Raw genomic sequence first — 72,089 nt, 5'->3', positions numbered from 1 at the left:
AATTCTTAATCCATCATTATACAAATAAATTAACTATGCGGGTCCTCCAAGAAACCAACTACGCTTACCAAGGAAAGGATACGAATAAATTTCATAAACCAGAAACCAACTACTTCATCATTATACCAATAAATTTTATACCAGAAACCAACTACTTCATCATTATACCAATAAATTTCTAAACTAGAAACCATGACATTTCAGTGAAAACAATTAGCCTAGACATAAAAGAAACTTGATAGTTCAAGGATTACATAAAACCAACTTAGCAACAGGAACTAACAACTCCGCAATCTATCAAACAAAAATGATCAAATCAACTCAAGGTAGTGTTTGAGGAAATTCATCAAACACATTGCATGCATCAATCAATTAATACTTGCAAACAAGAGATCAAGAAGATGAAACTGTCGAAGATGAGGAAGAAATTCAGTAGCGATGATGTATAAAGGAAAAATTACCGGAATGTGAAGAAGGGCTCGAGCGGTGGCAGTGAATGCTGGACCGGAGATGGATGAAGCAAAAACTACTGGAATGCGAAGAAGGCCTCCTCTTCTCAACCAAATGGAGGAGTTGGAGGAGATGCGGTGTGGTTGGACGGAGAAGCAAGTTCGTCGTGTCTTGATCCTGATCGGGAGAGGATCTAGGAAGGGGGGAAGAGGGAGATGAGGTTGAGAGAGATGGTTGGAGGTTTAGGTTTAGGCTGAGAGAGATGGTCGGATGGTCGGATGGTCGGAGGTTTAGGTTATCGCGAGAGAGATGGTCGCGCGGAGGAAGGGTGGGATAAAGATTTAGGTTTGGAGGGAATTCACAGTGTGCAGATTTTGGCTTGTGGGGAAATTAAAATATTTTATTTGGGTTCATTAACATCAGATTTTAAAAACCGATGTTAAAATCGGTCTCTATTAACCAAAAAAAGGGCGCTCATAGACATCACCTAAAAAACCGATGTCTATGAGCTAAAATCTACGCTCATAGACACCGATTTTTAGAAAAACCGGTGTAAAATACTCAAAGACATCGGTTTTAGCCTAAAACCATTGTTGTTCCACTGATGTCTATGAGCGATTTTGTTGTAGTGACGGTTGACCATGTGTTGGGTTTAGGAACCTTACACTTGAGTCAAGCAAGTCAAAGAAAGTCAATCGATCAGTCAATCGATTGAAGGTGGGCTACGATTGAAGGCTGGCCCAATCAATCGATCAATCGATCGATCGATTGGGAAGCAAAATCACGAGCACAGAATGTTACCCAATCGATCAGTCGATCGATTGGGCACCACAATCGATTGACCGATCGATTAGGGGCTGGTTTTTTTGCACGATTGCGAGAAAGACTTAATCGATCGGTCGATCAATTCAGGCAGTTTCCAACAGAGCACAGAGGCGCTCTAAATTGATCAGCCGATCGATTCAAGTCTCTCGAATCAATTGGTCAATCGATTGGAATGTGACCGTTGCGAAGGAAGCGTCGAGTTTAAAGTCGTCTTCCTCGCAGCGACTCGGATCTCTCCTCTCTCACGATTCTCATAGGTTCTCTTCAGTTCTTGAAGCTTCTTCGAACAAAGTGTTGCTGCACTTCCAAGGTCAAGAGGCGTTCCACACAAGAAGAAGAAGCTAGCTAGGGTTTCATTTGTGTAAAATCTTGTAAGATTTTCTTTGTATTTGCTTCTTCATTTTTTTTCTTGTTGTATTAAGAGTTTGTATAAGGCTTCTCCGCCTTCGGTAGTTACTGAGAAGGAGTGTTTTACATAGTGAATAAAGTCGTGTGCGTGGACCCTTGGATTAGTCACCTTTTCTTGAGGTGGATACCAAGTAAATCTTTCGTGTTAGCATTGTAAGTGTTGCTTCGAGTTCATTCCGCTGCATATCATCATAACAAAGCAAGCAAATGAAGTGCAATGAGCTATTCACCCCCCTCCCCCTCTCTAGCTACAAATCAACCCTAACAGTATTGGTCATGATTTTTATTTTTCTCCAACAACAGTGCCCGCTTGAGCCCTAAGAGCTGCTTAGAGGAAGTATCCATGTCTTTCTTCGATTGGGACAATTCACAGACAATTGCTCCACCCGGGCTCGCGAGGCGCTTGCTTCCCCGACCGGGGCTTGCAGCCGCTTGTTCTCGCGCTCGAGGAAGGCTAGTCTTTGGCACAGGACCAAGCTTTTTACCTATATTGTAACTAAAGGATGTAAGTTGCGTCCGACTAGGAAAAATAATGAGAAAGTTTAGATAAGCTTTCCCCAGTAGATTTCTGAGTAAAACTATTAGCAAGCTCTCTGGACGGAACAGTCATCGCCCTGGCCCTAGCATCCACCTAGGTTTGAACTAGAGGACCTTGAATCCTGATCTGATGTTCGGGGGAGCGCACTCGATGTTGTCTGAATGATGCCAATCATTGGTTTCTAATTGGATGATGGTCGTAATATGCCTATAGTTGCTCGGATCCAAACGCTCCGAAGTTGCTTTGACTTGGATATAGGGGAGGAATAGATAATTGAAGTGGGGGTCATTTGTGGATCGAAAGCGTTAGAGGGGGGTGAATAGCACTCGTGGCTTTCATGTTATTTTAAAACAATCGATCGGAGTAAACGTTATGCAGCGGAAATAAAAGAAACAATTGCAAACTTAAACACTAAGATTTACTTGGTTCGGAGCCTGTGGCGACTCCTACTCTCAGGCCCACACTCGTTAAGTATTTACTTTGGGAAATTCACTATCAATCTGAAAATATTAGAAAAGGAGTATTACAATTTAAATGCAATAAATTAAAAGTATACAAACAACTTAAGAATGGAGAAAGTCGAGCTTGTGGTTGTCGGAGTAGCGTTACAGCTTTGCCGGATTGTTTCGTTAGTAGTGCGCAGTAGAAGAATCATGAATTTCAGTTCTCTTCAAGCATATGGTTGAGACAGGCTTATATAGCATGTTGAGGGCGCCCTAAATCGCATGGAGGGTGCCTCTAACCCTGTCGAAGTCACAGCATCGATAAGCTTTGCTTCCCTCGCTACTTATCGGCCTGAGGGCGCCTCTAAGCTCATGGAGGGTGCCCTCCACCCAGCGTCCAGGGCACCTCCAGCTCCATGGAGGGCGCCCTCTGCCCTGCTGCGCGGAGGTCTTCGAGTAGTGCACCCGAGTCGCCTCCAAGCTCCATGGAGGGTGTCTCGGGTACTGTTCATCCGAGGCTTTACATCTTTTTCACTCCCTGCAAGATGTGTTAGCCCAAAATGCAAAACATATTCTTCAAAACAGAGTTAAGCACAATAAAATCATATTAAGATAAATATTTGACAATCACCGGACTGTCTGATTCTGACTTTGGATTTTCATCCGGAAACCCTAGGTCGAACCAACGCCTACTATTCCCTCATCGGGGAACACGTCCTCACCTACTCCACTTAGGAGAGTTTATCTGTTGCCAGACCGGTCCTCCAGACCGTCTGAACTTTTGTTCAACACCCGAGGCTCTAGGACTTTCTGCTGGGCGTTCGCTCTAGACTCGTCCAGTCTTCCACCCGGTTCGCTACACCAGGATTTCAATCTAGAGTCCCCGACTCTAGAATTTTTGCCCGAAGCCTTCTACCACCCCGTAGGACCTAGGATTACCACCCCTAGGGTTTTTTCTTTGCTTAACCGCAGCTAGGACTTTTCCTCATCTAGGGTTACCACTCCCTAGGACCTAGGGTTACCGCCCCCTAGGATTTTCCACATGCCTAACCGCAGCTAGGACTTTTGCTTAAGTACACTTAGGACTTTCCTACAAACTCACTCAAACATGTTAGATTATAAGAAAACTTAACTTTGGATCGTTTGACATAATCAAAACTCAGGTTCGATCGTCTAGTGCTCCTTGCACCAACACCATTGAGTTAGCCTGCAGTAGGGATAGGTAGGAAATAGGTTGCACTATCATCATCTCGACTAGTAGCTCAGACAAGGATGGAGCTTGATCAAACAATGGTTGTGTCGGGAGGCCAGTTGCCATTTCAGGGATAGCTAAGGAAGAGCTCTCGCCCCGCTCGGAGAGAGGGCGAGGAGTGAGCGCAGCCGAGGATTTCTACGGAATAGAGGCCTCCAATCAAGAAGAAGCCTCTAACCGGAGTCATTTTTTGGCATTGGTGCTAGATTAATGGCTCGCTAGATGTAGGCGATTGATGTGCGCAAATATTATGATCTTCTATGTATGTTTTAGCGCACATTCACTTGACTTATGCACATATATTCTTCACATGATCACATCTTTTATCTTGTATTCATCATGTCTATTGTTTTGTTCGGATATCTGCTCTTTGTTTGGTTTTATGTTGACAGGAAAGATTTTCGGAGCTTGAACGGAGAGTATTAATGCACCGAAACTAACCAGACAACACGGTCGTGCGACCTTGCACGACCGTATGGCCAAACAGGAGAGGAAGAGCACACAAGCTCCCAAACAGCAAGAAGTGCAGAGCTTCTTTCTGAGACACAAGCTAGCAGTGATGGGTGTGCTGGAAACAAAACTAACAGAACAAGCTTTTCAAAGAATGAAAACCAGGAGGTTTCAAAATCTGGAAATGCAGCACTACATTAAGGAGGGCTCCTCTAGAAGTAGAGTATTGGTTATTTGGGACCCTCACCAAGTCACTTTTGGAATAACAAAGTTTGATGAGCAATATTTACATGGACATGTAACCAGTGCAGTGACACAAAAGACATTCCAGATAACCATTGTGTATGGGCTGCTAAGTATCAGTAAGCGAAGGAGGTTATGGGAGGGATTGGATGTGATTGGGGAAAGCATGAACACGCCTTGGATACTCCTTGGAGATTTTAATTCCCCAATCTCAGTGGAAGACAAAGAAGGTGGTATGCCGGTAACTGCTTATCAAATCTCAGATTTTCAAGACTGTGTTCTACATAATGGTTTGGAGGACTTACCTCAAGTAGGTTGCAAGTACACTTGGTCCAATATGGAGGTCTCTTGCAAATTAGATAGAAGCATGGTCAATAAGATGTGGATGGAGCAGGATATGAGGGGATTGACTAACTACTTACCACCAGGTTACATCTCAGATCACACTCCATGTGTGGTCAACATTATGGTAGCTATAGAGCAACTAAAGAAACCCTTCAAATTCTTCAATATGTGGACCACCCATGAAGATTATAACAAGGTGATGGAGGAGCAATGGGTAAGCATTGGGCTGGGCACATTGCAGGGCACGACACAGTTCAGGTTCAAGGTGAAATTGCAACATTTGAAAGCCACTTTTAGGCAGTTTAACAGGCTACATTTTCAGCACATAAAAGAGCGATCACTACGGGCGCAAGAGGAGCTTCAAAGGATGTAGGAAAATGGCTACGCTACTGGGATTTTTGAAGATGGATACCAGCAAGTCCGGAAAAGAGCAGACCAACTCAGCAGGGCAGATTTTCTCTACTGTAAACAAAAGGCTAAGTGCAAGTACTTTAAGGAAGTGGACCGAAACACTACATATTTCCATGCCTTAGTCAAGAGAACAAACCGACGAAGAGAAATTATGGTGATTGAGAAAGGAAATGGGGATATCACAACAAGCTACGAAGAGATTGCAAATGAATTTGTGGAAACTTTTCAAGGGTTGCTTGGCACAAGTCTGCAAAGAACACCACTCATCACCGAATGCATAAGTTATGGAAGAACATTAAATCTGGAACAGCAGGACAGTTTGATAAGGATGCCAACGGAGGAGGAGATCAAGAAGGCCCTCTTTAGTATAGGTGATCAAAAAGCGCCGGGTCCGGATGGGTATGGATCAAAGTTCTTCAAGCACTCATGGGATCTCCTCAAAGGGGAATTGGTGGCTGCAATAATGGAGTTCTTTCGACATGGGAAGCTTCTCAAGCAATGGAATCACTCCCTCATCTCACTAGTCCCAAAGGTGCCACAACCAAGTAGAGTAGCGGATTACCGACCCATCTCATGTTGTACGGTGTTTTACAAGATAATTTCGAAAATCTTATCCTCTAGACTTGCTGATGTTGTTGAGCACATATTTCATCCGGCACAAGCGGCTTTTGTCAAGGGAAGGAATATCACTGATAATATACATCTGGCACAAGAATTGATGAGGAATTACACAAGGAAGAGGATTTCCCCATGCAGTATCATGAAGGTAGACCTCCAGAAAGCTTTTGACACAGTAAATTGGGATTTTCTTCTGGAGGCATTAGCAGGGTTGCAGTTCTCATCCACCTACATTGCCTGGATACGTGAGTGCATCACTACCACTAGTTTCTCAGTGTCTATCAATGGAGGCATGCACGGGTACTTTCGAGGCGCTAGAGGACTGAGGCAGGGTGACCCACTATCACCATATCTTTTTGGGATCTGTATGGAGTATTTGGCTCGGATGCTTAGTCAGCAGACATGGAGAGTAGACTTCCATTTCCATCCAAAGTGTCATGATCTTCGGATTGCACATCTAGCATATGCTGATGACCTTCTTCTTTTCTCCCGTGGTGACCGATCTTCCACTAGTATCCTCATGGGCTATCTGGAAAACTTTGGGATGATGGCTGGCCTATGACCGAATCTCAGCAAATCTTGTATCTATATGGCTGGAGTAGAGGAGGATGTGAAGCTGGAGTTACTTACCATCACAGGGTTTCAGGAGGGAACCATGCCTTACAGATATCTTGGGATCCCGTTGGCGTCAGAAAAGCTGAAGATTGCATACTACAGCTCACTGATTGATGCTTTGAGCCGACGGATTAATGCATGGCCGAAACTTACCCTCTCTTACGCAGGAAGAGCACAGTTGATCCAGTCTGTCCTGCAGGGGATGGAATGCTACTGGATGTCGATTTTGCCGTTACCGATAGGAGTTGTGGAGCGTATCTATAGCTTATGTCGGAGCTTCTTTTGGACATCCAAGCCCCCCCCCCCCCCCCCCCCATTGCATGGTTAGAGATGTGTAAACCCAAGGAAGGAGGGTTGGGATTCAGAGACTTAGTTGCTTGGAACACTACTTTATTATCTAGAGTTTTATGGCGCCTACATGATCAGCAGGATGCTCTCTGGATACGATGGGTTCATCACACATATTTACAGGACACAGACATTTGGCGATGGCGACCGAAGCATACTGATTCCCCGCTCCTGAAGAAGTTAGCGCAGATACGAGATCGGATGGTCACATCGGCTGGCTCCATAGAGGCAGTGAGGCAGATCTTGCATGGTTGGTTTAGTCAGCATACTTTGACCCGTCGGGGTATCAGTCAGGCCTATGCTTTTTTTTCGTGATACTGAAGCCCACGTGCCATGGGCAGGGACAGTTTGGAAGAAGCACATTCAGCCTAGCCACAGGTTTACCCTATGGTTACTTGCGCACTGTAGGTTGCCTACCAGGGATCGGTTGGAGTACCTAGGGGAGGCCGATAGGGTTTGTGTTTTTTGTGGCAGTGAGGAGGAGACTCAGGAGCATCTATTTTTCGGATGTCTGCAGATACGGCAGCTTTGGGATCGGATTCGAGCCTGGTTATACATGACACATGAGATGACGACATACCGGAGGATGTTGCGGGTATATGCGAGACACTACCGAGGGACAGGATTGTTGGTGCGTGCGCGTCATGCTGCGATGGCTGCACTGATACACTACGTCTAGCAGGCGCGTAGTCGCTTGAGGTTTGAGGGCGAGCCGTTTGATGGGGATCATGTCTTTCGGAATATTCAGACCCATGTCTACCGTTCCTTGGACGCCAGCCTAGATCGGATGCTTCACCACCCGCCTTGATGTTCCACCATTGATGAGATCCACAGAGCCAGATCTGCCACCTACAGCTCACCACTGATTTTGGTCACCGACACAGCTGCAATCGAATTGCAGCTAAGCAGCTGCAATTTAATTGCAGATGTAGCCTTGTGCAGCTACAATCGAATTGCAGCTGCGGTTTGTGCAGCTATGCCGTGCAGCTTCACAGTTTTGGTTTTTTGAGGAAAAAAAAATCGTGCTGGTTTGCACAGTGCAGTAGTTTGTAGGGTTTATACACAGTGCAAGTTTTGCACAGTGTTAAAAAAAAATCGTGTTGGTTTGCACAGTGCAGTAGTTTGTAGGGTTTATACACAGTGCAAGTTTTGCACAGTGTAAAAAAAAAAATCATGCTGGTTTGCACAGTGCAGTAGTTTGTAAGGTTTATACACAGTGCAAGTTTTGCACAGTGTTTAAAAAAAAAAGTGGTGTGGTAGGTTAAAAACCGGTGTGGTAGGGTAGGCACTGTGGGAATTTTCCACAGTGCAAGTTTGGAAAAAAAAAAAATCGTGCTGGTTTGCACAGTGGAGTAGTTTGGTAGGGTTTATACACAGTGCAAATTTTGCACAGTGTAAAAAAAAAAATTGTGCTGGTTTGCACAGTATAGTAGTTTGGTAGGATTTATACACAGTGCAAATTTTGTACAGTGTTAAAAAAAAAAACTCGTGCTGGTTGGTACAGTGCAGTAGTTTGGTAGGGTTATACACAGTGCAAATTTTGCACAGTGTCAAAAAAAAAATCGTGCTGGTTGGCACAGTGCAGTAGTTTGGTAGGATAATTGAGTTTGCACGCAGTGTAGTAGTTTTTGGAAAAAAAAAACGTGGTTGTTTTTGCAAGGTCCAATTTTGCACCATGCAATTTTTGGAGAGCTGCACAGTATTACTTAGAGTGTATTACTACCTTGGAGCTTCTTCTATGTATATGGAGATTTCCTCTATAGACCTGCGCATGGAGATCATTTGACAGGCCACACGGAGCGATGGAGCTACCTCTGTGCGTTCCTCGGAGTCGAGCTGCGAGTGCGGAGACTTTGAGGGCCCACCGTTTATTTTTTGTGGGGTGGGGTCATTGTGTATTATTCAGGGAGAGAGATAGTATAGTATATATTAGTGAGAGGGGAGACATTTTGTATGGTGAGGGTTATTTTGTGAGAGAGGGTCCATTTTGTGGGGGGATGGATGTGAGGGCACATTGGTGAGAGGTGGTGTGGTGATGTGCATTGTGTTGAGTAGGGCTGAGGGGGAGAGCTAGGGGTTAGGATGGTGCATAGATCCACCATAATGATCTATCTAGTCCGCAGCAAACGGCTCGCGGTAAGGACACACCAAATCCGTTTATAGCTGACCACTTGCTAAAAGTGGGGCGACGATCGATGGCGGGAAGATAGCCTAAGTGTGCGGGCCTTGACACTTACTTACCACTCCACACTACGGTTGGACCGCATGCTATAGCAGATAGTGGAGTACGCTGCCGGGGACAGGATGGCACATGTGGATGAGGCTGAGGATGAGCTATAGGCCGGGCTGGTGACATTCATGATGCAGACACTGGATGGCTAGTACGGTGGGCATCGCAGGCTAGTGCCATGGCATACGAGACAGTGGGGTGGACACTTGCGGATGGTATAGTGATGGCAGACAGATTGCAGACATTGCAGGCTAGTGCCATGGAGTATGATACAGTGAGGTGGACATTTGCGGATGGTACAGTGATGGTGCTTGTGACTTATATGGTTGGAGGGTGATGCAGCGAGACGTCAGGACATGGATACGGGCTACTACAGTCCAACTCCATGCATGGATTGATATCTTTTGAGTGGTTGGTATAGTGAGAGTACATGACATGTACACCTCTGATTGACAGCAGGACCTGACACTTCGTCAGAACTGTCTGGATCTCCTAGGACATGATTGTACGCCTTTTTCTTGATGATATATAATTTACCTTTCATCAAAAAAAAAAGGAGAGGAAGAGCACACGGTTGTGCAACCCTGCACGACCGTGCGACCACAACAGCAGCCAGTCAGCACACGGCCGTGCAACCCTGCACGGCCGTGCCACTCCAGGCAAAGAAGGAGACTTGCACGACCGTGCCCCAGGAGACAGAGCCCAAGGGCTGCACGACCGTGCAACCCTGCACGATCGTGCAGCCATGCACCGAACCAGAGAAGGGCAAGGCTATGCCACCTTTACACGGCCGTGCCGCCGCGGCCAAACCCTAAGGCTATATAAGGGTTTTAACCCTTTTTGCCAGGGGGGAGGTGAGCCGTTAGGGAGAAAAAGATCTTGGAGCAATTCTACGCCGCTTTGGACCGTCGTTTAGCGAACTTCCGCCACCACAACGACTCCAGAAGCTGAGAGTTGGATCCGAAGGCCACTCTTCGACACCTGATAAGCATATTCCTTCTTACTTGCTGAGAATTGTATGTTTGTCTATACTATATTTTCGGATATCTCTCTAGCATTCATGGAGTAGATCCCCTTATTCTGGGATTAGGGAGTAGTCATGGTACGAATTGATGTAAGACTCGAATTGTGTTTGTACTTGCTGGATGAACCTTCATGCTTTGTTTCAATTGTTAATTGCTTACTTTTGATTGTGAAGAACTTGTCAGCCTCATAGAGGATTACCACTAGATCGTATACCCGAGGGGCCCTAGTGACAGGGGTAACCCGTTCACGGACATCTAGGATAGCTCCTTGAGAGGAAGGCAGATTCTCCCCAAGGGAGCGAGAGACCAGGCTTAGCTCTACTCACTATTCTTAATTTACCAGTCAGAGTTATGTTCTCAAGATTTGCCGGGGTGCCCTAGTGACAGGGGTAAATCGTGACAGGACTTCTTAGGGCATTACCCTATTCTGGCGCTTGAGAATACCCACTTAGCTTCCGGCAATAGCAGGAATAAGGACAGCGAGAGTAAGACAAACCGAGACACATCAATACTACTACGACGAAACCGACCCCCTAGAACTCCTCATCACCAAGTGAATATTTCGACCTTGCGACTCTCGACTCTCTCCCTCGACCTTTCTTTTCCCTTAGCCTGATCAAGACCGTTGGTAGTCTAGCTAACCATAAGTGAGCGATTGCTAGTGCTTATAGCCAATCCCTGTGGGATCGATATTTTTATTACTGACGACGAATCCATGCACTTGCGGAAGCGTAATAAGTTTTTGGTGCCGTTGCCGGGGACTGCGTCCATAACACTAGCTAGGTCATATTGGATTAGACTAGGCTTTGTTTTCTTTATTCTTTGCATATAAAAAAATCTACTATTAATAAAATATTTTCACTCTCCTTCCTTACTGCATTCATTCTTTTTCATTTCTTGCTGTCATATTTTCCATCTTGTTCTCTTTTCTTCTGCATGCGTAGAGCTAACCTTTCAGGACAGCTGCTACAATTGGATCTAGAGATTGACAGGACCTTTCTGAGGAGAAGGAATTTATAGAAAGCTTTCCAAGCAGCAAAAGAACCCTCAGGAATGGCCGATAAACTGCTGAAAGATTATGCGTCACCATATGCACGAGGGGTCCAATCCAGTATCACCTGACCACCCATCGATGCTGACAACTTTGAGATCAAGCTCGCAGTAATCCACATGGTCCAGAAAAATCAATTCGGAGGGGGGCCACACGAAGACCTGAATCATCATCTAGAGCTGTTTTATGAAATTTGTGGCACGATGAAGGTGAATGAGGTTCCTCCAGAATCGGTGAGACTGCTTCTTTTCGGATTCTCTCTGAAATACCGGGCCAAGCAGTGGTTGAATTCTCTACCAGCAGATAGCAGATCATCTTGGGAGCAATGTGAGCAGAAATTCTTAGACAAGTTCTACCCCCCCCCCCCAACCCAAGCAAGACTGCCCACATGAGGAACTTGATTGCCAATTTCAAGCAGATAGACTCAGAATCCCTATTTGAAGCCTGGGACCGGTTCAAGAGCATGCAGAGATAGTGCCCCCATTATGGCCTTGAGAAGTGGCTAGTTCTACACACCTTCTACAATGGAATAAATTATCACACGAAAGTATCATTGGATTCTGCGGCAGGAGGGGCACTGATGAACAAAAGCCTTGATGAAGCTGAAGGGATAATAGAAAATGTGGCACTAAACCACCATCAGTGGGCATCTGAAAGATCTAGCGGTGCTTTCTCAAGAAATTAGATAAAGGCGTCAGGAAAATTCGAGGTGGATGCATTCACACTCATGTCTGTGAAGCTGGACGCCCTAACTAAGAAATTTGAAGCCATGGGTAGCAACACAGCTAATGCAATAGTCTGTGCTTGCGACATCTGCGGAAGTGCAGACCACACTTAAGATACTTGCCCCCTTGGGCCAATGCAGGCATAGAAAAACCAACTTCAGTAATGCGATGCAATAACAGGCTACAATCAGAGGTAAAACAATCCGTACTCCAACACATACAACACTGGATGGAGGAACCACCCCAACTTTTCATACCGAAATAATCAGGACCAGGGGCCTGCACATCAGACCTACCAACCTGGACCGCAGACTCATCAACAGGAGCAACCTACACAACTGTCTAGGATTAAAAAGATGCTTGAGGAAGCTCTCTCGGAGAAAAAGGAGATGAGGAGCGAGATCAAGCAACTGACTCAGAGGCTGGAGAACTCAGAAAAACACCAGAAGATGCAAGACAGCCAGATAGCCCAGATAGCTCAGTCTGTCTCAAGAGCACAGGGTACATTCCCAGGGAAACCAGATTTAAATCCGGTGGAACATTGCAATCGTATTGAGCTGCGGAGCGGACGTACTGTGGGAAACCCTCAAATCATCACTCAAATGAAGCTTGACTCAGAAAAGGAACTCACTCTCCTAATGCCCAATCAGACTCAAAACATGGATGGAGAAGAGGGTACTAAAAAGATTGGAGAAGCTTGTCAGACTACCCCACAGAATCAGATGATCCCGTTTCCTCAGAAGCTTATAGCATCCCAAAAGGATGAAGAGTTTCTCCTGCTTCTGAAAAAGGTTAAAGAGATTTGCGTTGAGGTGCCATTGTTAGATGCGCTGCACCAGATGCCGAAGTTCGCAAAATTTTTAAAGGGAATCTCATCCAATAGAAGACAAAAAGGCGACTTCGAGACCATAGCATTGACAGAGGGTTGTAGTGCTCTTTTAATGGTGAATTCCCCACCAAAACTTCAGGATCCAGGAAGTTTTTCCATACCGTACAAAATTAGCTCTGAACTCATACCAAGAGCCTTCTGCGATTTGGGAGCTAGTGTCAGCCTACTCTCGTACTCTCTGTGCAAGAAGTTGGGATTCCAAAGCATTAAACTGACTACTATGACATTGCAGTTGGTTGACCATTCATGTAGATACCCAATGGGTATAGTGGAAGACGTTCCAGTAGAAGTGGGGGGTTGTGTCATCCCCATGGACTTCATCATTATGGATATGAAGGAGGACCCCAAAATCTCGATCATCCTTGGAAGACCATTCCTCGCCACGGCAGGAGCTCTCATTGATGTGAAGAATCACAAGCTATCATTGGAGATGGGTAAAGAAAGAATTGAATTTGATTTGTCCAACCCTTCTAACTGCATCTCCTTTTCCCGGGGAAAACCTAGCAGAATAGACGCACGCGAGGTCGAGGAGCGCACCTTTCGAGAAAGTCCCCCTCCCGCAGACGACAAGAAGTATATATGTCCTGCATGAGCAAAGCTAAAGGCGCAGACTGGAACACTAACCCTAGGAGGAGAGCCATGCTTCCATGGGTTTAGCCCGCACTGACCGAAACGGGGTCGAGCTAAAGACCTAAAACAAGCGCTTCTTGGGAGGCAACCCAAGGGTTTTCCCTTTTCATTTTAGTTGATCATTCTGTTATGTGTTTTGTTTCTTTGATAAGTTTAGTCAAGTGTTTTATTTTTGATTGTTCCTTTTCAGGATGTGCATGGCCTCCACGAGCTGGCCGTGAGCAATTTATGGGCGTGGAGGCGTCGGAGGGGTCGAAATAACGAAAGACGAGTCATCCCGAGCTAAAAGGAGGTGGTCATGCAACCTTGCACGTCCGTGCATAGCCGACAGAGGAGCAAAAGCCACAGGCCGTGCCACTCGGCATGACCATGTGGCCTAAGCCGAGAAGAAAAGGGGGCTGGTCGTGCCATCAGGCACGCCCGTGTGGAGAAACCAGAGGAGAAGGAGATCTGGGCCGTGCCACTCAGCACGGCTGTGTGCTCACAGCCGAGGGGAGAAAGGAGGAGGTCACCCGACCTAACTTGGCCGTGTCTATAAGACACGATCGTACCTAAGCCCGTGCGGCGCTGCCACACCTCCAAGAAACCCTAACCTCTACTTCCACCTCCCCCAAAACTCTCTCCCTCCACATCATACCTCAGCCAACCCTAATTTCTCCCTCTAAGTCCACTTTTCCTTAGATCTATATCTAGATCTAACACATTCCCAAGCCAAAACTTTGGAAAAAGAAGCTAATCCCCTATTCCTCCTCTCCCCTGCTCCTATCCTCAAGGACTTATCTCCACGGAATTCTAAGCTCACCATGTCGCAGATCTTGAAGAGGCTTCGTCGAGGAAGTGGTGGATCTGGAGAAGGAGATGCACCGAGAGGTGACAAAGGAAAAGGGAAAGCTTCATCATCAAAAGGCAAAAGGAAGAGGTAGCACGCGACGAAGGTAACGAAAATACATTTAATATTATTTTTAGAAATCAAGATCAAAAAGTTAGATATGATAACCTTGTCGCTAGGAAAATTGTATGCACGAAATATATGGATCCCGCCACTATGGATATGCTAGGAATTAGGGATGATATTGATTGGATGATTAGCTCTTTAGACTAGAATGATATAATGTACTGTCATGCACCGACTTACCCTCGTCTAGTCTTTAAATTTTTGAGTTCGCTTAATGTTAAATATTCATCTGAAGAAGACTACATAGGGATCATAACTTTTAGGATGATGAACAAAGAAGTTCGGTGGACTTTTAATGATTTTAATGATTGTTTTGGTTTGCCTAATGGAAGTGCCCAAGGATTTGATAGTGGGATTAGATGGAATGAATTTTGGAGGTCTATAACCGGATCGAATGACCCTTATGAACCCTCTAGAGCCAAGGCATCCCACATGCAAAACCCGACCTTTAGATACATGCACCGAGTGATGAGCAAAACAATCTTTGGTTGAGGAGATAGTGACAGGGTGATTAAAAAGACTGAACTCTATTGTCTTTGGGCAATGTTGAAGAAAGTTGATTTTGATTCGGGTTCCATTCCTGCAAACCTTAGTAAGGGCAGCTAGGGCGTCTTCAGGGACAATTGTGTTTGGTGGATTGATTACTCCAATAGCACATAATTTAGGTTGTGAGCTTAACGGACTAGAGGTTATTCATGGCAATGATAAGATCAACATCGATTCTTGTCTTGCAATGAAGATGATTTGTCGGGATGAGAATGAGTTTGCCTTTCCTAGGGCCTTTGGTTTCCCTCTACCCCTTCCTTATCCCGAGCGCACTTCAGTTCGCAATCTTGCAAATTGGGTGATCACTGATCCAGCCCCCGAGAATGTGCCTCCCATAGTAGGAGAACCCGAGTACCACCAAGAACCCTCTCCATCAGGTTTCCCGCAGCCTTCCAGACATCCGGAACCTCCTAGGCACTCTTTTGCCTATGGCACGGGACCCTCTAGTTTTGATTTTTCTGACTTCAGTACCTCCTTAGAATCTCTTCACGAGAAGCACAATGCCCAACAATAGTTGTTGGAGGGTCGCTTCAAGCTTTTTGACGATCAATTTAGGGAGGTGCGAGATCATTTTCAGTTCACTAGAGACTTCCATATTCAGGTGACGGGGTTCGTACAAGATTATGAGGTGGACCAGGAGAGAATGAGGAACTTTATGTATGATATGGATATCACTCAACAGTAAGTAGACGCTTTGTATCAATATCATCAGCACATAGGTCATCTCCCTGGTTTCCCTAAATTTCCCCCGGGGTCACATCAAGGACCTCCTTATCCCCCACCCCCGCCACTATATTGATTTCATCAAGGCGATGAAAAGTCTAAGTCTGGGGGGTGTTGTTGCACAACCTGAGTCTGGTTGAGAGCCTTTCTTTTGTTTTTGCATATGTTATTTGCTTTCTTTTATCTGTTTAGTTTAGTTTTATCTATTTGCATTTTATTTGTTTCTGTTTGCGCATTATTTGAGAACATCAACCGTCTACTTCTTCAGCAACTTGTCCAATAGCAAAATGTCTAGCACTTTCTTAGTTCATGAATGGTCCAGATTGTGTTAGTATGTTTAGTGTATCTCCTTTTTCTATCTTTAGTAGCATGAAATAAGCTAAGTATTGTACGGAGTTCGGTATAAGTTTTTGGCCTAACCTTAAGGACTTATTTTCACTGCACTTAAGCACTTAAGCTTGAATGGTAGACATACTTTTGAAATAGTTATGATTCATCTAAACTGTTTAGTACTTGTGTTCCCATGGTGATTCCTTATTTACATTTTGGTTACTGGATAACCTCGGATCATGGAAGTTCATTCGGAAAAATTCAAATCCCAACATATGCATCGCATGTGTAATAAGTGCTACACCTCTATAGCACTATATAAAAAAATTAAAAAAATTAAAAAAATAAGGGATAAAAAAATAGTTGTCGTGAGTGGAAACTAACAATTCACCCCTTTGAGATCGAGTTAGATTACTGGGGAAATGAATGTTGCGTTTCTCTTGATTCCGAGAAGTACCCTTTGAGACCTTGTGTAATTTAAGGAAAACGAACCAAGTGTGTGACAGGTAAGTGCCTATCATTGGAAACATTAGGAACTCAATTGTATGACGACTTAACTAGGACAGAGAATGGAAACTTGAAGAGCTTGAGCTACTTACTGCACCGAGCACAAAGGACTTATATTTAGGTCATACTTAGGCTACTCCACAGTCATGCTTATTAGTGAAACTAGATGATAGAGTTAGGCGAATGCACTAAGGATTATGAAACCCTACAGGATTTCATGAACATAGTTTGTAGCATTTTGCTTGAGGACAAGCAAAGGTTCAAGTCTGGGGGTGTGATGTGCGCAAATATTATGATCTTGTACGCATGTTTTAGTGCACATTCACTTGACTTATGCACATATATTCTTCACATGATCACATCTTTTATCTTGTATTCATCATGTCTATTGTTTTGTTCGGATATCTGCTCTTTGTTTGGCTTTATGTTGACAGGAAAGATTTTTGGAGCTTGAACGGAGAGTATTGATGCACCTGAACCAACCAGACAACACGGCCATGCGACCCTGCACGGTCGTGTGGCCAAACAGGAGAGGAAGAGCACACGGTCGTGCAACCCTGCACGGTCGTGCGACCACAACAGCAGCCAATCAGCACACGGTCGTGCAACCCTGCACGGTCGTGCCACTCCAGGCAAAGAAGGAGACTTACACGACCGTGCACCACTGCACGGTCGTGCCCCAGGAGACAGAGCCCAAGGGCTACACGGTCGTGCAACCCTACACGGCCGTGTAGCCAAGCACCGAATCGGAGAAGGGCACGACCATGCCGCCTTTACACGGTCGTGCCGCCGCGGCCAAACCCTAAGGCTATATAAGGGGTTTAACCCTTTTTGCCAGGGGGGAGGTGAGCCGTCAGGAATAAAAAGATCTTGGAGCAATTTTACGCCGCTTTAGACCGCCGTTCAGCGAACTTCCAGCACCACATCGACTCCAGAAGCTGAGAATTGGATCCGAAGGCCACTCTTCGACACCCGATAAGCATATTCCTTCTTACTTGTTGAGAATTGTATGTTTGTCTATACTATGTTTTCGGATATCTCTCTAGCATTCATGGAGTAGAACCCCTTGTTCCGGGATTAGGGAGTAGTCATGGTACAGATTGATGTAAGACTCGAATTGTGTTTGTACTTGCTGGATGAACCTTCATACTTTGTTTCAATTGTTAATTGCTTACTTTTGATTGTGAAGAACTTGTCAGCCTCGTAGAGGATTACCACTAGATCGTATACCCGAGGGGCCCTAGTGATAGGGGTAACCCGTTCACGGACATCTAGGATAGCTCCTTGAGAGGAAGGCATATTCTCCCCAAGGGAGCGAGAGACCAGGCTTAGCTCTACTCACTATTCTTAATTTACCAGTCAGAGTTATGTTCTCAAGATTTGCCGAGGTGCTCTAGTGACAGGGGTAAATCATATAAGACTTCTTAGGGCATTACCCAATTCTGGCGCTTCAGAATACCCACTTAACTTCCGACAATAGCAGGAATAAGGACAGCGAGAGTAAGACAAACCGAGACACATCAATACTACCACGACAAAACCGACCCCCTAGAACTCCTCATCACCAAGTGAATATTTCGACCATGCGACTCTCGACTCTCTCCCTCGACCTTTCTTTTCCCATAGCTTGATCAAGACCGTTGGTAGTCTAGCTAACCATAAGTGAGTGATTGCTAGTGCTTATAGCCAGTCCCTGTGGGATCGATATTTTTATTACTAACGACGAATCCGTGCACTTGCGGAAGCGTAACAGTGATTCAAAAGGAACGAGCACTAGAACCATGGAAGGCTGGGTTGGGGAAAGCTCACTTGTGGCGGTCGTGCCATCACTTGCCGCCGCTCAACTTACTTCTCTGTTCTATTCTTCTGAATGCTTGATTGGCAGGCGCCCATGGCTTGTTGGTGCGAGAAGCATCCGACGATCGAACCTGAGTTTTGATAATGGCAAAGGATTCAAAGTTAAGGTGTATTGTGATCTAATAAGTCTGTTGAGTGTTTCAGGAAAAGACCTAACTGTGGTTAGGCAAGGTAAAAACCCTAGGGGGTGGTAACCCTAGGTCATAGGGGGTGGTAACCCTATGCGGAAAGTCTTGGTGAGTCGAGTGCTTCAGGCAAAAGTCCTAGGGGGTAACCCTAGGTGGAAAGTCCTGGTGTCGCGAACCAGGTGAAAGACTGGACCAGCGAGGAAGCGAAAGTCCAGCAGAAAGTCTGGAAGCATCGAGCACCGAGCAAAAGTCTAGTCGATCTGGAGGATCACACTAGCAACAGGTAAATCTCCTGAGTGGAGTAGGTGAGGACGCGTTCCCCGTAGAGGGAGTAGTAGGCGTCGGGTCGACCTAGGGTTTCCGGATGGAAATTCGAAGTCAGACCCGGACAGTCCGGAGACTGTCATTATATCATGTTATCATATTTATTGTTGTTTTGTGCTAACTTTGTTTTGCAGGGTAAGTGTCTGGGACTAACACTTTTGCAGGATTAAAGGAGCACAAGTTGACCTCGGATGAACAGTGTCCGAGGCGCCTCCATGGAGCTTGGAGGCGCCTCGGGTGCGAGCCGAAGCCAGTTGTCCAGAATGGTTGGAGGAGCCTTGAAGGAAGCTCAAGGCGCCTTGAACAGGTGGTTTAAGGCGCCTTGGACACTGATGAAGGCGCCTTAAGCTGGATAAGAGGCAGTGGTCAAAGCTTCATCGCAGAATTATTTACGGGATAATACTTAGGGATTCAAGGCGCCTTGGAGCCTGATGGAGGCGCCTTGAACACCCTTTATAAGGGGGTTTCGACCAGCAGCTTGAAATAATTCACTCCAAGCGACTCCTTTGCATATAGCTGCCAACGACACGATCCAGAAGTGCTGCAACAACCTCCCGACGACCCGGAGCTCTGTTTCTTCTTCCTTAGTTGTCGGTATAAAGTTGTTATTATACTTTCATTGTAATTAGTTTGTAATTCTTATCGAGCTTATAGTTGTTTCTCACGGAAAGCGATCAAGGATTGCGAGCCTTCGAGTAGGAGTCGATCAAGGCTCTGAACGAAGTAAATTCCCCTGTGTCTCTGTGTTTGTATTTTATCATTTTCACTGCCTTTACTTTCGAACGATTTCTGAAAACGATTAGTGAAAGCCGCGAGCGCTATTCACCCCCCCCCCCCTTTAGCGCTTCTCGATCCAACAATTGGTATCAGAGCGGGGTCGCGTTAATTTGGTGCAACCACCAATCACGCAATTTTTTCGCGGTGTTTTAAATTTTTCGGAGTCAACTGAAATTAGTATTATTACTATATTCCAGTTTTTTTTCGTTCGTATCGATTTGCTCGAGGTTGGTGCAACACCACTTGAGTTAGTTCTTTTTTCAATTCTTTACTCCCGCACTACTAATCCAAGACTTAGTCTTGGGACATATTTTTATTTTTCCTTTGCATATTCTCTCAATAGCCCAACAAGAGGGTTTCAGTACTGTTCGTCCCCCCCTCTTCTCCGGAGAAGATTTCGGGTACTGGAAGGGACAAATGGAAACCTACCTGAAAATCCAATTCGAAACCTGGATGATAATCAAGACTGGTCTGGATCTGCCAACGGATAAAGATGGCAAGCCTACACCCTGTGAGGACTGGGAGTCATCCCTAATCAAGAAGGTGGAAGCCGACGCCAAAGCTACCTGCACCCTCCAGTGTGGTCTTACCAAGGAGGAGCTCAATAGAGTCGGTCCATTTTCAACCGCAAAGGAGCTGTGGGAGAAACTGATAGAACTCCACGAAGGCACCTCTGACACCAAGGTAAGTAAAAGAGATCTTTTACTTAATAAACTATATAATCTGAAAATGCAGGAAGGTGAGACGGCAAGCTCTCTACATGCAAGAATTCAAGACATCCTCAACTCTCTCCACGGAATAGGTCAAAAGGTAGAGAATCGGGACGTCATAAGGTACGCATTAAATTCGTTTCCGAGGAGCACATTGTGGGCATCAATGGTAGATGCCTACAAAGTCTCCAAGGATTTATCTTCAATAAAATTAGATGAATTATTCTGTAAATTTGAATTACATGAGCAGACTAATGCACAGCCAACCGAGAAGGGGGTTGCTTTGGTTGCAGGTACCAGTCGAACGCGCGAACCGAGATCACGCAGAAGAAGAACCCGACTCAAATGATGAAGATGAAGAACTAACAACGGAGCTCATGAATCTTGTGAAGAGACTTTACAAGAAGAAGAAAGGCTTCAACAAGAAGGACCTAAAGAAGGCAGTCCAATCCAAGGAAGCCCAACCAAGTTCTAAGGTAAAGTTCGAAGTGATCTGCTACGGGTGCAACCAGAAGGGGCACATCAAGGCCAACTGCCCAAATCAAAAGGATGCAAAGAAGTAGAGAAGGAAGAAGACCTTAAAGGCAACATGGGACGAATCTTCCTCAGAAGATGACGACGACGAACTCGATCAGACGAGTTTACTTGTGCTGATGGCCCAGGACCAGATCGACGAATCCGAGAGCGAGACCGAGTCGGAGGCCGAGTCCGAGCGAAGCCACGGATCCGTATCCATTTCCGAAGGGTCCGATCCCTCTGTAAGTATCCCTCGCCTTAATAATCTAGTAAATTACTTATTGCGAAAATTAGCTAAGTCGAATCTTAGAATAAAGTCACTTCTAAAGGAAGTAGCTGTCCTTAAAGAAGTGACTGACTCCAAATCCTTGACTGAACCAGTCCAGACTGGAAACTTAATTCAAGTTCAAAAACTTGAAGAAGAGAACTCCAGTCTGAAAACTCAAGTTAAGGATCTGGAGAAAACTCTAGAACGATTTTCTTTAGGTTCCAAGAATCTTGACCTAATTCTTGGGACACAAAGAGCCGTTTACAATAGAATTGGTCTAGGATTTAAACCAAAAAGAAAATATAAATCCTACTTATCTCTTGTAGAAAGAACAAATAGGAAAACAGTCCAAGCATGGGTCCCCAAGTCCAAATTGATTAATCAAGTTGGACTTGGTCAATATTGGATCCCGAAGGATCAAATATACTTCCTCGATAAACCATATCAAGGTTATGATCCAGGGGGAGTAAAAAGAAAAACGATACTAATAAAACGAACTTAATTCAAAATTCAAAATTAAATTAAAATTCAAAATTAAAAATTTGAAATTAAATTAAAATTTTGAAATTAAATTAAAAATTTGAAATTAAATTAAAATTCAAAATTAAATTAAAAATTTGAAATTAAATTAAAATTTAAAATTTAAAATTAAATTAAAAATTTGAAATTAAATTTAAAATTCAAAATTAAATTAAAATTCAAAATTCAAAATTAAATCAAAAATTTGAAATTAAATTAAAATTCAATTAAAAAATTCAAAATTAAATTAAAATTCAAAATTCAATTTAAGTCAAATAAAAATTAGAAGGAGGATCCAAAATAGCTGGCACCCCCAACTAAACTACCCGACTGGGTAACCCAACTTAATCTACCCGAAATGGGTAAACAAGAGTACACTACCCGGCAGGATAATTAAGGTTAGATAAAATGGGCTAGGTTTAACTTGACCCACGGTACTGGTGAAGTTTTTGGATGATAGTACGTTAGGGAAGCTTAGGCATCGCATGTCTAGGAAGATATGGCTTCGACCTGGTGCATTTGGCCAAGTGGAACTGACCGAAGCTATCCTTAAATGGATCCTAACCAGTTAGACCAAGGTCTAGTATTAAGTTCAATGGGTAGGACTATTTGGAAAACTTCGAAGGCATGGTTACTTTAATGAGTTCCTTGTGACTCACCATAGCCCAGAAGTTTATCCAAAGAATGCTTACTTGTTGAACCCAAAGCTAAACCTGAATCTAACACAAAGTTAAACCAAACCCTTAAATTGAACCTCAATTCATCTCACAAAAATTATAGGATTCCCTGATTGAAAATTTAGATCGGGTGAGATGACTAAGTAATTAAAATCAAATTGATAATTAATTCAAATTCAAAATACTTTTAAAATCTTTTAAAAACTTAATGTTAAAAACTTATTTTCAAAATTACTTTTAAATTATTTTAAAAATCCTTTAAAAACTTAATTTCAAAATTACCTTTAAAAATTATTTTAAAAAATCTTTTAAAAACTTAATTTCAAAATTACTTTTAAATTATTTTAAAAATCCTTTAAAAACTTAATTTCAAAATTACCTTTAAAAATTATTTTAAAAAATCTTTTAAAAACTTAATTTCAAAATTACTTTTAAATTATTTTAAAAATCCTTTAAAAACTTAATTTCAAAATTACCTTCAAAAATTATTTTAAAAAATCCTTTAAAACTTAATTTCAAAATCTTTTAAAACTTAATTTCAAAATTATTTTAAAACTTAATTTCAAAATTATTTTTAAAAATTATTTTAAAAATCTTTTAAAAAACTTAATTTCAAAATTACCTCTAAAAATTATTTTATTTTTCAAATTAAAATTATATTTCAAATAATTAATCCACTTAAAATAAATATCCAAAATTTAATTAACCAAAAGTTAAATTCAATTCAATTCCCAAAAAAAAAAAAATGACATAGCGCCTGTTGAAGGCGCCTCCCATACAAGGGAGGCGCCCTAGGAAGCGGCGGAAAACTCCCGCCGCCTGCAACTAAGGCGCCTCGGATTATCTCCGAGGCGCCTCAAACCACTGTCCTAAGGCGCCTTAAGACCTAAAGCTTTTCACGAATAGAACAGATTCTGTTCGTTTCGATCTGCCCCATTTTGCAGACATTCCCGAACAAGTTCTCGACGAAATCTCGTCTCTAAGGCGCCTTCAACCCATCTCTTCCTCATTTCATCCTAGCAATGCCTCCTAGGTATAATCTAAACTCTTCTCAATCATCTATTACATAAATTTCTTGCTAGTTTTGCTATTTTTCTTGTATAATGTCAACAATAGGAAGTGTCGTATTGTGGATCCAACACCGGCTAGGGCCCCTTCCACAGACCCTAGATTCCCCTCAGAACAGCATAGGATAGATTTCGCTAGGTTCACCTTTGAGTCTATTAAATCTAGATATATTGGTCGGGAATTTTTATCCCAATACTGTCAACCCACAATCCAGATGATAAACTACTATCATCTAGATAAACTGGTTGACTGTACCACTACAGTCAACCAAGACCCGTGTGCCCAGTTCTATCACAGCCTTGAAATGGTTGATGATAGTACCTATTCCACCAGAGTTGGTGGTACTGACCTTCAGTTTACTCCTTCCCTACTTCGCACCAACTTAGAGCTTATGGCGTCCCAGTGTACATTCTTGTGTTACCCAAGTAGGGAGCTACCTTTCGGTGCTCCCTATTCCCACATCACCTTAGATGACATCTACATGCATTTTTTTGGGGAGGAGAGACCCTTGGGCCTGACCGAGTTTAGATCCACTCTTCTTCGCGTTCAGGACTATGCTATGTACAGAGTCCTGACAGCATGCATTCTACCCATCTCATCTCGAGACGTCTCGAAGATGCGACCGCCCCACTCGTTCTTTTTGTACACCCTCAGCCAGCACCTAGATATAGACATAGCTCTCCATATGTTTCATAACATCATTCTTGCATCTAGTACAGTTACATCTGGAGTGATTCATATGCCTTACTGCCATATCCTTGTTGGGTTTTCCGGGCCGCGAAAATCGCGTTTTCGCGTCGCGGAAACCCCGAAAGCCCCAAAGCCAACGGATCCGTGCAAAGAAAAATTTCTAAAACTATGAATATGAGTTTCACACTCCAGATCTACAGTAGATAAGAGTTATACCTTGAAGCGTGCCCTCGCAAATCCCGCTCGTCCAACGGTACGTCGGATCTCGAAGTTGTCAACATAGACAACTCTCTAGTGATATCCACACGAACAAGAAGTGTTCTCTAACATTCAAGGATGGAGAAGAGAGCACCACAAGTGTGCTAGCACTTCTTGGGCTCTCGGGTAGGATTTAAAAGAGAGAAAAGAGAGAAAGCAAAAAGGAATCTTATACACTCACTAGTAGTATCCTCCTTTGTGACCTTCACTTTCCCTTATTCTCTTGGAACACAACTCACACACCTTCTCCTTCCATGAAAGCTCACAGCAACAGCAAGCAAAGAGGAGGAAGAAGCAAGGAAGAAGAAGAAACAATTACCACACATGAATGCCACCAAATGAAAACTCCCCCCTCACATTAGTGTGGCCGGCCACACAATGTAACCTCCTCATTTAATGTGGCCGGCCACATTAAGTGGTATAAGATGTGTAACCTCCATGAGGTGGCACACCATTATGAGGTGGAAATGATGTGGCAAGGTTAGTCATGCCATGTAGGATGAGTCAACCTTCATGATGTGGCAATACATCAAGTCAAACTTGATGTTTCAACTTCCATTTAGTCAAGTCAAAATTGACCAATTATCTTCCTTGTTGAGTTAAATCCAACCTTTGATTCAAGTCAATTTTAATTTAATGAATCTCAATTCGTTAATATAAATTGACTCAATGAATCAAATTTAAATTAGACTCATTCAACAATTGAATCTAATTGAGTCTAACTCAATAAGTCTAATTTGAATCCAATCTTTGGTGCATCATATGAACCTAATCCAATTGGTTCATCATATGAACCCAATCTCCATCCACTTGTTCTTTGTGTGTGACCCAATAGGTTCTTGTAACTTTGGCAATATTTCTAAACTCCTTTAGAAACATAAGCAATGAGCGGCATCTAGCAATACATCATTGCTACCCAAGTTACAAGAATGTTGAGATCCAACATCACCTTGTGACTACTAATTGTGACTCTTCACAATATATGACAAGTGTCCTTCTATCCTAGACATCTAGATTGATCAATGTGAGGCATAGACCGTGTCATCCTCTAATCAATCTAAATCTTGAACTCCAAGTAGACTCACTTGATCAAATGAGCTCAACATCTCATATTGACTCATTTGGGCATGGCCATGCACTTCGTGGTCTAACTCTATCAAGAATACCGATGTCGCTCCCGTCATATGGGAGGGATAGATCCCATCTACATCACTCACATCCCTCCACATAATTTGTTACATACCCAGTAATCGCCTTTATAGTCCACCCAGTTACGGGTGACGTTTGACGAAACTAAAGTACATAACTCCTTATGTAGGGAACCATGGTGACTTCAGGTCTAAGGACCAATAGTCATACTAATAGTCACATGAGAAAGTATATGACACTCATATAACGATCCATGATACTTTCTCATGGCGGGTCATTCAGTATACATTCTCCAATGCATACCCATGTGTCAACTTGATATCTCCATATCCATGACTTGTGAGATCAAGTCATCGAGTTGACCTACATGCTAGTCTTATTGCATTAACATTGTCCCTGAATGTTAATACTCGACTAGGAATGATTAAGAGTAGTGTTCCCTATATCATCTCACTATCGATTCAACCAATCGATTGATATAGGTAAGAACCTTCTACTTAAGGACGTTATTATACTTAGTTTATTTAGCACTAATACAAGTAAGTATAATAACCAAAAACTAAATGCCTTTATTTATATAGAATATGATACAATAAGTCCAAAATACAATCATCAAATGATTGGCTCTAGGGCTCTAGCTAACAATCCTGACCCAAATATTCTCCAGCTCTAGGATAGACATTACTAGAGGGGTACTCATCCCACTTACCATTTATGATGAGTTAGGTCAGCGTAGCCTTAGATTAGTGGGGGCAGAGGTCACTGCCGAGGGGATTCTGGCCTGGAAGAGCTGACCACCACCAGTTGCTGCTCCTGGTGCTCCAGAGGCCGAGGACATACCAGGTGAGGGTGAGGAGTGGCTCGATTTTCTGACAGAGGACTTTTTCGCAGATCCTTCCACCTCTGTCGGACCCTCCACATCAGTCGGGCCTTCATCTTCGGCATCACTCTCCATCGAGGATAGGCTCGCCCGACTTGAGGTTCACTCCATTGAGACTTGACGCTTCCTCCGATCTCTCCGATCTGAGATAGATGCAGGTTTCGAGTCCCTCCGAGGCGAGATACGACGTCAGGGACAGCCTAAGCCGGCACCCGAGCATCCTCTAGCCGATCCTCCAGTTGACGATCCACCTACTTGACTCTATCCTTTTTTATTGTCTGGATATGTCACTCACCTTTTAGACCTGGATATTTTACTCATCTCTTGGTTGTATCTTGGAGTTGGTTATCTTATGTTTAGCTGACTTATGTTCTTAATTCAATACTTATTTATCACTTTTTCAAAATTGTGAGTAAAATTTCAAAACCACTTTTAAACTGTTCCTTTTAAAATTCTAGGAAAAATAATGCTTTAAAAAATCCCATTTTCTTAGAATTTTCAAATTTTAAATTTAGCCTAGGCTTTACCCTAGAAATCATATTCCCCTAGATTTAAGCTAGAGCATCTCACAAACACCTAGGTATACCTTGCTTGTGTTTGAAAAACATAGAATGGTGTGAGATGCATAGGGTACAGCCTGGACTCAAGAATGCTTATTTCTGTGCATCAATATGAGTCTGGGTGTTAAATACTTATTAACAGTAATCAAGTCGAGTCTTCCAGCTCTAGTCAAATCTAACTGGACTATATGACTTAACTCGACTAACCAAGTGAAAGCTGCTGCCCTCTAGGCAATCAACAAGTAGCTAAAGGTTAGACAGTTGGTGAAGGAAAAATTAAGCTTAAGCATGCTTGTACTTTAGGGCTCTGATACCTGATTAAAATAAATTTTGCTCATGCTTGGACTTAAGGACCAACCAATTTGATTAAATAAACTAATTTTTTAGCTTCTCCCTCTTCTTCCTAAAAATTAAAAAGCTCTTACTCCCATGTTTCCAACAATTGTTTTATTCAAGTTAAGCTAAGTGTATTTTCAACTTAAACTCTATTTTCAAAATTCAATGTTTGCAAAAGACTAAGTTCATATAGAAACATTCAACCTTTTTCAAACTTAGTAAACCTTCAAATCTACCTTTTTACAAATTCTTGCTAAGCTATTTTTATTTACCTAAAAGTATTAAAAATCATTGCTTTCAAAATATTTTTGCTTAGTTAAAAGAGACTTCTAATTTCTTTAAGATTTTCAAATTTTAGCTAAGTATATTTCAAAAACAACTAAGTTTCAAAAGTGGCTAAAATCGTTCTTAACAGTCTACTAAATATTAGCCCTTTTAAACTTAGGTGAAATTTTTTTCCCCAAAGTCAATTTACCATTTATAAGCCTAATCTATTTTTCAATAAGAAAAATTAAAAATGTGAAACTGGCTTATTTTTTGATAGATGGCAAAGGGGGAGAGTAGGAAATTCAAATGTAAGTAGGAAATTAAAAAAGTAAAAAATCTATCTAATTCAAAAGTAAAAGGAAGTCCTGTATTAAGGGGGAACTTCACAAAGTTTAAGTGTTAGCTTAAGTTATGCTTTTATCTGAATTTATATACTTCAGCTTGCTCACTTAAAATCTTTTAATATATTTATGCATTTGTTTTACTTAACTTTAAATTTGGGTTGTCATAATCAAAAAGGGAGAGATTGTTGGTGCGGGAAGCATCCGACGATCGAACCTGAGTTTTGATAATGGCAAAGGATTCAAAGTTAAGGTGTGTTGTGATCTAACAAGTCTGTTGAGTGTTTCAAGAAAAAGACCTAACTGTGGTTAGGCAAGGTAAAAACCCTAGGGGGTGGTAACCCTAAGTCATAGGGGGTGGTAACCCTATGCGGAAAGTCTTGGTGAGTCGAGTGCTTCAGGCAAAAGTCCTAGGGGGGTAACCCTAGGTGGAAAGTCCTGGTGTCGCGAACCAGGTGAAAGACTGGACCAGCCGGGAAGTGGAAATCCAGCAGAAATTCCGGAAGCATCGAGCACCGAGCAAAAGTCCAGTCGATCTGGAGGATCGCACTAGCAACAGGTAAATCTCCTGAGTGGAGTAGGTGAGGACGCGTTCCCCATAGAGGGAGCAGTAGGCGTCGGGTCTACCTAGGGTTTTCGGATGAAAATTCAAAGTCAGACCCGGACAGTTCATAGACTGTCATTATATCATGTTATCATATTTATTGTTGTTTTGTGCTAACTTTGTTTTGCAGGGTAAGTATTTGGAATTAACACTTTTGCAGGACCAAAGGAGCACAAGTTAACCTCGGATGAACAGTGTCCGAGGCGCCTCCATGGAGCTTGGAGGCGCCTCGGGTGCGAGCCGAAGCCAGCTGTCCAGAATGGTTGGAGGCGCCTTGAAGGAAGCTCAAGGCACCTTGAACAGGTGGTTTAAGGCGCCTTGGACACTGATGAAGGCACGTTAAGCTGGATAAGAGGCAGCGGTCAAAGCTTCATCGCAGAATTATTTACGGGATAATACTTAGGGATTCAAGGCGCCTTGGAGCCTGATGGAGGCGCCTTGAACACCCTTTATAAGGGGGTTTCGACTAGCAGCTTGAAACAATTCACTCCAAGTGACTCCTTTGCATATAGCTGCTAACGACACGATCCAGAAGTGCTGCAACAACCTCCCGACGACCCGGAGCTCTGTTTCTTCTTCCTTAGTTGTCGGTATAAAGTTGTTATTATACTTTCATTGTAATTAGTTTGTAATTCTTATCGAGCTTATAGTTGTTGCTCACGGAAAGCGATCAAGATCGCGGGCCTTCGAGTAGGAGTCAATCAAGGCTCCGAACGAAGTAAATTTCCATGTGTCTCTGTGTTTGTATTTTATCATTTCCTCTGCGTTTACTTTCGAACGATTTCCGAAAACGATTAGTGAAAGCCGCGAGCGCTATTCCCCCCCCCCCCCCTCTAGCGCTTCTCGATCCAACATGGCTCTCTAGCTCGGCAACCCCCTTTGTGTTGATTTCTGCATCAGTTAATTTGCTGGAAGTGCTTAACAATGACTTAGGCTGCGAAACAGAAAAAAAATCAATTAGAATAAAAAACGATGGGTACAGAAATAGCTTACCTAAGGAGCCGGGCAGTTGGGCACGAATGAGACTCAACCCAAACATATATAGAACACTCTCCAACAATAATTTGTGGATGTGATATTTCTGATTGGCCAGGTGAGCGACCTCCTAGAGGCAGGTTGGCTCCCATCGATACTTTGTTAGCACAGGGGACTTTGGTAGCTCCATTTGCCAGCCGACCGGGAAGGCTGGCCGATTGGGGAGTCATACATAGAAATAGTGGCCCTTCTAGCCCTTATTAGATGTGGGTATCTTGTCAAAGTAGACAGCACCCACTCAGGCCTAAAAGAGAAAGGTGACTAGTTTGGACAATTTTAGATAATAAAAATAATGGAAAATGTGAGGCAAAAGGGGGATTTCATATATGTGAAATAGGACAACAATCCCGTATAGTAGTCTAAAGGAGTTGGATACCAACTAGTGCAAGGGAATGTGAAAGTATCTATAAACTTTGGAGAAGAAAGGATAGATGGGAAAGCACAGATCAACATAGAATTAATCATTAAAGAAAGGGATGAAGCCGTCTGAAGGCGTATGGGGGCAATGTAGGCAGAGGGAATGATGATTCTATAAAAATTGAGAATATGGTAGGTAGGTCATCTTCATTTGATCAACCTCGTCTCCGTTGAAATCTGACGCGATAGAGATGTATCATAGGTCGGGGACAGCCCCCGGGGGGGGAGGGGATGGAGTAGGTTGTGCCATAGAATAAAAGATGGAAATCAAGGATTACGAGGGAGGTAAAGAGGAGTAGCTTAATAAAGAAGGATCACCGACAATGAGTAGAGAATAGAGAGCAAGGAGATGAATGAGAAGAAGACGAAGACAAAGATAGAGAACGCGATAAGGCGACGGGAAAAATTAAGGGTTTAAAGACCCCTATGGATGGATGACGGCCCCAAGCCGTCCAATCGAGAACTTTTGAAAATGATGCTTAATCTTTGTCGTTGTATTTGAAAAGGCAGCTACCACATTAGATCCCAACAGTCGCCTGTCACATTACACATGTCGCGGCAGAAGAGCATGACACGTGGCATTCAATTACATGTGACATTAATGAGGGATGGGATTGCATGATTAAAAGACGTGGTTGGCATACTTTACATTAATAGAAGATGATTTGGATGGTTTCCAGGAAATTATGATAACATCAGCAACAATTAAAAGACACTAAGTGGTCGCTTAGAGAAGAGGCCAAAAAGAAGTCAAAAAATGGCTAAGTGTTGTCCGTGTTAGCTCCGAGCGGTATCAACCTCGGAGTATAAATGGTTGATCAGAGCCGAGCGATCAAAAAGAAGTTAAAAAAGCAACTAAGTGTTGGCAGTGACAAATCCGAGCAGCATCAATCTTGGAATATGAATAGCCGAGCGGCAACTCTAAACCCTTGCACGTCTGGTCAGGAAGAAGTCAACTTCTTGTCCAATGGCAGGAGCAGTGAACATCATAGCCGAATGGCGGCTCTAAAAACATCTGATCGGGAAGAGGAGTTGAGAACACACTAATCATCTAGTCAGTCAGACTTGCAACTGTTGGTCCCTTTGGAGGCCGGCAAGATGGGAGGGGTGAATTGCCCTACAAAATAAAACTCGAACCTTTCTAGGATTTCAACTATATCATAAACACTTGTAATAAAAAGTAGAGACTAAGTAAAGAAATCATACGCCAGAGATTTACTTGGTTTGCAATCAGAGGATTGCTAATCCAAGGAAAGTAAGCGCACTATGATCTCCTCTAAGCGGAGAAGCCTCTTTACAACGTTGACAGCACAAATGAAAAGAACACAACTGAAAGCACAGAAAGAATTGATTACAAGTGAGTTGTTCTCACTGTGTAGATCAGTGCTATATTTATAGCACTGGTCGGGGGGCCCCGAATGGGTTCCGGGCACCCTGGGGGGATAAAATTTTATCCCCCAACGATTAGATCATGTTTGACGCGATCCTGGTCAAAATCCAGGTCCGAGCGCCCGGAAGGGTTCCGGGCGCCCCGGACTGCTCCGGGCGCCCCGGAGCCCAAAGTCAACAACGTTGACTTTTTCGTCTCCGGTTCAGCTCGTCTCGGTCCGGGTCTTGTTCGCTCCGGCTCCGCTAACTTGGGTGATCTCGACCATCCGGAATAGGGCTCACCCGAACCCAAGTTCCGGCCTTCTCCTCGAGCAGCCTTCCTTCCCGGTTTCTCGTCCCTCAAACGCCGCGCATGTTCTTCCCGTGCCGTCCTTCTCGCTAGTCGCGTCTTCCGCTCGACTTCCTGCACACTTAGACACAAGAGTTAAACAAACGCAGGATCTAACTTAGCTTGTTTGATCACATCAAAACACCTTGGGGTTCCAACAATCTCCCCCTTTTTGATGTGAGCAACCCAAGTTAAGTTAGGGTAAACAAATGCAATAAAAACAATTTATATTCAAATAAGTCCAAATATTTTTCAAATGAAAAATTATATTACCTCCCCTAGACTTAACATACTTCTCCCCCTTTGATCACATAAAAATTGAGGTTATAAACAAGTCAAAGGTAAATTCAAACAAAAAATTTTGAGTGTAAAATGTTTAAAAATGTCTAAGTAAAAACACTCTTCAGAATTTTTCTTTCGAGAAAAATTTAAGTAAAAACATTTTTCACATAAAAACAGTCATAAATGTTAAAAAAAATTTTAAGTTTGAAACTTATCTCAACATTCCCAAAAAAAAATTTCTAAAAAAAAAATTCTAAGTTGATATTCATAAGAAACAATTCTAAGTCAATTTTAAGAAAAATTATAAGGCAATATTATCATAAAAAATTCTAAGATAACTTTAAAAAAAAATTTCTAAGTCAATTTTCATAAAAATTTCTAAGTCAAAAACCTTTTTTTAAAAAAAAATATTTTCTAACACAAATTGAATAACTCTTTTAAAACATTAAGTAATTTAAATTAATGTTTTTTTAGTTAGTCAATTAAACTTTTCATTTCGATACTTGGCTTCCAGGTCGCGGCGAGGCACTAGGCCTTCTTGGTTATTGGAGCAACAACCACTTCCTTAGACAAAGCCTCAAAAAGAAATTAGTTGTTTAATTTCCTTGCTGAAAATGCTAAGTCTGATTTTAACTTTAAATTAAACAGGTTTTTGGAACCGAGTAGAGGTTCCTACCTACAGGATTAACCAAGTATTTCTTAGGTACATAGATTTTTGATATATTTCTAATTTGACTTTGATGAAATCTATAATACCAATTTAAACTTCTATAATTTCTAAAAGTAGAAATATTTGAACCATTAGATTTTTTTCAATATTTTTATTTCTTCTTTTAGTTTTTCATTTTCAATTTTCAATTTTTCAAAATCCTCTATAAGACATGATTTTGCCAAAATTCTTTTTGTTTCTAGAATTTCATTTTCTAATTTGGTATTTTTATTTTCTAATTTATACATGGATTTAGCCATTGCCTTAATACCAAAGTAAAGTTCATCAGGGGGTAAGAGGCATACCTCACTTACCATATCAGACTTAAAGCCTGAATCTCCCCCTGCTTCGCTACTTCCATCTAAGGTCGCTCCCCCTTCATCGATGCTGGGTTCTGATGTACTTTGTCCTTCGTAGCTTGCCATCAGTGCAATCCCCGCATATTCTTGAATCTCAGACTCAGATGAGGAAGTGTCGTCCCAAGTGGCTTTTAGGTTCTTGTGTTTCTTGGATGTCTTCATTTTGTCCTTCTTTAGTTCTGGGCAATTCTCTCTTAAGTGTCCTTCCTTTTGACACTGGTAGCAGCGCACTTTTCTTCTATTTCTTGGATTCTTTTTATTCTGCATTTCTTTAAATTTATTAGCTCTAAAAAACTTTTTAAAGTTTCTTACCATGTATGCTTCCTGATCATCCTCTGAGTCTGACTCGGGTTCATCCCTTTTGGTTGCGTTTAGCGCAATCATCTGGCTTGATTCCTTTGTTCCTACACACCTGGTTTCATGCAATTCAAGAGTGGAGAACAGTTCTTCTAGAGTACTTACCTCCAGGTCTTTCGAAATGTAGTAGGCATCGACGATTGATGTCCAATCTGATGTTCTGGGAAATGCGTTGAGTGCGTAGCGTATTGTTTCCCGATTTGTTACCGTTTCTCCGAGGTTCTCGAGACCAGTAATCAGTTCTTTTACCTTTGCGTGTAGACTAGCTACCTTCTCACCTTTCTCCAGTCGGATGTTCATTAGCTTGTTCTGGAGGATGCCTCTTTTAGTGAGCTTCACTTCGGACGTGCCTTCGTGGAGTTCCAGGAACTTCTCCCAGAGTTCTTTGGCAGATGAATAGCTTCCGATGCGGTTGACCTCTTGAGGCGGCAACACGCTCAGCAGGTGATATTCCGCACGGCTGTTTGCTACAGACTCATTCTGCTCCTTCTTTGTCCAGTGGCTCTCTTCTTTTTCTTCTCCATCTTGATTCATTGGAGCTACAAAACCATATTTCATAATAAACCGAATTTCGAAATCAGTTCTTAGGAATACCTCCATACGTCGCTTCCAGTCTGCGAAGTCCCCCTCGAATTTTGGTGGAACGATGCTTGGTCCGACCATCTTGTTGCTTCGATCGGCGGTTAGTCCTCCTGAAGCGCCTTGCTCTGATACCACTTGTTGGTCCCTTTGGAGGCTGACAAGATGGGAGGGGTGAATTACCCTACAAAATAAAACTCGAACCTTTCTCGGATTTCAACTATATCATAAACACTTGTAATAAAAAGTAGAGACTAAGTAAAGAAATCATACGCCAGAGATTTACTTGGTTTGCAATTAGAGGATTGCTAATCCAAGGAAAGTAAGCGCACTATGATCTCCTCTAGGCGGAGAAGCCTCTCTACAATGTTGACAGCACAAATGAAAAGAACACAACTGAAAGCACAGAAAGAATTGATTACAAGTGAGTTGTTCTGACTGTGTAGATCAGTGCTATATTTATAGCATTGGTCGGGGCGCCCCGAATGGGTTCCGGGCGCCCTGGCGGGATAAAATTTTATCCCCCAACGATCAGATCGCGTTTGACGCGATCCTGGTCAAAATCTAGGTCCGGGCGCCCGGAAGGGTTCCGGGCGCCCCGGAGGGCTCCGGGCGCCCCGGACTGCTCCGGGCACCCTGAAGCCCAAAGTCAACAGCGTTGATTTTTTCGTCTCCGGTTCAGCTCGTCTCAGTTCGGGTCTTGTTCGCTCCGGCTCCGCTAGCTTGGGTGATCTCGGCCATCCGGAATAGGGCTCACCCGAACCCAAGTTCCGGTCTTCTCCTCGAGCAGCCTTCCTTCCCGATTTCTCGTCCCTCGAACGCCGCGCACGTTCTTCTCGTCCACTGGTGTACTCTTCCGCGGTCACCTCGTTCCTCGGATGCACCGAGCCCGTCGGCTCTCTCCCCGTGCCGTCCTTCTCGCTAGCCGCGTCTTCCGCTCGACTTCCTCTGTTCCTAAGCTCCTGCACACTTAGACACAAGGGTTAAACAAACGCAGGACCTAACTTAGCTTGTTTGATCACATCAAAACACCTTGGGGTTCCAACAGCAACCTCATTTGACTAGACTTGAGGGGAAAGCTTGTGATACGGTGATGAAGAGGAGCCCCACCGAAGATGGGTCAAAATAGGGAAGAATGGCTGACGCGGAGGTCAAAGTCAAGACAACCAAACCCAGGTCCACTGATCGCGTATAATGGGTCAGACGGGCCACAGGGCCGGTCGGACGTCGTTGTCCGAACGACCATCCGCAGAGGACCTGTGACTGCGGTTGAGAAACCAACCATAAATCCCCCGGGCTACCATCCCATTCGATCAGGCTAAATGGCTGGTCGGATAAAAGGTAACCCTCCGACAACAGAAAAGTCGAATGAAGGAAGCTAGCTCTGCCTAACACGACCGAGTAGGGGTGTCCCCATCGAGCGACCACCGATTAGCCTACAGCGGGACCCACCTACGTATCTCATCATACTATTTTGAAGATTTGTGTCACTGACAACAGAGCATATATATCCAGTAGGCAAATCATACTTTAGAAGCTTCTAGCTTATCACATCAGGAATTTGAATGCTTGCTTAAGGATAGGTGTCAGGGACACTTTTTGACTTATCTCTTCCTATGACACTTTAGAAAATGTGTTTACGCTTTTAGATGTGTGCATAGACGCTACAGTGACACTATAAAAGGGGGTTTCCATCCATAGGTGGAGGTATGAGTTACTTTACTGTTCAATACGCTCACTGCTACAGCTTGCTATAATTCCCCACTAAGTACTAATTTGAGCATCGGAGAGCCAATGTCGGGAACCCCTTCGCGGCCCGGTACTAATGCCTCTTGTGTTGCAAGACCGCGAGGAGTCTACATCCAGTTAACCGCCGAGCCACGTCCCTAATCCACTATTTTCTCCGCTTTTGGACAGGATCACTTACCATTCAGAAATAAATGAGGAGAACTTTGCATAAAACTGATTAGAAGGTGCAAAACTGCAAAAAAGGGGGGGGTTCAACCACTTCTTCAAGAAGTAAGTTTACAAAACTAGGCGCGTTAGTGCCGCCCAAGGAAGGGGTCCCGACGTTGGCCCTTCGATGCTCAACTCAGTGCTTGGTTTGAGAAAAGAAAGTAGCGAACTGTAGTAAATGGCATATACAAATAAGAAGCATCGCGTACCTCTACATGTAAATGGAGATTCTTTTTATAGTGTCACTGTTATATTATACATGTATCTCAAAGCATTAGTAAATTTTCCAAAGCTTTCCTAAGAAAGGGCATGTCATAAAGTGCCCCTGACACTTTTTCTTAAACGAGCCCGCAAATCGCTATGACTTGACAAGCTGGAAGCTCCTAAAGAACGATTTGCCAGCGGGATATTCTCTATCCTTTCTGGTACAAACTTCTAAAAGATGTGACATGTATCTAGGTTCTGCTATAAGTCGACCGACGACCACTTGGTCAGGAGCTTGCTAGCTCGGTCTTCCAGAATGTAACTACCGACTAGTTCTTCACTCGGCCCTTCATATTGTTAGAGAGGTGCACTATATCCGATCGGTTATGTGCCCGATCAGACCTTAGGTCTGATCGGCTATGATAGTGGGCCGGGTGAATCAATACTCAACTCCAAATTCCATCTCTGAGTCATGAACTGGTGGTCCGGCCGGCCTTCACGTTTGGCCGGTGTTGCATTCGAGGCCCGCTCGATCTATCTTGCCTGGTTAGCAGGCTCTAGATCCATTTGACTCTGTACATCAATTGATTCTTACTGTTTGACATACTTTCGGATGGGCTCCTCTTTGTCAACCGTATCAGAAGCTATCGCGAGCACACTCCAGCATGCATAGCAAGACCCAACCTCCAAATGTCACTTACATGACCATGTTTTGTACGGTAATTCTTTCAGGCTGTCAAGGCAAATATGCCAGAATGCAGATAAAACCTTTAGATATTCAGTCCACCAGACCGTTAAAAGAGCATAACTGGATTAAAAATATACGACTTATCTATACTTACATGCATGTAACAGTATAGGTGTCACGCTGACCCAAGGAGCTTCCAATCAATTATCTCACTAACACCAAAATTAGATATTTTGACTTCGCCTGTACGATTGATCAAAATGTTTGATGGTTTCAAATCACAATGGATAATGTGCTTATCATGATGCAGATAAATCAAGCCATTTACAAGAATAAATTACTTTACCAAGTGATGATTTCTTTCCCATACAATCACAAATTATAACTTGTGAAGACAATGAGCACTGGCCTGGTTACAGATTGCCACAAGATATGGCTTTGGAATTATTCTTACACTCTTCAGAAAATCTGCAAGTGAACCACCATCCATGTACTCCAATGGCAAAAGATAAATACGTTCATCCTCAATGTCTTTATCAATTCATTCTAGGACTAACACAGAGGAGATAAATTATGATGACTGAGAAGGCAAGTGACCACCATCTATGTACTCCAGAACTATAGAGATAAGTGTTCTCTCAGGACGGTCTAGTGGTTAGCGCATGAGGTGTTTGTCACCATGAGGTCTGGGGTTTGAATCTCGACAAAGTCGAGGTAAATGCTTCCCTTATGTGCTAGTCATTATTCCAAAGACTAGTAGTTGTCCGTGATTTACCTTCTCCGTGTTGACCCTGAGACAGATTGACGAGGTACTGAAGACGAACGTATTCATCTTTTATCATCATAACTACAAAGATAACACCATTATCATAGAAAAATTGATAGCATTGTACAACAAAGAGGCATTGGGTTGATAGGCTTATCCTAAATTCCTGAGCAATCTGTTTCCGTATGTCCTCTTGAATGTTCATCTGTATAACCTGGATGTTAAAAGTCATATTTAATAACTTCTGTATATAGAGAAGGATTGGCACACAACCATAGAACATCATCATGTGTTTCATTTGAATGCTAGGTAGGAAAGTCATGTGTTGCATTTGAATGTTATTTAGGAAACTAGGAAATATTTTAACTGAAAAGAAACACAAATAATAAAATATAGACTGATGAATGAAAATTTGTGAAATCATGTGAAGATTTGATGATGGTGAAAATCTAATATCTTGACGCAAGCAATTGTCATAGTGTTCCAATGTGCAGATTGATGATGATCTGTCTTCAACTCGTTGTCAATATGGAAGCATGTCTGATATGCAAACATTTCTTTGATTGGTTTAACATAAGCCAAAGGATGGAAAAAACTTGAGCTTTGACAGAATATTTGGCACATATTTATAGGTCATGCATCTTTCTCCGAAAGAAATAAATATGTGATTAAAAAATTCAAGTATAATGTCAAAAAAGAAAATTTCCATTAATATAATAAAAATTTTTTTATTTGACTACAAGTTTCTCAAGGGCACTATTCCTCTATTGGATAGGAATGAATGTAAATGTTATTATTATATAAAATTAAATGTAATATATTAGTGAAAAAAAATACCTCCATATAACTCGGTAATCATAGGCTAAATAACAAGGATAATAATATATTTAAGTTCTATTTATAAAAGATTAAATAAAAACTATTTACCTTTTTTAATATATATTTTAAATAAGTGTACAGTGTATTGCACCTAATTTATATAGATATATATTTCTTTCAATTGTATCATAATATTTTATATTCATCATAAAAGATCTTTTAATAAGAATTTCTTATATATATATATATATGCGACAATTTGTAATAGAAACTATGCTCATAACTACTAACAATATATACCAATCAACTATATGAAACAATACAATAGTCTTAAAATGATTGTATGATTTTAATAAATTTACATAATTTTAACTAAATTACATTGCTAGTTCATTCATCATACAAAGTACATCAGATCATATTACAAAGTCCATCAGATAACATTTTGAATGCTGCTGAATTTTCTGCATCTTTCACTCTTGGCTTTGGATCCCCCAAAGCAATCAAGGTGTTGTCCATGGCTTCAACTTGAACAGAGCATGTGAATCTCTTACCATGACCAGGCCCTTCTTCTTTCTCAACCCTGCAAGTTTTGGTTCATGTTTAGTCGTAATTTTTGACAGTTAACCATCAAGAACAAAGGTACGAAACTTCAGCCAATACAAGGTCCCGGGAAAAAATATATTATACGCAGTCTTATCCTACTTTGCAAAAGACTATTTCACTGCAATAACTTTACCGTTACGCCAAGACTCCCCTTATTTTTAACAATCAAGAACAAAATTCAATATTCTTGAAGCAAGGAGAAGACATCAAAGAATTAGCCGAGTGTGTCTGGTAAGCCACAACGAGAGCAAGGAACCATAATGGCAAACCTTTTTTCAGCCATAAGGAAAATGATTTTATTGATCTACTTTGCGATATTAACAATTGAATTGACGAGGTAGCTTTAGGGATCAATAATGTAATGGAGATCAATCACTTCTATGCTAGGTTCAGTTGGGTGGAAAAATAGAAGAGGGGGAGCAAGAGCAAGAGGCAACAAAATTGTAAATGAATCATGAATATTTGTGTTACTGATCCACTATCCATGCATATTATTTATGTGTTACTTCCCTTCTCCCTTCCCTTGCTTTCCCTGTCCTTGTTATCTATCCAAGTAAACTCAGCTTCAATCCAACACAACAGAGGATGCAAGAGAAGAAGAATAGAACAGTCATCAAATGCATGATCAACATACAGAAAAGAATCATCAATTTTTCTGAGTCATTGGGTCCCATGAATGCGTAAATCATGTATAAAGTTTTGGTTCAGTCACATAATACATTTCACAGTTAAAGACGGAGTTCTTTGATGATCATGAGTTGATTAAAAATTAGTTTTATTTATACAATTACATTTCATAATGTAACCAAAATTTTCCATAGACCATGCACCCATAAATAATGTTATTTGCTACATAAAATCTTTTTTATTATTATGAACTAATTTTTCACTGTAACCAAACAAATCTAATATGCAATGAATATTAAGGGTTGGTCAGCAAAAGCAAGATAAAACACCGCAGGGTGAAGGCAGTAAAAGAGTGGACTTTATCTCTGTGCCTACTGAAAACAAGTTTCTGTTATTTACCTCTTCTAGGTACCGCTAGAGCCATCCCTTCTAATCTATACCACTAAACAGAAGAAAGAAAAAAACCTCTATAATGATTGAATTGACAATCTATTCTTCAATTAAAGGCACAAGGGATTCAAGAGTTCAAGAACATAGAGAAGAGAAAATTCATATGGACCTCCTTGAAGAAAAGAACAAATTCTAAGGTAAAGAAAGAAAGAAAAGAATTTAATTCAGAAATAAATAAAGGAGTTTCTATGTCAGGAAAGATTCATAGTTCAAGTTTTCATTATGGCAGGAAATGTATTAAAAAAAACAAAGGGCAGCGCGGTGCACGAAGCTCTCGCCAATGCAGAGGGAAGGGTCTATTGTGCGCAGTCTTACCCTGCCTTGCAAAAGACTATGGTAGGAAATGCATTAAGACTCATTAATGAGACAAAATCCCAAATAAAGAGTAAACACACTTGATGTACACAAGATATTACAAGGTTGAAGAAGAATTATTTTTCTAATTAATCAAACTACCATACCTGATTTTAATGGAATTGAGTCATTAGTTATTATCTAATATGTGTATCATAAAAAGGCTACATAATGTAGTAACAGTTTATAGAAACATAATAGAAAGGCATATTTTAGGACTAAAAATAATGCATCAGAAAAGTTAAACATTATCCTGAAGAAAGTAAAGAAAAGACTCACTTGTAAGTTGGCTTTAACCAGTGTTTCTTGATGCAATATTCATTCAATCTTTTCTTGGAACCATCTATCTCTTGCACTCCATTACAGGAGGAGGAGCACAAATCTACATCCATATCAGCAGTGTGACAAGAAAAAGACAATTTTTGCAGTGCATCTCTTGCTGCATTCAGCTTAGCAATCACCTTTTGCTCAGAGGAGCCAATGCCCAAAAGGATCCCATCAACAAAAACATTGGTTATGTTCAAAGAATCCTTGTTCAAATTCTTGATGTCGAGGATCTTGCCATGCTTTTGACAAAGCATGTGGAGGGTGGTGATGGGTTGCTCATCCATGATCTCCCAGGTGATGATGGGTTCCAAGATCCCCCGAAAAACCTATCCAGCCTAAAATTACACTTTAAAAAAAAGCATAAGAGAATGATTAGTCAAGTTTACCTTCCAGAGCAATTCCAGATTGAAGTTGCAGTCCACATAGACTGCAGCTGCAATGGACTCAACAATATCAGCTAACACTTTCGGTGCTTTGACAGTGCTCCCACCGTAGAGTATCAATCCTGAATCTTCATCAGGCTCCATCATCACCACATTTGTGAACTCATTTACCTGATAGGGAAAAAAAAGTGATATGGTTCCAAAATCCAACATCAAAAGGAAAAAAATCGAAGGAATCAAGCATCGAAGCTGTAGCATTTTTTTCTCCTCACTTTGAAAGACCCCATATTATTCATAATCTAATCTATAAGAATGAAAGAATTGAAAGAAATTTACTATCCTACCAAATCCAAATTGCAAAGAGACATCACTCAAATCGTGAGGATAGATTCAGATTACCAATGTAACTTCTCTTTTGGAGTGTGCAACTTTCTCCAACTCCAAACCTCTAGCTTGGACATCAAACTCAAAATTCTCCGGGACGTTCCAATCTCAGCAACACCTTTGTATTCCACTGAAAACCATTCAACACAACTCCAAGAATGCAGCTTTTTACCATCATATTTTATCCTCTACTGTTACTGTTGATAAGCACTCTTTCAAGAGAACACTTTCAGCAACTGTCCTCAGAGGAGACTCATATTCTTCGAGCCCAATATGAGACCCAGATTTTTAACACGTACTTTAAAGAATTCAAGCAAGTTCTTCATTTGCATTGCACTATGATGTACAAGGACAAGAAGCCGGCATATCAAAAATATGGAATATATGGTTAGTCACAGTAAAATTCATCCAGTAGAACAACATATAGTGTTCTTAGCTGGTGCTTTTTCTGTTTTAAATTCAACATTGCCAACAATATTAATTTGATCTTCACTTCAGATTAAATGTGTCAAATATATAGCGTAGGGTGGGTTTCAAGTTTCGAAAATTTTGTGTGCTTTTGCTTGTGATGTATCTGTTAGAGTACAAGACAAATTTCCTACTAAATCAAAATCAAATTCAAATCAAAGCTGTCTCAGCACAAGAAAGAACGATAAATGCCTCATAGGTGAGATTTTCCAAGTTAAGGAGAGAGCTCACCGTTTGATCCATGAGAGGCGAATTGTGGCGCAGCAATCGAAAGAGGCGGTGGCGGACGGCGACGCGTGCTAGCTTCTCGGTGGAGACGTTGACGGAACGGAGGGAGGATAGTTTTCCGGGGCCAAGGTCGGGGTTGGTGAGGTAGAGGAAGTTGGTGAAGGCGAGGCCAAGCGCAGCGTCCCCGACGAACTCGAGGCGTTGGTACGAGGGATGGTCGGCGAAGGACGGGTGGGTGAGGGCATCCACCAGGAGCGAAGGCTGCCGGAAGGTGTAGCCAAGAAGGCGTTGGACCTCCACCACTGCCGCCAGCATATCGCTGTTATCCTCCGCCGCCGGTAGGGCGTTCGACGAACTCATTGTGATCCGGCGAAGAGTAAAAACCCCAACAGTGGCTGATGTGGAGCTCTGCCTCTTTCGTTGGATCCTCTTCAATTGGGTAAACTCTGCTACGACTTCCAATTCGACTAATTGAATCTCATCCGAAGTGGTAGAAATATAGAGGGTTGATATGGGAGACACGTCAGAATTGTAGAATAATTAAGTGCGTCGATTGTCGACGAATTTTATTTGGATAAAAAAAAAACAAATGAATACCTTTGTTGAAAATATGAGAAGATTATTTTTATTTTATGTTATTTTTCATCGTAAATATCCTTATTCTGTAATTAAAATCATTATATCAGTGTTAAAATAATTTTAATAAAGAGAATCACTCGAGTCATAGTCATCCATTGAAAATAGCAAGCTGGTAACTAGAATATCAATCCTTTGAGTAGTGTAGTTTTGAAGTTTTTTTGTTTTTAAATTAAGATGTCCTATCCTATTTTTCAGGCTTAAATTGCCCGTTCTTACATAAAAATTGAATCATTATTATAATAATTATAATTAATAATTAGGATGGTAAATAAATCAAGTGTTTATGAATAAATTTGATGTTAGATTTGTAAGAATTTATTTATATTTGTTTGTTATATATAATATCAATTAAACAAATAAGTTTAAACAGCTCGTTAAATTAAATAAACAAGTTTAAACACTTGTGTGTTCGGCTTGTTAACTTTTGTGAACCACCTTTGCGAACAATGTTAATTATAAGAAAGCCTAAATCCTAAATTAAAAAGATAAAAGACTAAATTACCCTAAAGGTTATAAACAAATAATTCTAATAAAATTATATAATCTACCATCTCCCTCAAACTCACGATGCTATAACTAGAAGTACTAAGAGTTTATCAGACAAAAATCGGAAGTGCGAAGCGGAATGAGCCTTGATAAATATATCAGCTATCTGTAGTGAGGAAGGAACAAAAGGTAGTGTGATAGTGCCAAACTATAGATGATGACGAGTGAAATGACAATCTATCTCAATATACTTTGTTCTCTTATGAAAAACTATATTGCGCGCAATCTGAATGGTGCTATGATTATCACCACGAAGAGCAGTAAGTTTCTAGAGAAAAATTCCATATCTTCAAGTAACCAATGTAGCTAAATAATTTCACAAATGGTGGTAGTCATGACATGATACTCAACTTATGTGGAGGATATGGAAATAATATTTTACTTTTTACTCTTCCAAGAGATAAGAGAATCTCTAAGAAAAATACAGAAGTCGATGGTCGACTTACGATCCGTAAGGGCGCCTGCCCAATCAGCATCAAAGAATGCACAGAGCTCTAACGAGGAAGTGGAAGGGAATAAGAGACTCTAAAACTGAGTTCTCCAAAGATACCGAAGAATGTGAAGAACAACAGCCCGATGAACTGTGGTCGGTGCAGTGACAAACTGACTAACCATATGTATAGCGTACACAATATTAGAACGAGTCACAATAAGATAAACCAAGCTTCCTACAACTGTATAGTAGAGGTTAAGATCTGGCAAAGGAGAACCATCTGACGAAGAGTACCTAGCATTAGTCTCAAAGGGAGAATCAACTATCCTGTTATCAGTGAGACGCGCACGCTCAAATAGATCAACTATTTACTTTAACTGAGACAAAAGATAACCTTTAGGTGAAGAGGCGATCTTGATCCCTAGAAAATAGCGTAGTAAACTCAAGTCATTCATATCAAAACAACGAGCTAATTCAAACTTCAAAGACTCAATTCCATCAAAATTATCACCAGTAATTATCATGTCATCTACATATAAAGACAAAAATATACAACATGTACGCGTACATTTGACAAATAAAGTTGAATTATGATTACTGGGATGAAAGCCAAGTAAGGTAATCACCATGGAGAACTTCACAAACCAAGCACACGGTGCTTGTTTAAGACCATAAAGAGCTTTGCGAAACTTGCAAACTTCACTAGATCGTTGAGCAACTCTAGGAGAGACATCATATATACTTCTTCTTGAATATCATCATTCAAGAAAGCATTCTTGACATATACCTGAGATATTTTCCACTACGAATAGAGGCAACAATAATTAGCATACGAACAGTGGTTATTTTAGTAATAGAGACAAAAGTTTCTTCATAATCCATGTCATATTCCTGAGAGCAACCTTTAGCAATAAGATGAACTTTGTTTTGTTCGACAGAACCATCAGATTTAGTTTTGATCTTATAGACTCAACGAGAACCAATGGCGCATTTCCCTTATGGCAGAGGTATCAAATTTCAGGTATGAGTATGATGCAGAGCAGTTAATTCCTAGTCCATAGCATTCTGCCAAAGAGGATTACCAACAGCTTTTCTATAGGATAAAAGCTCAGAAAGATAATGAACATAGACAACAAAAGAAACAAAGGAAGTAGAATAACAAAAATAAGCAAAATCAAGTAGTTTGGTAGACTTACGATGATGAGTAGACCGACGAATAGGATTGTCCGCAATCTCTAGAGATGATGAAATAGTCGCAAGAGGGAGAGTGGGAGGTGGAGAAGATGTCTCGAGAATACCATATTTAGTGAAGTCGTCATGTGGAAGAGTAGTCGTGGGGGAGGCTTCGTCGGTGTCGGTACTGAAGGAATCAATGCAAATAAGATTTACATGAGTCATGGCATGTGGTAGAAGAGGTATAGAGAAGAAATGAATATGCTCAAGAAATACAGCATGACGAGAGACATATAATTTTTTACTAACTAGATCAAAACAACGATATCTGTTTTGACCAACACCATAACCAAAGAAGACACAAAGTTGACTTAGAGTATAACTTATCATGCCACTACAACAAAAACCTTCATAGACATCGATTTTCCACCGGTGTCTATTTCATTTTCGACCGATGTCTATGAAGCCGATGTTAAAAGTCTGTCATTTTAGACATCGGGTTAAAACCGATGTAGTATCACTTAACGACACCGGTCTTCGAATCGGTTATTAACCGGTGTAGTATCATTTAACGACACCGTTTCATCAATGGTGTAAAACCGATGTAATATTGTATGTCAATAACACCAGTTTTGGCAGCGGTAAATGACCGATGTAATATTAGTTAATAACACCGATTTTGCAGCGATGGAAAACCGATGTAATATGTATATTTTTTTACAGCACAAATTTGATTTCCGAAACAATGAAAAACTGACAATAACAAAAAAAATACACAAATATTCACAAATTATACAAATATTCTTCATTCAATAATATCCATAAAATACACAAATATTCACAAATTATATAAATAATCTTCTTACAACAATATTCATAAAATACCCAAACATTCTTTTTACATCAAAAGCTAGCTAATAGATATCAAAATCAAGGTAGAACATTCTTTTAACACATCAAGGTAGAACCGCACTTCAAATGTAATCTAGCATGCATTCAGCCCACTCGAACCGCACTTCGTCAATTTCAACTCTGGAGTACTTGAGATTTGTAAATTGTAAAAACACATAAATCCACCATATGTCAAATAACTAAAACAAATGTGTACATGTATCAAATAAAATATAATACTGAGTTTTTAAAGGCTGTTGTGGAAGATAACGAATATAACATAGAATCTAAAACTTTCATATATGACACTTAGTATATGCTGCTTAGAATATAACATAGATAATTTGCTCTTTCTAATTCAAGTGTACAGATTGATAAGAATCGACAGCATCATACAACAAATTACTAGGCATAATAATGGTTGAACAAAGAAATATGACTACACAACAAATCCAGTGAAGGAAGCATAGAAGAACAAAGCTACCTCTGATGAAGAGATCTATTATTTATTATACTACCTCTGATGTCATCTTGGTATCCTGAATATCTTGCACTAAGCCCCCTATTTTCTATGATTTCTGCTACCAACTAGAAGAACTTCATTGTGATTTCTAAGCCCCCTAGTTGCTATTGTTAGAACTTCTCGAGATGCAGAGAAGAAGATGATTGGATATCTTTTGTTTTATGTTTACATAGAATATATTTACAGATAAACTTTATAGTGGATTATCTTTTCATCTACTATAAAATCAATCATTAGATTACATCTTAAATGAATCATCTATACTAAGTCAACTTTATAATGAAATTCGGCCCCGTGGTAGTGTAAAAAACATGTAACGTGATATGTATTTTTAGCAGAATGTAGCATGGCTGTAATCACATGTCCATATTGCTGAGAAATGCTAACTGACAGTGCCCACTGTCCACTAACAAGTAACTTAGCTAATATCTTCAAGGAAATATATTCACATGTTAAAGCAATTTTCAAGGCTGTAAATGAACAGAATGTTTGTGAACAAGCTAGATACTCAGCCTGACAAGTGTTCATTCGTGTTCATTCAGCATGAAAAAAAAACATATATAAAATAAACAAGCTTAAATGCTTGAACATTTGTTTAAGTTCAATAACATAAATGGGCATGCTTTAAAGCTAGTAGTCTGGCTTTCTCTAAGGTTTGTTTATGATCCTTTTTCTTTAGTTTTGCTATTTAAATGTATGTAGAATATAATACATTTATATATTTCTGATAGTATTTGTGTATGTTGTTATTTTAAAGTTTAAATTATCTAGAAAATGTGAAAATTGAGTAATTGATACAAGTCTCAGTTATTGGATCAAGTAAAATGTTTTCTCTAGTTGCTCTCAGTAACATCTTGGGGTTGGTTCGACAATACACTAGTTTGTTTTCTAATAAACAAGCTTGAACATCGGTGTAGCTCATTTACAACCCTAGCAATTTCAATTGTAATTGTAATTTGTGAATATTGCTTTGACAACTAGGAAATATTGATATGATCAGCTCACCAGTGAAGTATGCAAATGTGAAAATTTTGAAATTAGCTTCCTAATTACCGATAGTCTTTTTTGACAACCTGCAGCTTTATCAATGATATTCTATGTACTTCATGCATGAAGAGAAGTTTCATTAAGAAACAAAAATAAAGTATTCGCACAGTTGTCATCAAACATTTCTAAAGCTTACCAATCCATGTATATGTTGCCAAGGCTTGACAATGCTTGTGGATGGTTAGGTTGTAAAGCAAAGGATGACTTAGGAAAAATTATTAAAATGAAGTTATTCAACAAGGAAAAAAAACTTAAGAGAATAAAAATATCCAAATTAAAAAGTCACCCTATAATGTCCAGCATCTTTGAGAGCATTCCCCTTTTAATGTGCAAGAAAGTCGATCATTAACTAACCTGGCTCACCATCAAGAAGGATACTACATTTTGACATATTAGACCATTATCAACTTACCAGATTATTGTAAGTTTCAATAAAGGTAGAATCACAGTTGATAGCTTGCTTGTAATGCAGAATTGCCATGTCAAGTTGACTTTGTTCATAATAGATGCCAACAAGGTTTCCTGCGTCCAGATATCCCCAATGCATAGTTGACATAATAAACTCTCTTCAGAGCATAGTTTGCAGCAAAGTTATCCACAAAATCAAAAAGAGATTAACAGTCCAATGACAAATGATAATCAAAGTGAAGAAATAAACAAGTAGATAATAGGTTCCATTATCTTGAGAGTAATATGAATGCAGGTAAAGCAGACCTTGGTGCTCTAGTCCTCCATATGCATAATAGGTCTCCCAAGAGCACACCAAATACTCAAGATTTGGCTGCACATCTTAGAAAATAACTAGGTAGAAAACAAGCCAGATTCGATACAGCCAGGCTTTTAGTGATTGTATTGAAGATTCAAAGCTTTTTACCTGTGAGAGTCCTGCAGGCATCCATCCATTTTTCCTTTTTAAATTTACCATCCCAATCAATAAAGAACCCAAGCATAGATGCTATCATCCAATCACACAGATAATACACAATCAAAAAAATATCTGCTTGTTTCCTCCACTCCTCCAGCACATAAGGGACACGAAAAATCCAAAAAAGTCCATGCTTCCTCCTCAAGTTTGACATTATGTTCAGCTCATCTCTAAGTATTAACCATACTAGAATTTTAACTTTAACTAGCGCAAAAGAGCTCCACAAGAGCACTGTGCCAAGGCAGATCCGCTCTTTAACTTCCAAAGCATGCCAACTGAGAAGTTGCCATTACTATACTGATCTCCAGAATCTTACAGCTGATTAGTGACTTAAGTCTCCATTACATCTCCTTTTCCATCAAACATGTACCACAGTTAACTAATAATTCAGCATAGCAATATAATGAAAATTTCACTCTGCTTTCTCGGGGAGAAAAGTTCCGTGCATCTTGAACTTTAAATCAAGCAGAAAAAAAACCATGCATTTTGAACTAAAATGTAATGAGAAGAGGCAATGCATCTTGAAGACTAATATTTTGCAGGGTTACTAACATGTCATTTACAAACAGGTAATATGGATTAAAATAGGAAATTATCAAGAAAGTGGAACTCCATTATCAAGAAAGTAGATAATAGGTTCCATTATCACAAGTAGATAATAAGTAACTTATTTGTAGACAGTGGTAGAACAAATAATGAAGTGTGCAAAATGGATTTATTGATAGAAAGTTTACCAGCCCAAAATGGTGGAACTCCACACAGTAAGATATAGAGTATAACTCCAGCACTCCATATATCAATTTCTGGTCCATAATTCCGTTTTAAAACTTCTGGAGCCATGTAATTAGAAAGAAGACACTTCATCAAAGGGGGAAAAAATCAGCAAGCAGTAGAAGATGAGGATGATTTGGACCCGCGAAGCTCTTCTTGGCGATAAACAACATGCATTACCAATGAATGAGTTTTAAGCATCTGAAAGTTATTTATTCCCTCTTTAACTTGTTAAATAGATATTAGATCAAAGTGCAAGTTGTTTGAATAAATCAACATTTGCGGACTTACCATCAGCCTCAACCATAGGATGATAAGGTGTTTTAGGTTCAGTTATTTTCTGCCTCACTGGTTTATTGGCTTCAATTTCATACAAGTTGTCTTCATTCCATCTCACTTGAGGCCTACTAAAAGATATACATAATATGCAACTCTTAAGGTTTATATTATCCAACATGGAGAAATACATAAGTCAATTTCAGGGAAAAAAAAAAAAAGTGACACCTAACCATTTTTTTAAAAAAAAAAACTGTAGAATTTCTAAATTCTGAATCTAGTCATATGTAAAATCAATTTTTCTATGAAGTTCACAAACTTCTAGAGGTAAATTGGAACATACTAGTAACACAGAAATGAAGCATATTATAATTCAATTATAATCAATTTAAATATGTTTGATGGTGTTAGTCAATAGTTCCCCCGAATTATTTGATCTAGGACAACACCAACTTGTGCCACTATGTTAAATGTCAACATCCTCCGCATCTACACATCTGACCTTATCAGAACTATCTTTAACTCAGAGCAAACAATATAAAGGCACATAATAGTGAAGACCTTGTCAGAACTATTCTAAATGACCTTGACAATTGAAGTGATTTATAAAATACTACAGTCAACTCAAAAATCTAAAGTCAACCAATGTGAGTAACTATCCCAATGTCTTATCTTAATTGGAAGAGATCGCCGATTACATCATGAACCACAAACCAAACTCAAACTATTGCAGCACGCAAAGCGTAGTTCTTTCCTTTCAATTTCTTCATAGTAATAGTAATGGACACAACGGGGCTTGAAAGATCAGTAATAGGAGACATTAAGGAGGTAGTCAAAGAGTTTGACTTTTTACCATGTATCAGTAAGGTTCACATCATAGATTAACCTCATATCAGTAAGGTTCAATCCAGTTATCAGTCACATAACATCTATGCATACACTAATATATTTTTGTTAACCATGGATATACTTGCACTTCCAATCCTCTGGATAAAGTTAGCTTCTGAGTTAGTAGTTGCACAATATGCAAATAAATCAAACTAAATTAATATAACAAATCTCTTGAACACTTCCATGGTTTGTGTAATCACATAACTGAGTAACAAACACTTTTCATGGTTTACTATACAACTTACGAAGAAGACTTAATGAGAGTTCCTTCAAGAAAAACTGGATAGAAGTGGGATCAAACAGGTTTTAATACTCTTCATTTTAAAGATGCTATAACTAGATTGAATGCATAGGCAAATAAGTAAATATAGATTACAAGCAAGAAATCAGCATTATCTCTTTATGAATTAGAACTAATTACTTCTTTATAGTCGTCCATAACACATTTCTAGGAAGGTACTAAAAACTAGGGGTGAGCATTCGGTTAATTCGGTCCATAAATTAACCGGATTAACCGAAAACCGATTTAGTATTGGCTAACTGAATCAAATCAAAGTTTGACTAAAACCGAATTAATCGAATTAGCTATTTCAGTTAACACCGAATTAACTAAATTTGTTTAAAATAATAATAAAAATATTTTATACAAAATTAATATCAAATTAACCGAATTAACCGAATGTTCACCCCTACTAAAAACAACAATAAAAACCCCCTAATCTTTGGATTAAAAATTAAAAAAAAGGAAGTGTGACTAAGTATAGGAAGCCATAATGCTAATAGATTAAACGAGCTTCAACTGAAGGATTACAAGACCAATTCAGCAAGAAAGTTCACGCCTTTTAGAATTATCCACGGATGAAAGAGAATTAATCCATGGGTTTAAAAAGAAACAATTTTTTTGATTCCATATGAGACACAAACACGAAGAACCAGCCAAACCAGAAATCTACCCAGATTAATTTGGCCATTTTGTTTCTTGCCAAAAAAATAAAAATAAAATAATCAACCAAATAACTTTGTTCCAGCACATGAATCCAAACAAAACCTAACAATTAGTGATTCCCTAAGGAAACAGAAGACAATTAGGCAAGAATCCAATAAAGAAAAGAGGGGAAATTACCAGAGCAACGATGAAGATTCAACGCAGGACCAGGATGGCTTGCTGCTGGATGGTAATGGTGGTACTATTTTTTCCCAACCAGGATTTGGACCGCGGCGCTTCTGCTAGGGCTCGCGGAGAGGGTCGTGGCTCGCGGCGAGGAAGGTGTCTGGCCGCTGTTGCTTGGGCTTGCGGTGAGGAGACTGCTCGCGGAGAGGAAGGTGGCTCGCGGAGAGGAATAGGGTTCGCGGAGAGCTCCAGCTCGCGGATGCTCGCGGCGAGGAAGGTGCGGTGGCTCGCGGCGAGGAAGGTGGCTGGTCGCGAAGAGGAGCTCGCTCGTGGAGAGGGCGGTGGCTCGCGGAGAGGAGCTCGCTCGCGGAGAGGAAGGTGGCTAGGGCTCGCGGAGAGGAGCTCGCTCGCGGGCGGTGCTTTTTTTGATGCGACGCGGCTTTGTTTTTTCTTCTTCCGCGGACTGGACCAACAAAAAAAACAAGCGAGATTGCGAGCAACGTGGGCCGAGGTTTCACAACGCGGACGGAGAAGAAGGGCGTCGATCTAGGAAGGAGAAGAGGCAGATGAGGTTGAGAGAGATGGTCGGAGGTTTAGGTTTAGGTTTAGACGAGAGAGATGGTCGCATGAGGAAGGGGCGCGATATAGATTTAGGTTTGGAGGGAACTTCACAGTGTTGCAAATTTTGGCTGTGGGAATATTAAAATATTTTATTTTGGTTGATTAACACCGGATTTTAAAAACCGCAGTTAAAATCGATGTCTATTAACGAAAAAAAAGGCGCTCATAGACATCGCCTAAAAAACCGATGTCTATGAGCTAAAATCTGCGCTCATAGACAGATTTTTGAAAAAACCGGTGTAAAATATTCAAAGACGTCGGTTTTTGCTTAAAACCATTATTGTTCCACTGATGTCTATGAGGGTTTTTGTTGTAGTGTGCTCGACATATAATCGGAGAACAAAACAGGTACAACTAAAAACACGTAAAAAGGAATAATTAGGTGCATGACCATATATTTTTTGGAAATGAGACAAACTTGAATTATGAGAAGTTGGAATCCTATTAAATTCATAAATAGCAATAAGAATTGCTTCTCCTCAAAAAAATACTAGGAACATCTACAAACAATAAAAATGAATGGATTGTCTCAACAAGATGTCTATGCTTTCTCTCTGTAACTCTATTCTGTTCAGGTGTTTCTCGACACAAACTTTGATGTATAGTACTTTCTGATACAAGTAAATGAAAAAAAAAATATTGGAAGTGCACTTGTCCCCCTCCCAAATCATAATGAAAACACTTGATAACCGTCGAATGTTGAGTTTTAATAAGAGCTTTAAAGTCATTGAAGATGGTAAGATAATTAGATCCGTGTTTCATAAGATAAACCCAAGCATAACGAGTACAATCATCAATAAAAGAAACATAATATCTCGATCCCCTTTTGTAGTAATAGGAGAAGGCCCCTATAGACGAGCGTTTTTGGAGGCATGACCGTTGCGCGGGTCCATACGTCGACCCATATCACTGTTCAGAACTTCTAAGTCGCTCTCAGTCCCGTTGGGTTCTAGGGAGAGAGACTCCAACTTCTCTATAGAATTTCGGCCATCCATCCACCACTTCGGTGAGGCGAGTGTGAGTTGTACGACGGCTAAGGTGAGGGCAAGCAGTTGGTGACAGTTTTTGGGCGAGCTATGAGATCATACAGAGATTGTTGGGATTTCGCCGGAGCGCTTACAGAGTTCACAGGTTGCCAGAACAACAAGGCACAGCGAGACATCTCTATTACAGTTTGGGAGCAACAAAGAGCATACATGGGGAACGCAGGGCAACAACCAAGTGGTGCATAGACAGTCGACAAAACAAAACAGACAGAGACACACATAGTTTCAAGGTTAGTAGGTCACCGGAGCCAGAGAGGATAGCTGGGAGAGGAAGTGGTGTGAGCTAAGGAAGTACTGAAGCAGTCTCTGGTGGTCGCTAGCGACATCAGAGGACAACGACAAGCACAGAAGGAACGTTTCATTGGGGTGGGAACACACACCGCGGATCGCTAGAGGGCTACTTCTGCCAACGCCGGAGAAGGTGAGGAACATTGAACTGTGTGAAGTCTGGTGGAACAGGACAAAAGGGCTAGCATCACTACGGAACGGTCACTTACCAAGTCAAGCGGTGGGCCAATAGGAGCTCAAGGAACGATGACGTGGTGGCACAAACCTCGAGGAAGTAGAGTTTTACTATCAGCGTTTGAATTCAACAAAGTGGAATGGGTTATTGGATCTTGGGGCTAAACTGTATGTCAGATCCACTGCCCAATTAACTTAAGTCCCAAAACATTTCCATTGATATTTCACGGTCAGCTGAGTCAACGACTCACACTAACTGCAATGCAACAGTCAGATACTAACGCAGAAGTCAAATTTCTGGTTGACTCGGGATCTAACGGCCAAGAAGGTGGACGACACAAAGTCCCTATTCATCATCTTCCTCATCGGGGAAATGGTGGGGATTGCACCAGTTACTGGGCGTGGGAAACAGAGGCCGCATTGGGAACCACTACCATATGGAATGGGCCTCTCCTTCGAAGCACGATCCATAGCTCAGCAAGTGGCACACTCGAGCCAACACCAAGGGGATGTAGAGGAAGATGCAAGGCGCCAGCGGAATGAGACAGATAGAGACCAAGCGACACCGACAACCGACCAACATGATACTTATGGACCTCGCACAAGGAGCCAAAGTGCAAGTGGTCTAGGGCGCTTATCCCTAGCACTGCGACAAATAGGAAGGATGCCTGTGGCAGGCCAAAGGAAACAACCATGTGAAGGCGTTATCAATGGAAAAGGAAACCAAAGCCAAGGATTGGCAGAACCAACAAGGAGCATAGTGTGCCAGAATGAGGAGCATAGGGAGCAAGAACAACAAGCTGAACAAGAAGAAACGGGCCGAGCGCCACCAAGCATGAAACAACGCCGATGGATTGACCTTTTCACTAGGAATAGGGCTTGTACAGAGGACACAGCTTTAAGGAAAATTGACCAATCGATAGGAGACGTCATGCTCACGATGGAAGACGAAGAACCACTTGAGGATGTTATAGGGCATTGCCTGATAGGGAGGCTCCTAGGATGGTTCCCTGGATGGAGAGGAGTTCAGGCGATTAGGCAGAGATGGAAGACTCCACACAAGCGACTCACTCATGACTCGCTGTGGTTGGTGTTCAAGTTTAATTCCAAAGAACAATGTGATATAATTTTGAAGGGAGGCCCTTACATAATCTATAACTTCCCGTTGTACCTCAAAGCAATGTCAGAGAGTTTCTGTTTTAAACCAGAGGTGCAAACACAAATGCCCGTGTGGATGCAAATATATGGGTTACTTGTGGACTACTGGTCAATCATGGGCCTGAGTAAAATAGCATCACAAGTTGATCACCCCCTATATACGGACCTCTTCACTAAAATGCGAGGTCACGTTAACTTTACAAGGGCGCTGGTGGAAGTGGATGTCAGCAAGGAGTTACCAAAATCAACCACAATGATGCTACCAGATGGAAGAAGGGAGCAACTGTAACTATGTTTCGAAACAGCCCTAAAATTCTACTCGTACATGCAAAACCTAGGTCATTATCAGCCCAACTGCCCCTTGGCTCCAAGCAATGGAAATGATAACGAGCAGCAGTAGGCCCAACTGGTAATCGTGCCTTGACCAATTGCAATGAACGGGGAAACTCTGAGAGAATCAGGGAATGCGACAAGCACTGCACCGTTGATAGGAGAACGAACTGTTACCAAAGGCATTGTTACATTAGAAGAAATTGGCTTGGGCATCTCTGAGGGAAACAAAATGGCTTTGGGTATGACAAATAAGGCAGTGCACGGGGGAAGGCAGCAACAGAATAACAACCACCATAGGAGAGCAGAGGAAACACCAAGAATCCAGAATAGCACAGAACAACTGATGGTAGCTACTGGGATGGCACTGGAAGGCCATTCAGCGTCCTCACTGGGACCTGTAAGCCCGCAAATGCTCCAGGGACCCAAGGTCCAACAAGAGCAAAGGGAGCTTCCGCCTAATTCAACTGCAAGGCAGCAAGACTCAGTAGTAAACACTCCTCAAAGAGTTTCAGCCAACGATTGCTCAGAGGGCACAAAGCAGTAAGGAAACAACCACTACAACAAAAATAGCCTACAACAATGAATATTATCCGTTGTCGTAGGGTCAAAAAACCGTTGTAACTGACAGTGTTGTAAAATAAAAATAGCCTACAACAATGATTTTTATCCGTTGTTGTTTATATGCTTAAAATTTGTTTACCCTATATGACAATGTTTTAAAACCGTTGTGGTAGATAATTTTAATATGTTTTACAACGGATAAAACCGTTTGTCTTTTATCACTTTTCACAAAAAAAAAAAAAAAAAAAATCCGTTGTGGTTACGTACTTTTTACAATGTTTCTAACCGTTGTCTTTAATGTTCATGTTGTAATATGATAATAACAAACAACCAATCTTTATTTAATATAAACAAACCACCAATGCAAAACTAAATTTTTACTACATTCAATCCATGAAAATATTATCTTCAAATTTCAAAAATAAACTACACACATCAAAATGAGAAAATAATAGTTGTACATGTAATCAAAATCCAAAATATGTTGATCACTGTCACTGTCTGATTCAAAATATGTTGTACATGTCATCTTCATTGCCACTGTCTGATTCAGAGTAGGATCTTCTTTTGTGCTTTGTTGAAGCCTTTAATTTTGTCTCCCTTGCTTCTGCATCATCCTTCGCCTTAGCAACAGTTTTAAGCTTCTGCTTCCATTTCAAGGGGGCCTCTTTTTGATCCAGAATTCTCTTCTTCTTCTCTTTAATGAATTGCAAGAACTTCTTGCAGTCCATTTGATACTATACAAGAACAACTTGAAACCTGCATATCGTGAAATGATGCAAGGAAGTGCATCTCACAAAGAGAAAAAATCAATGTTAACTCTTCTAGTATATCATGAGTCAAAACACTAGGGATTCAGTGCATCATAAAGCATAATCTTAGTATTTCTAAAATGTAACTACCATATAGTGCTCAATTTTCCTACCATCTATGTTATACGTCATATATAAGTGAGAAAACATTTCTAAACAATCATATTGGTAATATTAAAATTTCAGGCGGATACTACATTAATTTTTATCTATAACCACGATAATGACTTTTTGACAACTGCCCTAAGATTATAGTTAGAAAAATAATAGTGTTGGTGCGGTTAGCACTAACGATTTAACTCAGGTTTTGATGAATGACAAATAGGTTAAGTTAGGTTTGTCGTTATCTAATGCTTTGATCGAGTGTGCAGACGAAGTCCAGACAGGTCGACGGGCTGACCGAATGTCTGGCACGAAGTCCAGCTAGGTTGACGGGCTGACCGGATAGCTGGCGAGAAGTCCAAGCGGGTCGACGGGCTGACCAGACGCTTGGCGAGAAGTCTAGACGGGTTGAAGGGCTGACCGGACGTCTGGCAGGTAAATAAGGTAAGTCACTAGAGGGGAGTGACTGTGAGGACGCGTTCCCGGGAAGGGAACATTAGGCGTCGATCCAGCTTAGATCCATTTCGGATCTCTAAGTCAAGATCGTGACTAGATTCCGGTCTCGGAAAGACAGAATCTAAGTCATACTCTTTTTGTTTATCTATATAACTGTGCTAACAAACTCTTTTGCAGGGCATACTTATTATTTGCCTCCGGACTAACGTTTGTCTTGCAGGATGGATTCTGCGAGAAAACAGGGTCCGGGCGCCCGGAAGGGATCCGGGCGCCCGGGAGGTAAATTTTATCCAAACTCGTGCGTCTCCACGTGGAGCTTGCTGGTTGGATCTGCCACATCCCACCAGGGCGCCCGGAAGGGATCCGGGGCGCCCCGAGCCTCATATAAAAGGAGGGTCAGAGGGGAGCTTCAAAACACAACTCTCAGAATGAAGAATCTGCTTCCTTGTGCTCCTGCTGCTCTGCGATCTCCGACAAGCTTTTCCTTTCTGTTCTAAGTCTTTTTATTGTCGGTAATTTTTCCTTATTAGAAATATTGTACTTGACTTGTAATCTATATTTCGAATTGCTAGTGAATTGCCCAACGAAAGTACTCACGGAGTACGGACCTTCGAGTAGGAGTCGTCACAGGCTCCGAACGAAGTAAATCCACTGTGTTCAATTTTCTTATTCCGCTGCGTTTATACTCGTTGTTTTTCGAATCTATATTCACCCCCCCCCTCTATCGACGTTTCACGATCCAACAAGTGGTATCAGAGCGGGTACCGCTCTGATTTGGTGCAACCACCAATCAGACAGGGGGTGAAAATTTCCTTTTTTTTTCGCATAAGTCCAAACTAGTATCATTACTTGTTTTGGATATTTTCTTTCGTTGCAATTAAGACTAAATTGGTGCAACACCAACTTAGTTCATTTTTGATTAAACTCTTCCCGCACTGCTAATCCAAGACGAAGTCTTGGGATATTTTTTTTTTTGCTTAATTTCATGTGTGCATATTAACATGTTTCAATTAGAAGGCTTCAGCACAGTACGTCCTCCCCTATTCAACGGAGACGACTTTTCGTACTGGAAGAAAAGAATGGAGGTTTACTTGAAGACAGACTACGACCAGTGGTTCAGCGTCATAAAAGCCTACAGACCTCCAGTCGACAACTCCGGAAATCCACTAGACCCGGAACAGTGGACTCCGGACATAAGGAAAAAGACATCGACTGAGAACAAAGCAATTAACACGCTACACTGCGGTCTAACACGAGAAGAACTAAACCGGGTCGGACCACATCAGAACGCGAATGAGCTTTGGGACAAATTGATCGAGCTGCACGAAGGAACGAGCGATGCGAAGGTAACAAAAAGAGACTTACTTTTAAATAGAATTTTTAATATAAAAATGCAGGAAGGAGAAATGGCAAGTCAGCTCCACGCGAGGATCAAGGACATCCTCAACGGACTCCACACGATAGGCCACCAGATGGAAAACAGAGACTTAATAAGGTACGCACTAAATGCTTTTCCACGTAATAGTTTGTGGGCATCGATCGTAGATACCTATAAAATTTCCAAAAATTTATCTAAATTAAAGTTAGACGAGCTTTTTTGTGAGTTAGAACTGCATGAACAAACTAATGCTAGAGCCGAGAAAGGTGTTGCTTTATTTGCAGGCTCCTCCAAAGAAAAGAAAAGCAAGCCTGAATCTGAAGAAGATTCCGACCAAGATTCCGAAGACGAAGAATACTTGGTGAACTTGGTAAGAAAAATGTTCACCAGGAGAAAAAGGAGCTTCAGCAAGAAGGATCTTCAAAAGATCAGTTCTCCCACGGAACAAAAGAACGTGACCTGCTTCGGATGTAACAAGAAGGGACACTACAAGAACGAGTGCCCGAGACTAAAGAATGACAAACCGAAGCCGACCAAAAAGAAGACTCTCAAAGCGACGTGGGACGACTCCTCCTCGGACGAATCGGAGGTAGAAGATCAGAAGCACCAGAGCCACCTCGCGCTGATAGCCCGCGAAGCTGAATCGGAAGACGAATCGGAAGACGGGTCCGAACCCGAATCGAGCCACGAGTTCGTACTCGTTTTCGAAGGCCCGGAAGAGGTATATTTCGATTTAAACAATTTTTTTTTAAAATTATTTCCTGCTTAAATAATAAATTAGTTAAAATAGAAAATGAAAACAAATCACTCCTTGAGGAAAATCAAGACCTCAAGGAACAAATCAAAAATTCAAATCCAACTCAAGATCTAACACTTGAGGAGGATAATTTATCATTAAAAAAATGATATTAACAATTTAAAAGAGATGCTAGAAAATTCACTACAAGATCAAAAAATCTAGACTTAATCCTGAATAATCAAAAGGCGTGTTATAATAAAACCGGACTCGGATATAAGTCGAACTCAAATAAAACCTTTAAATCATTAATAACCCAATTCAAACCAACACGTAAAGCTTGGGTCCCGAAAGCGTGCTTAACCACGCAAGTAGGACTTAATCAACTTTACATACCTAAAGATAAAATATATTATATAAAATCTGATAAAGAAAATCAAAAATCAAAATACAAACTTAAATCAAAAAATTCGAAATCTGAACATTTTAAAACTCAACAAAATATAAATTATCACCAAGTTAATTATAACTATAAAAGAAATAGACATAAACCTAAATAAAAAAGGTTAAATTGAAGGCCAATAATTCAGGGGAGGCTCCAGAATAGCTGGCACCTCCAAAGCTAACATACACGACAGGATAACCCAAACAAACTAACCCGGCAGGGTGATTAGGATTAGTTAAAAAGGGACCAGGTTTAACTTGAATCATGGTACTGGTGAAGTTTTTTGATGATAGTACGTTAGAGAAGCTTGGGCATCGCATGTCTAGAAAGATATGGCTTCGATCTGGTGCATTTGGCCAAGTGGAACTGACCGAAGCTACCCTTAAATGGATCCTAACTAGTTAGACCAAGGTTTAGTACTAAGCTCCGTGGATAGGACTATTCGGAAAACTTTGACTGCATGGTTACTCTAATGATGTCCAGATGACTCACCAGAGCCCAGAGGTTTATCCGAAAAATATCTATTTGTTGAGACCAAAGCTAAACCTGAATCTAATACAAGTTAAACCAAACTCTATAATGAAATCAACTTCATCTCACAAAATTATAGGATTCCCCGATTGATAATTTAGATCGGGTGAGATGAATAAGGTTTAAATTAATTTTTAAATTAAATTCTGAATTAAATTAAAATTTTGAATTAATTTAAATCTTGAATTAATTAAATTTCGAATTAATTTAAATTTTAAATTAAATTTTGAATTAATTGAATCTCTAATTAATTTAAATTTCGAATTCAAAATTTTAATTTTAAACTTAAAAATTAATTTCATAATTTTAATTTTAAACTTAAAAATTAATTAAGTTTTCATTTTAAACTTTAAAATTAATTTCATAATTTTAATTTTAAACTTAAAAATTAATTTCAAAATTTAAATTTTAAACTTAAAAATTAATTTCATAATTTTAATTTTAAACTTAAAAATTAATTTCATAATTTTAATTTTAAACTTAAAAATTAATTAAGTTTTAATTTTAAACTTAAAAATTAATTTAAAATTTTTAATTTTAAACTTAAAAATTAATTTCATAGTTTTAATTTTAAACTTAAAAATTAATTTCAAAGTTTTAATTTTAAACTTAAAAATTAATTTCAAAATTTTAATTTTAAAATTAAAAATTAATTTCAAAATTTTAATTCTAAACTTAATTTCAAAGTTTTAATTTTAAACTTTAAAATTAATTTCAAAGTTTTAATTTTAAACTTAAAAATTAATTTCAAATTTTTAATTTTAAACTTAAAAATTAATTTCAAAATTTTAATTCTAAACTTAATTTCAAAGTTTTAATTTTAAACTTAAAAATTAATTTCAAAATTTTAATTTTAAACTTAAAAATTATTTTCATAATCTTAATTTCAAAAACTTAAAAACTTATTTTAAAAATTAAAACTTAAAGTTTCTTAAAATTTTATTTATCAAAATTCAAAACTTAAAATTAACTTAAATAATGTTTGCTCAAAAATAATCTTAAAAGACTAACTTTAATTCCTACTTACTATAGGAAACCAAGTGGATTTTGGACAGTGGTTACTCCAAACGTATGACTGGAGATCACACCAAGTTCACTCAACTCACTTACAAAAACTTAGGAACAGTTGCCTTTGGAAACAATGGCAAACTCAAGGTAATTGGTATAGGTAATATTGAATTAAAAATAGACTTTATAATTACAAATATTTTACTTGTTGAAAATTTTAAATATAATCTTCTGAGTATAAGTCAATTGTGTGATACTAGGTATAAGGTTAAATTTCTATCTACAGAATGTTTAATCAAACATCTAGATAATCCTGCTGTAAGCCTAAAAGGTTTTAGAAAAGGCAACATCTATGCCATCAACTTAACCACTTTTTCAATTAAGTGTTATTTAACACAAAAAGAAGAAACTTGGTTATGGCATAGGAGGATGTCTCATACCAACTTTAGAAATATAAGCAAATTAAACGGACTAGTTAGAGGCTTGCCAAAATTACCGAACTTGGATTCAACCATATGTAATGCTTGTCAACAAGGTAAATAAACAAAATTCACGTCACAAACCAACAATTAGCCACAAACCAACTCAATATTAGAACTTCTACATTTAGACCTTTTTGACTCCCATGGAGTCAAATCAATAAATGGAAACTTATATTGCTTAGTAATAATAGATGATTATTCTAGGTTTACTTGGGTAAAATTCTTAAAACATAAAGATGAAACTTTTGGAATCTTTACAAACTTTTGCAAACAAATTGAAAACGAAAAAGATCTTAAAATTAAAAGAATTAGGAGTGACAATGGGGGAGAATTTAAAAATCATAACTTTAACAAATTCTATCTTAAAAATGGCTACCATCACGAATTTTCGTGCCCTAAAACCCCTCAACAAAATGGAATTGTAGAAAGAAAAAATAGAACCTTACTGGAAGCCTCTAGAACTATGTTAAATGAATACAATTTACCTAAATATTTTTAGGCAGAAGCTGTCAGTACAACCTACTATGTACAAAATAGAACAACATTAAATAAAAGACATAATAAAACTTTCTTTGAAATATTTTATAACAAACAACCCAACATAAAGTACTTTAAAGTATTTGGGTGTCCAGCCTTTATCCTAAACACCAGAGAACATCTAGGAAAATTTACTTCTAAAATAGAAAATGAAATTTTTGTAGGATACTCACTAAATAGTAGGGGTTACAGAATATATAATAAAGTCACATTAAAAATTGAAGAAACAACAAATGTAAAATTTGAAGAATCCAAAGAAATCCCAGGATAAACCCAACTCCTACCAATTGAGTTCACTCAAGGTAATCAAGAAGAAACCAATCAACCCTTAAATCATGAAGAAGAAGAACAACCTCAAGAAAATCAACCCCCTAGAACTATAAGAGTGAACTCAAACCATCCAACTGATCAAATAATTGGTGACCCAGACCTGAGGGTCCAAACTAGATCATCATTTAGAAATCTAAGTCAAATCTCTTTAATCTCAAATATTGAATCCAAAACTGTAGCTGAATCCCTACTTGACCCAGACTGGATCATAGTCATGCAAGAAGAACTAGCTCAATTTGAGCGTAACGAAGTCTGGGACTTAGTACCACCACCCAAAAATAAGAAAATAATAGAAACAAAATGGGTATTTAGAAACAAATTAAGTGAAACTGGGGAAATTACTAGGAATAAGGCTAGGTTAGTTGCCAAAGGATTCAGTTAAGTTGAAGGACTTGACTATGATGAAACCTATGCCCCAGTAGCTAGATTAGAATCCATTAGAATGTTACTAGGTTATGCGGCCCATAAGGGATTCAAACTATACCAAATGGATGTTAAGTCTGCCTTTCTCAATGGGTTAATAAAAGAAGAAGTTATGTAGGTCAGCCTCCTGGATTTGAAAGTCTAGAACACCCTGACTATGTCTTTAAATTAAAGAAAACATTATATAGACTTAAACAAGCACCCAGGGCATGGTATGAAAGGTTAACCTCCTACTTAACATCCAAAGGATTCAACCAAGGTCAAATTGATCCGACCTTGTTTGTTAAATCATTAAATAACGACATATTTATAGCACAAATATATGTAGATAATATAATATTTGGTTCAACTAACTCAGATTTTTTAGAAGAATTTACTAATCTAATGGAACAATTTGAAATGAGCTTAGTAGGAAAATTAACTTATTTCCTAGGATTACAAATCAAACAAACAAATGAAGGAAATTACATTTATCAACACAAATACACTAAAGAATTACTTAAAAAATTCGGAATGGAAAATACAAAAGAAATTAAAACACCCATGGCAGTAAACACAATCTTAGACAATGACCCAAATGGAAAATCAGTTGATCTAAAGTATTATAGGAGTGCAATAGGTAGTCTACTTTACTTAACTGCAAGCCGACCTGATATTTTATTTGCAGTTAGTATGTGTGCTAGATACCAAACCTGTGCTAAAGAATCCCATTTGACTCAAGTCAAAAAAATTTTTAGATACCTTAAAGGAACAACAAATGTAGGAATTTGGTATCCTAGGACCACCAACTTTGAATTAATAGGGTATTCTGACTCAGATTATGCTGTGTAACACCCCAAATTTCATAATTTGGAGGTCCAAAAGACCTTATTAAAATCTAGAAATGCTTTAGAAAAATTCTAGAGATTTTTAGAAATTTTTAGAGTATTTTTATGTAATTTTTGGAGGTCATTTGATATTTTTACCAAAAGAAAGAAGTTGTGACAAAAAAAAAAATGTTCAAGCCGAGGCTCGAACCGACAACCCCTGACCCGAGCAAAACCCAGCTAACCAACTGGGCTAGCAGTTATTATTTAATTTAATAAAGGAAGAATTATATTTAAGTAATAGAAGTTAATAGCGAGAAATAATAGGAAGAAAATAAGTTGCAACCGGGATTCGAACCCACAAGCTGCGCCTTAAGCCGAACGCGGCCAACCAATTGATCCAGCGATCATTTCTTATTAAAGAAGGAGAAGAATTCCATTTAAGCAGAAGTTGGAACATTTAAAATAAATTGGGAAAAGGTGCGCGGGTGAGGGATTCAAAACCCAGACTTGTGATTTGGTCAAAACCTGGCTGACCAACTGTTCCAGCGGATGGTTCTGTTTAGAATTGGTAGCAAAATTATTTAACAAGTTAACCGAATTACCCTAGTTATAAAAGAGAGGACTTAAGTGAAATTTCGGGAATTAACCTCTCCTTCTCCTCTCTCGCGGCGTCGACTTTCTCTCGGGCGAAGCCGCAGCAGTTGGAAACTAGGGCTTCTCCGGCGGTCGGCCAAAGGGGACCTCTCCGTGGGTTCTTCACAAGTCCGAGCTCCTCTTGTCGAGGAGAATCCATGAGCACGAGGAAGAGGGCAAGTTTGCGAGATCCTCCGCAAACCCTAGAAGCGTTGGAAGCCTTTTCTTCGGCTGTAAGTCCAAGAAACCCGAGGTAAGTTGCTACTCACCTGCGGTAAGAGTTGTTCCGGATTTCCGATTGATGTTTCTTTGTATCTTTGATTTTTGAAGCATGTTGTGAACTCACTGCCATGTTGCTGCCGTGAGCTTCATTAGGGTTATCAGAGAGGAATTTGGATTAGATTTCGGACTCTGTTTACTTTTGTTTCGAATTTCTGTGAATCACATAAAGAAGATAGAAGGGTTTTTGTGGGATGGGTTTGCTGCCGTGATATGCAATTTCCTGCACCTACTTTTAGAACCAATTGGTAATACTCAGTAGGCTAGAACAGATCTTTGATTTCATTGAGCATGTGGGGTTGTGTTTACCGAATTGACCTCGCAAGGGATTTAGTTGTTTATGGAGATATAGTTGATAGATTTATGATCTTGCGTAAATTTGTTAAGAGCTTATTTAGATGTTTATTTATTTAGATTTCTTGCTTAAGTTGTTAGACCGAATGAAGTATACTGCTCACTTTGGAAATGTTTGGTTATGTAGTTCTCCTTTACAACTTAATATGCTAGTTGCTAGAAGTGCCTTTAGTTGATATTGTTGAAAGGTTTTGGTACTGCTAGATTAATAGTTTCCTTCTTTATAACAGATGGAATTGATTCTGTTTTGCATTACCGGAATATTAGTGCTGATAGAATTGGCAAACCTCATGTATTAGTCTTGAACTAGAAATGTTAGTGCTAATGTATTAGTGTTTTGTTTGAATGCCATCACCCTCAGATGTTCCGTTGGAAACAAATCTTAGTTCAATAGAAACTTGTTTTAGTGATGAATGCAATATGCTAGAACTTTAGCCTTCCTAGCAATCCAACCATGTTGAAGCATGCAAATTGATCATATTTGATTATGAATAGTTTCGCAGTAGAAATCTGGATACTTGAGACGTGACATATATTGAGTTGATCTAGCTATGTCTCATGAGGCAGTATTTTTGGGTTATTTCTAGAATTCTTACCTTTACAACTGTCATGTATGAGCATGAGCTTAAGAGTAGCATGAGTTTCTTTGCTTTCTATGCTTTCGGATTGCATTGTACAACATTAGAACAGCTAGAGATTATTGAGTAGCATGCATTCTTTGTTCTCTTTCTTTTATCTCTATTGTAGCAAGATTTAAGGTTTTAATTCCAACAAGTTTTAGATGTAGTATAAGCTTGTATGATATGCAGATTTTTATAAGTATAGCATGCAGAATTTAGATAAGCTTAGTATGCAGATTTTGTTAAGCTTAGTATGCAGATATTAAATAAACTTAATATGCAGATTTTAGTTAAGCTTAATATGCAGATTTCTGTTTAAACTTGTATGCAGATTTTGTTTAAGCATTGCAGTGTTATAATTTGTTTAAACATTTCAGTTTTGTAAGAAGCATTCTTTTATAAGAAAAGTATAAGAAAGATAAAGAAAAGAAAGAAAAGGCCAAGGCCTTAAGGAAATCCCAAAGTCAAGACTTTAGGGATTTTGGCACACAAGGTGCTTATTAAAATGCCAAGGCATTATATATTAGAAGTATTAAAAGATAACAAGTATTTTACTTTTATCAATGGCACTGTACTGGACTTTCAGTAGTCCTTGGGTTGGGCTCCCATAGTCGGTCCCTAGGTTTAGATAACCTAGTATCCAGGACTCTCAGTAGTCCTTGGGCTGGGCTCCCATAGTCGGTCCCTAGGTTTAGATAACCTAGTATGCAGGACTCTCAGTAGTCCTTGGGCTGGGCTCCCATAGTCGGTCCCTAGGTTTAGATAACCTAGCAAATCCTACTAGATTCGGGACCAATTATCTCGGGTCTAGTTAGGGATGCGCGCATAGTAAGTACAGTTGCCGGGCCCAAGAAGAAGTTGATTATTATTTTGAAGTATTATAAGTATAAGTTTTTGAACAAGTAAAACAAGTTTTACATAAACATAAAGTATTAGAGATTAAGTTTAGAACAAATGAAATAAGTTCCAGATAGTTCTAAAATCAACAAGTTTAGTTCTTTATGCTAGCATGATTGTATAGATTTACTTTACATGTTTAGCCTTTTAGTATGTTTCTTTCACTAGTAGATGAGCATGAGTAGATTTCCTTTTGAGCATTCAGTTTTAGATTTCAGTATATCCTCATGCATATCGAGATTTTGTGAGTTAGATAGCGCTTACTAAGTAAATTTTGCTTATAGACTACACTTCCTCTTACTGCAGATACAGGAAATGAAAAGATATAGAAAGGAAGGCGACAAGGAGGTGTTCGAAGGATGTGTGATGCCAGGACTATGGAAGCCTTGGGACTAGGAAAGAAGTTTTAATTTTAGTTTCCGCATTTTAGTTATTGTAAACATTTGAGTTGTATTTTAAGTTCATGTCATTTGAGATTATTCTGTTTAGATTGCATGTAAGATGAGTTCAGTTTAGTAAGTAGACATTTGTGTGTTTGATACTTATTTAACTGCGTGGTTGATTGATATGTGTTCCAGCCGCTTGTGGCTGAGTATATATTGCATGTATTGTTGAGTATGGTCACCGGTACAGGGGAGATTCTGCCGAAATTTTTCGGTAGGGTTTTCATGTGATTTTTAATCATACCGGTTAAGTAGAGTTAGTAGTTAAGTAACAGTCATCCTTAGAGAGTAGTAGTAGTAAGAAGGGTGGTCATTACATGCTGGGTGCAAATTAGACCGCAAAAGCACAAATGGTGGATGTCAACTACTAGGTCTATCACTTGTTAGCTGGTTTAGTAGAAAGCAACACTGTGTTGCGCTATCTACAACTGAGTCAGAATACATAGCCATAGGAGAATGTGTAGCCCAATTATTATAGATGATGCACATCTTAAAAGATTTCAACTTAAATATCACAAATGTAAAAGTCTTAATTGACAATATTAGTTCAATTAATTTAACAAAAAATCCAGTGCATCATTCAAGAACCAAACACATTGAAATTAGGCACTATTTTATTAGGGACCATGTCACTAAAGGTGATATTGAACTCAAATACATTGAGTCCAAGTCAAATTTAGCCGACATATTTACCAAACCACTCCCTGAAAGTGAATTTAGTAATTTACGTAGAAAATTAGGAATCTGTTTAATAGACTAGGATTTTCAAATTACAAAATTGTTTTCAAAAATGGTTATTTTTTAAGCTAAAATTATTTCTATTCTTATTTTTCAAAAGCTTCCCTATTTTTAGATTTTTAAAACAGTTTTAGCCTTAGACTAGTTCGAACTCCTTAGAAAGCATGTACCTATAGGACTAGTTTTTGAGCATCTCACCAACACCCTAGGCTTACCTTGCTTGTGTTTGACAAACATAGAAAAGGGGTGAGATGCATAGGCCACTTGCCTAAGACTTAAGATGCTTATTTCAGTGCATCAATATAAGTCTGGGCATTAAATACAAGATATACATTAATCAAGTTAAGTTATTCAATTTAAACTTAACTTGACTAACCTAGTGAAAACTACTGTCTTCTGACAGTCAGTCAGTAACTAACTGGTTAGACATTTGACTTGATGTCAGGTTTAGGGGGAGGAATAAAATCAAAATCTTTAAAGTTCAAAATTACTTAGGTTTTGGAAAACAATATCTTCTTAGTTTTTGAAAATTCGATTCTACTTAGTCTTTGAAAACTGAGCTTTTCAAATATTTTAAATCATGGTTTTGAAATTAGTACGTTAAACTTTGAAATTTTAATTTTGGAAAAATAATTTTACAAAATTATTTTAAAAACTCCTACTACTTCATTTTGAAACATTATTTTGATTTTAATTCCAAAAATGTGATCTTACTTTACCAAAATTAGTTGTGACAAACTTTGAAAACTAAAAGTAAAGTTCAAAATCATTTTTCTTAATGTTTGAATTCGATTTAACTTCACTTCGTTTTGAAAATAACCCCGGTAAATTAGAGAAAAATCCTCAATCACAATGTTAACTTTGCATGCAATCTTCATGTCCAAAAAACTTTGTTTCCACTCCCTGCGTGCAAAGTATTACTTGTTTCAACTCCCTCATGCAAATATTGATACCTAAATTGCCCCTCAGATTTTTTAGGTACAAAAAGTCCAAAATTGAGTACAAAAAGTTTAAAAACGAGTATAATTCTTCTTAAAGTCAGTACTTTATATTAAAAATCGAGTATATTTTCTATCAAAATTGTCCCTCTTATTTTTTAGGTATAAAAAGTCTACAAATAAGTATAATTCTTGTTAAATTCAGCACTTTACACTATAATCTAGTATTTTATACTAGGATCTAGTATATTTTCTATCAAAATTAACCCTCATATTTTTCGGTACAATAGTCTAAAAATGAGTATAATTCCTATTAAATTCAGCACATTAAATTAAAATTGAGTATATTTTGAGGTGAAAAAAGAAGCGTACTCAGTTTGATAGAAAATATACTAGATTCTAATTTAATATACTGAATTTAAGAGAATTTATACTGATTTTTGGACTTTTTGTACCTAAAATTATCATGGGTAGTTAGGTAAATATGTTTGACTGGGGAGTGAAAATAAAGATTTTCATGGATGGGAACTGCATGCAAGGATTTATTTACCAATGGGGACTGCATGCAAATTTTCCCAAATAACCCTGAATCAAGTTCTGAAAAATTGGTCGTACTTAATTTTGACAATTTGATTTGACAAAATTAGTTTTGAAAATTACTATCAACTTAGTTTTGAAAATTATTTTAGAAAGTGATTTTTTTTAAAAAAACTTATGTTTGAAAACTTGAATTTTTAACTTTGACCTTAAAAACTATACTTGAAAAATTAGCTATCTTTCAAAATTACAAAGTTATAAATCAGCTATCTTTCAAGACTTAGTTTTTTTTTCAAAGATTTAAGAAATAAAAGCAAATTAATCTATGTTTTAAATTCCCCCAGATTAACTTGACATTATTTCTTACTTTGTCTGAAGTCTGTATTTATGCTTATTTAATCCATGCTTACTTTTGATGAATGCCAAAGGGGGAGGGTTAGGTGGTTAAGTTAGCTAAACCAAACTGAAAATACAAACTAACTTAAAAACCACATAAATGCATGTTGTTACTTATTTTTTCTTGCATATATTTTCACTAACTTAACCAGGTTGTCATTCCATCAAAAAGGGGGAGATTGTTGGTCCGGTTAGCACTAACGATTTAACCCAGGTTTTGATGAATAACAAATAGGTTAAGTTAGGTTTGTCGTTATCTAATGCTTTGATCGAGTGTGCAGACGAAGTCTAGACAGGTCGACGGGCTGACCGAATGTCTGGCACAAAGTCCAGCTAGGTCGACGGGCTGACCGGATAGCTGGCGAGAAGTCCAAGCGGGTCGACGGGTTGACCGGACGCTTGGTGAGAAGTCCAGACGGGTCGAAGGGATGATCGGACGTCTGGAAGGTAAGTAAGGTAAGTCACTGGAGGGGAGTGACTGTGAGGACGCGTTCCCAGGAAGGGAACATTAGGCGTCGATCCGGCTTAGATCCATTTCGGATCTCTAAGTCGAGATCGTGACTAGATTTCGATCTCGGAAAGATGGAATCTAAGTCATACTCTTTTTGCTTATCTATATAACTGTGCTAACAAACTCTTTTACAGGGCATACTTATTATTTGCCTCCAGACTAACGTTTGTCTTGCAGGATGGATTCTACGAAAAAACAGGGTTCGGGCGCCCGGAAGGAATCCGGGTGCCCGGAGGTCCGGGCGCTCGGAAGGGATCCGGGCGCCCGGGAGGTGAATTTTATCCAAACTCACGCGTCCCCACGTGGAGCTTGCTGCCACGTCCCACCAGGGCACCCGGAAGGGATCCAGGGCGCCCCGAGCCTCATATAAAAGGAGGGTCAGAGGGGAGCTTCAAAACACAACTCTCATAACGAAGAATCTGCTTCCTTGTGCTCCTGCTGCGCTGCGATCTTCGACAAGCTTTTCCTTTCTGTTCTAAGTCTTTTTATTGTCGGTAATTTTTCCTTATTAGTAATATTGTACTTAACTTGTAATCTATATTTCGAATTGCTAGTGAATTGCCCAACGAAAGTACTCACGGAGTACGGGCCTTCGAGTAGGAGTCGTCACAGGCTCCGAACGAAGTAAATCCACTGTGTTCAATTTTCTTATTCCGCTGCGTTTATACTCGTTGTTTTTCGAATCGATATTCACCCCCCCCTCTATCGACGTTTCATGATCCAATAAATAGATCCCTGAAGTAAATGCCCAGCATTGAAACAGTAAATTCTGTAAATTTTTCATCTATAAACTAACTTTTGGAAAAATAGCAAAGAATCAGACAGATATGCATGTGTTTGAGAGGTATTGAATACTAAAAGATTCATTAGAAAGAAAATTACACACTAAGGAAGAAACATAGGGTCAAATTTTTACCTCATGCAGATGTGAGAAGACACACTTGAACAAACAACCAATTCACTTCTTGGAACAAATCAACAAGAATCTCTGTCACACAGATGCAAAACATGCTTAGAACCTGTAGACTTTTAACACTATCAAGTGCAAAATAAATGGCTGGAGAAAAGGCATGTAAATGTAACAAAATCTAGCAAATTTACAAGTGTATTTAAAGGAAAGAACTGTCATATATCTGCGAATGAAAATTTTAAAGAACTTCCAGAGTCAAATATAGAGTAGAATAATACTAAGGCGACTAGCTATTATAATAGTGGATCTCCTCAACATGAGAATATCCAGAGCCTCTTGAACAACCTTTTCGGCCTCAAAATCAAGTCCACTTGTGATCTCATCCAATAGAAGAATAGAAGGATTTGAAAGCACAACACGAGCTATTGAGATTTTTATTTTTTATTCTTCAGTCAATGCTAAACTAGTCCTACCAACCTATATTGCATCAGGTTCCATCCTGATTAAGAGAAGAATTTGAATGGCTTATCATCCCAAAAAGTATGTAAGCAACAATTCTCCCTTGCTAAAATGAATAGAAATTGGTAGTCGCTTGATTAAGTCCACTGAAATTGATAGAATTAATGAGAACAAAAGATATCCTAGAGAGAAATTGAAAAGATATACTAGAGATGAATGTAGGTTTCATAACAAAGCTTACTTACAGGCCACTCAAAATTATAGCAAACAAAGCTGTAATAATTTTTCCACCATTAGCCTTTCCATTCGAAATCAGGAACCTCCTAACCCAAAGTTGTAAAGCACAAGAACATATAGCAAGATCATATGTGAAGCCAAGACCAAGGCCTTGCACTAGACTAATCAGTATTCCATGCCTTAGTGTAGCTTGAAGTGAGGTTGCATAAGAATACTTAGCAAGAGTATCATTTGTAAAGGCATACAATGTTCTAATGTATGAAATCGCCTGTAAAATCAAAAAGTGTGTAAAAAGAACCAAATTATACTGCTGAACTACAAAATAGAGATCATTATTCACCATTGAAATTATATTGCTATAAATAGAACAAATTCATCTCATTTGTTGATATGAGCATCAATTTTATAAAGATAAGTCAAGATGGCCATATATTGTGGATTTTAGATAAGGGACGACATTGCTTATGATATGTGTGATAC

The 72,089-nt window shown here is 39.7% G+C and overlaps 2 protein-coding genes across 2 annotated transcripts; one reads left to right on the top strand and one right to left on the bottom strand.

The window, feature by feature from the left end:
• The first annotated feature begins 12,333 nt into the window (after positions 1 to 12,333).
• On the top strand, positions 12,334 to 13,458 carry LOC122010956. The gene has a single exon (XM_042567415.1). The coding sequence runs from the start codon at positions 12,334 to 12,336 to the stop codon at positions 13,456 to 13,458; it is 1,125 nt and encodes a 374-aa protein (XP_042423349.1).
• Positions 13,459 to 38,654: 25,196 nt separating this feature from the next.
• Positions 38,655 to 42,687, bottom strand: LOC122009486 (ribonuclease 3-like protein 2). The gene is made up of 4 exons (XM_042565671.1): positions 42,205 to 42,687; positions 41,125 to 41,292; positions 40,691 to 41,064; positions 38,655 to 38,957 (listed from the first exon to the last, which is right to left on the bottom strand). The coding sequence occupies exons 1-4, from the start codon at positions 42,559 to 42,561 to the stop codon at positions 38,786 to 38,788; spliced, it is 1,071 nt and encodes a 356-aa protein (XP_042421605.1). The 5' UTR covers positions 42,562 to 42,687; the 3' UTR covers positions 38,655 to 38,785.
• Positions 42,688 to 72,089: the final 29,402 nt, after the last annotated feature.

This window comes from Zingiber officinale, chromosome 8A (assembly GCF_018446385.1).
Source record: "Zingiber officinale cultivar Zhangliang chromosome 8A, Zo_v1.1, whole genome shotgun sequence".
NCBI classification, from domain to species: domain Eukaryota; kingdom Viridiplantae; phylum Streptophyta; class Magnoliopsida; order Zingiberales; family Zingiberaceae; genus Zingiber; species Zingiber officinale.
This window is presented reverse-complemented; position numbering and strand designations above follow the sequence as displayed.

Coding starts and splice junctions, on each gene's coding strand:
- LOC122010956 (XM_042567415.1), top strand. CDS start 12,334: ATGCTTGAGGAAGCTCTCTCGGAGAAAAAGGAGATGAGGAGCGAGATC.
- LOC122009486 (XM_042565671.1), bottom strand. CDS start 42,561: ATGAGTTCGTCGAACGCCCTACCGGCGGCGGAGGATAACAGCGATATG. Junction 41,293..42,204: donor CGCCTCTCATGGATCAAACG/GTGAGCTCTCTC, acceptor TTTCCCTATCAG/GTAAATGAGTTCACAAATGT. Junction 41,065..41,124: donor ATCTGGAATTGCTCTGGAAG/GTAAACTTGACT, acceptor TAGGCTGGATAG/GTTTTTCGGGGGATCTTGGA.